At 40.2% G+C, this 65,639-nt stretch overlaps 7 protein-coding genes across 8 annotated transcripts; 3 read left to right on the forward strand and 4 right to left on the reverse strand.

The window, feature by feature from the left end:
* Positions 1-4,761: 4,761 nt before the first annotated feature.
* LOC109796505 (uncharacterized) lies at positions 4,762-6,615 on the forward strand. Its single transcript, XM_083060938.1, has one exon. It carries the CDS (start codon positions 4,762-4,764, stop codon positions 6,613-6,615), a length of 1,854 nt encoding a protein of 617 aa, XP_082917064.1.
* Positions 6,616-7,590: 975 nt separating this feature from the next.
* On the reverse strand, positions 7,591-12,651 carry LOC109792982 (uncharacterized). The gene is made up of 5 exons (XM_083059648.1): positions 12,494-12,651; positions 12,319-12,414; positions 12,133-12,237; positions 11,380-11,479; positions 7,591-8,687 (listed from the first exon to the last, which is right to left on the reverse strand). The coding sequence occupies exons 1-5, from the start codon at positions 12,614-12,616 to the stop codon at positions 7,786-7,788; spliced, it is 1,326 nt and encodes a 441-aa protein (XP_082915774.1). The 5' UTR covers positions 12,617-12,651; the 3' UTR covers positions 7,591-7,785.
* A 126-nt stretch (positions 12,652-12,777) lies between these two features.
* Positions 12,778-14,608, forward strand: LOC109792981 (pentatricopeptide repeat-containing protein At1g02370, mitochondrial). Its single transcript, XM_020352439.3, has 2 exons — positions 12,778-13,074; positions 13,174-14,608. The coding sequence occupies exons 1-2, from the start codon at positions 12,832-12,834 to the stop codon at positions 14,359-14,361; spliced, it is 1,431 nt and encodes a 476-aa protein (XP_020208028.1). The 5' UTR covers positions 12,778-12,831; the 3' UTR covers positions 14,362-14,608.
* An 18,568-nt stretch (positions 14,609-33,176) lies between these two features.
* LOC145950025 (pectinesterase inhibitor-like) lies at positions 33,177-33,827 on the reverse strand. Its single transcript, XM_083060939.1, has one exon. It carries the CDS (start codon positions 33,825-33,827, stop codon positions 33,177-33,179), a length of 651 nt encoding a protein of 216 aa, XP_082917065.1.
* A 7,987-nt stretch (positions 33,828-41,814) lies between these two features.
* On the reverse strand, positions 41,815-48,458 carry LOC109792980 (receptor-like serine/threonine-protein kinase ALE2). The gene is made up of 8 exons (XM_020352438.3): positions 48,118-48,458; positions 47,747-48,034; positions 47,043-47,414; positions 44,368-44,577; positions 43,253-43,624; positions 42,871-43,114; positions 42,644-42,791; positions 41,815-42,542 (listed from the first exon to the last, which is right to left on the reverse strand). Exons 1-8 carry the CDS (start codon positions 48,140-48,142, stop codon positions 42,165-42,167), a joined length of 2,037 nt encoding a protein of 678 aa, XP_020208027.1. The 5' UTR covers positions 48,143-48,458; the 3' UTR covers positions 41,815-42,164.
* Positions 48,459-55,746: 7,288 nt separating this feature from the next.
* On the reverse strand, positions 55,747-58,257 carry LOC109809621 (beta-carotene isomerase D27, chloroplastic). Of its 2 annotated transcripts, none has more exons than XM_020372980.3 (9): positions 58,117-58,257; positions 57,907-58,049; positions 57,732-57,827; positions 57,546-57,650; positions 56,795-56,894; positions 56,564-56,655; positions 56,399-56,479; positions 56,207-56,275; positions 55,747-56,125 (listed from the first exon to the last, which is right to left on the reverse strand). In XM_020372980.3, the coding sequence occupies exons 2-9, from the start codon at positions 58,027-58,029 to the stop codon at positions 55,988-55,990; spliced, it is 804 nt and encodes a 267-aa protein (XP_020228569.1). In that variant the 5' UTR covers positions 58,030-58,049; positions 58,117-58,257; the 3' UTR covers positions 55,747-55,987. The 2 variants fall into 2 exon arrangements, with proteins under 2 accessions (XP_020228569.1, XP_020228567.1); XM_020372978.3 differs by having other exon boundaries at positions 57,907-58,040; positions 58,117-58,256.
* On the forward strand, positions 58,247-60,725 carry LOC109809620 (pentatricopeptide repeat-containing protein At1g02370, mitochondrial). Its single transcript, XM_020372977.3, has 2 exons — positions 58,247-58,489; positions 59,400-60,725. The coding sequence occupies exons 1-2, from the start codon at positions 58,247-58,249 to the stop codon at positions 60,576-60,578; spliced, it is 1,422 nt and encodes a 473-aa protein (XP_020228566.2). The 3' UTR covers positions 60,579-60,725.
* Positions 60,726-65,639: the final 4,914 nt, after the last annotated feature.

Genomic DNA, 65,639 nt, shown 5'->3' on the forward strand with positions numbered 1-65,639 from the left:
TTTACACGGGGGACTTGAATCGATCAAGCAAGCATAATTAGGTTGAATCCCCTCAAGATCTATGTGCTTTCCTCCAAAGTATCACCTATGGAGGCTCACATTTTATTGAAAGAAAGTTTGAATCTCTCTTAAAAAAGTATGGAGTCACTCACAAGGTTGGTACACCTTATCACCCTCAAACAAGTGGACAGGTAGAAATATCCAACAGAGAAATCAAAAAGATTCTTGAGAAGACTGTATCTACAACAAGAAAGGACTGGTCTTTAAGATTAGATGAAGCTCTTTGGGCCTACAGGACTGCTTACAAAACACCTATTGGCATGTCTCCATTTAGGCTGATTTATGGCAAATCTTGCCATCTTCCTGTAGAGCTAGAACACAAGGCTTTGTGGGCAATAAAATACTTCAACTATGACCTAAAGGATGCTGGAGAAAAAAGGAAATTGGAACTCAATGAGCTTGATGAAATCAGATTAGACTCATATGAAAATGCTAAGATTTACAAAGAAAGAACAAAGAGGTGGCATGACAAGCATATACATAGAAGAGAATTCAAGCAAGGGGACTCGGTGCTATTATTTAATTCCAGACTCAGATTGTTTCCTGGAAAATTGAAGTCAAGATGGTCAGGGCCTTTTACAGTTCAAAAAGTATATCCCTATGGAGCTGTAGAAATCAGAAACGATAAAGGCGACATATTCAAGGTCAATGCACAGAGATTGAAGTTATATTTCCATGGGGAACACTTAGAAAAATTATACTCTATGGTTCTTCAGGAACCTACTCAAGCATCATGAAAAAAAAAATAATAAAAAAAAATAAAAATAAAAATTAAAAAAAAATAAAAAATAATAATAATAATAATAATAATAAAATAATAAAATAAAATTTCAGAGTTCCAGAGAGAATCTCGACCGTGATTCTAAATCACGGGCGTGATCTTCTCTGGAAAATTTTTGGAAAACCCCAGAGAGAATCACGACCGTGATTATAAATCACGGGCGTGATCTCCTCTGTTTGAATTTTTGAAAACTCACAAAGAGAATCACGGCCGTGATTTCCAATCACGCCCGTGATTCCCTGCTGACGCTCAACAGATACAACCCGTGATTTTTGAAATTCCCCTTTCCCTTATATATTTTTCCCCCTCCTTTTACATTCTCACTTCTCTCAAACTTACGAACTCTGCCCATTCTCTCTTTTCTTCTCTCCCAAACCCTAGCTTCTCACTTCTTCTTCCTCTTCTTCCCTCTTCCTCCCACATTCACTCCTTCCGTTCATCCATGGCTCCCAAGCGCACCCGTACCGTTGGTTCGTCCTCCACCGCTTCCGATACCCACAGTTACGAGGAAGAAGCAAGTGAAATTCCGCACCTTCCTCCGAGGTTCTATCGGAACGATGAACAGCGTGAGCGGAACGAGGTATTACGCTTCCGCACTATCCATCCTACCAGGTATCTCGACTTCCCATTTATTCGTAAGTTGGGTTTACGTGCTGATATCAATTTCATGTTAACTAACATTGGGTGGACAACCTTTGCTACCATGCATAATGATGTTGTTTATCCTCGACTAGTTCTTGAGTTCTTGAGCTCTCTCCACACGGAAATATTATCTGGGCCAAATTGTTCTGAAGGTTTGATTTCTTTCCGTATGTTTAACCAAGAACACGAATTAACCCTGGCTCAGTTCAATAATATTTTTGGATTTCCCACTGGAGGGAGCACGAGAACCCCAAGTTCTTTCAACCCTGGTTCTTTTTGGTATAGTTTGACAGGTACAAGTAATTGGGTCGCTGGAAAATGTAATTCCTCTGCTTTCCGCCATCCCGCCATCCGTATTATGCACCGCTTTATTGCCTCTACTGTTTTGGCCCGAGGTGATTCTGAAGGAAAGGTTCGTTTGAGCGACCTTTTACTTTTATGGGCTATGATGGAAAACAGAGAGGAGCCTATTGATTCTGGCAGTCATTTGGCACGACAGTTCCAGAGTATTTCCAATACCAGCCACGGTGCGATTGTGAATGGCGGCCTCATTACCACTATAGCCAAACACCTTGGCTATCACGCTTGGCTGGACCAGTTAGAACCACTCCCTGGAAGCCGTACTATTAATTTTGCTACCTGCTCTTCTATGAACTGCATTGCGAAAGATGAAGATGATAAATACTACTTTGTAGTAACCCAGTCGGGAGTGCACCACCAGTTACCAAATCCAACATACACCGTGAAGAACCGGGCTACACGGCAGTTTCCACTGGAGCCATTAGAGGACCTACCTCCAGCAGCTGAGGAAGCGGCTCCTGCAGATGAGGAAGCAGCTCCTGAACAACCCCCTCTACATCCTGGACCTGAGGTGGACAATGCTGCTATCCTAGCAGCTATTCAATCAATGGATAACCGGCTGAAACAAATGGATGAACGCCAACAGCATTATAATTACATGGTTGATCAAATGTATCAATGGCACATTCAACGGTATCCAGATGATTTTCCACCACAGTGAGATCTTTCTTATTCCTTATTTTACTCTGATGCTTAGGGACAAGCATTCCTTTCTGTTGTGGGTTGGTTGCATATTCATGCATTTTATAATTTTGTCAAAATAATCTATCATGCATTCATTAGCTCTTTGCTTCGGGACAAGCAAATCTTTAAGTTTGGGGTTAGGAGGATGTACGCATTTCATTCATTCATGCAAAAAAATAAAAATAAAAAATAAAAAAAAAATCATGCATATATACATATTCAGTTAATCCCAGCTTGAATTTGTGTTTGAAAAGTAAATATTTTTAATGAAATTGTTCGTCTTTGAAAACACTGAATGTGATGAATTGAATCTTGAAGTCTCAGAACAAAAGGTTGAAAAATTAGCTGGTTTTGTGGCTAGCACTTGGTTCTTAGTATTGAGGCTTGAAATGATCGAGAATTATAAAAATAGTCTCTTGAAGATAAATTCTTTTTAATTCGTGCTTAAAAGCTTTTGGGGGGTAAAAAAAAAAAAAAAAAAAATCACCTAGCACCCCTTTGAGGTCATAGGTTAGAGGGAGAATATTCTTAACCTTAGAAAACTAAGGGAACTAATTAGCTACTGGGGAATTGTTTAGTAAAATAGCTAGCCCCCCTTTGAGGCTACGTGTTCTTGAAATTATCATCCTCTCTACACTGATTGGCTACTGGGGAAATGTTTTAGGTGAGACAAAAACAAAAATAAAAATATTACCCCTATTTGTGTCACAAGCATTGAAAAATTATTTCTGTTAAATTATCTTCGTTTGACTAATGAGCTTTACAAGATTTGACATCATGAAACTCTTAGAAACTAAGAGTTGGCGCTAGTAATGAAAGATTAAGATTCTAATTGGACCTTGTGAGACTAAGAGTGAAGATTTTAAATGCTCAGTTAATTCTTGATGATTTTTTTTTTTTCAAAGTGCTAATTATTGTTTGAGGACAAACAGTCACGCGCCTTGGATCCCAATTGAGAGAGATCGATGTGAACCGGGTTAAACGAGCAGTTCGCAACAATAAAGACCTTTTTGCTTGGACGGCGTCGGACATGCCCGGGATTGACCCCAAGTTCTTATGCCACCGACTGATCGTATGCCGAGACGCTCGACCGGTTGCCCAAAAGAAGAGAAAGATGGGAGAAGAGAAGAGAAAAGCGGCGAATGCGGAGGTCCAAAAACTGTTGCAAGCAAACTTCATCCGAGAAATCACATACACCACCTGGCTAGCAAACGTTGTGTTAGTAAAAAAGTCGAACGGCAAGTGGAGAATGTGTACCGACTACACAGAACTCAATAAAGCCTGCCCGAAGGATGCCTACCCACTCCCTTGCGTCGACGGCGCGTCGGGGCATGCGGTGTTCAGTTTCTTGGACGCCTACTCCGGTTACAACCAAATCAAAATGTACCCGGCCGACGAAGAGAAGACGACGTTCATAACCGAGAGCGCCAATTTCTGCTATAAAGTAATGCCGTTTGGACTGAAGAATGCCGGAGCAACCTATCAGAGGTTGATGGACAAGGTGTTTCAGGGTCAGGTCGGCCGGAACATCGAAATATATGTGGACGATATGGTGGTAAAGTCCAACTCCCTGGCCGAACACCTAACCGACCTAACCGAAATATTTGCCCAACTTCGCAGACACAACATGAGGCTCAACCCCGAGAAGTGTACCTTCGGAGTCAAGGGAGGCAAATTCCTGGGATTTATGCTATTGGCGAGAGGCATAGAAGCGAACCGAGACAAGTGCCAGGCCGTGTTAGACATGCGAAGCCCGAGCAACCTAAAGGAGCTGCAGCGCCTCTCAGGAAGGTTGGCCGCCTTATCCCGATTCCTCCCACGGTTAGGCGACAAAATCAGCCCGATGACAAGGCTCTTGCGGAAGGCTTCTACCTTCTCTTGGGACGAGCAATGTGAAGCCGCCTTCGCCACGTTAAAGACGACCTTGGCAACACCGCCGATCCTCACGAAGCCTGACCCCCTACGCCCAATACTGGTATACCTATCCGTGTCGGACGAGGCAATAAGCTCGGTGCTGGTGTAAGAGAAGGAGGGCACACAACTCCCCGTATATTTTGTCAGCCAACTCCTGCAAGACTCTGAAACCCGGGTACCAACTGATAGAAAAGGTCTCCCTCGAATTGGTGCATTCCTCGCGACGCCTACGACACTACTTTCAAAGTCACTAGGTTGTGGTGCACACCGACTGCCCGATCTCAAAGGTCTTAGGCAAGCCCGAGCTCGCTGGGAGAATGATGGCCTGGTCAATCGAGCTCTCACAGTTTGACATCGTATACAAGCCTAGGGGACCGATCAAGGCTCAGTGTCTAGCGGATTTCGTAAACGAGCTGCACCCGCATGGCCACTTTGAGGAGCAATGGTGGACCCTCCACGTAGACGGCTCATCCAATGGCAGAGGGAGTGGAGCAGGGGTCATCTTGGAGGGACCGAAGGGTATAACGCTGGAACAATCTTTGCGTTTCCGCTTCAAGGCCTCAAATAATCAAGCGGAATACGAAGCACTACTAGCAGGATTGAGGTTGGCCGAGGACATGGGAGCCTCGAGGATAAAGTGTTTAACCGATTCCAAGGTTGTAGCCGAGCAAGTGGGTGGTAACTTTCAGGTCAAAGATCACATGATGATGAGGTATTATCACGCCTACCAAAAGTTGAAGGCGAACTTTCAGGAGGTGTCGGTCGAGCACATACCGCGTGAAGACAACACCCGCGCCGACCAATTAGCGAGGTTGGCTGCGACCAAAAAACCGGGCCAACTGAGAATGATCATCCAGCAAGAGATAGACCACCCAAGTGCGGAAACGGAGATAACAAATGTTGAGGCCGACCCCGCCGGGCAGAAAGGCCCACAAGATTGGCAAGACCAAATCAAGGCATTTATTGACAAGGGTACCGTTCCCGCCGACCCTACCGAGGCTAAGCGGTTGAGGGTTCAAGCTAGTAGGTACGTTGTCGTTGCAGGGCAGTTATACAAGCGTGGCTTCTCCACACCTCTTCTCAAGTGCCTAGACTCCGCCGAAGCCAATTACGTCATAAGGGAAGTGCATGAGGGAATTTGTGGAATGCACTCGGGGGTAAGGACGACTGTGTCGAGGTTACTGCGGGCGGGATACTATTGGCCGACCATGAACACCGATTGTGCAGCATTCGTGAAAAAATGCCGACCGTGCCAGGAACACGGCAACTTAATTCATCAACCGGTCGAGCAACTCCACTGTATTTTGCCGGCATGGCCTTTTGCCACCTGGGGAACCGACATACTCGGACCCTTTCCAGTGGCCAAGGGACAATGCAAGTTTCTCATCGTAGCCGTGGATCTATTCACCAAGTGGATCGAGGCCGAGCCCTTGGCGTGCATTTCGGCTCATCAAGTCCAGAAGTTTTTATGGAAAAACATCATTACCCGATTCGGTATCCCGCATACCTTGGTGACCGACAACGGCCTCCAATTCACCGACCGAAAGCTTAATGAATTCCTTCGTGGTTTGGGAGTACAACACAAGGTCACATCGGTCGAGCACCCGCAAACCAACGGCCAGGCCGAGTTAGCGAATAAAGTCATCCTGGCTGAACTGAAGAAACGCCTCAGAGAAGCAAAAGGAGCATGGGCCGAGCAGTTACCCGAAGTGCTATGGGCCTACCGATGCATGCCCCAGTCAACTACGCAAGAAACCCCGTTCCGCCTAGTCTATGGGTCCGACGCGATGATACCGGTAGAAATCGGAGAAACCTCTTTCCGCCGAGCCCATTATGACGAGTCGAACAATGCGGCCGAGCTCCGCGCAAATTTATACATCGTAGGGGAAATTCGCGATCGAGCGCTGATAGTTGCTGAGGCCACCAAACAACGATACAAAAGAAGGTTCGACAGCAAGGTGAAGCCTAGAGAGTTCCGGGGAGGAGATTTGGTTTGGAGAACCACGGGCGAGGCGAGGAAGGATACAAGGCAAGGGAAGCTCGCCCCAAACTGGGACGGACCCTTCCGAGTCCGGCACAACTTGAACAACGGTGCTTACAAGCTGGAGTACCTGTCAGGAGAACCAATTCCGAGAACTTGGAACTCCTCCCACCTAAAGATGTATTACAGTTGATGTAATAGTGCACTCTTTTCCTTGGCCGACTCTTTTTTCCCTAAGGAGGGTTTTGGGTCGGCAAGGTTTTTAACGAGGCACTCGATTAATACATTTTTGAATATTTTGTTTTAAGTTAATTATGTGCGTCTACGTCTTAAATGTTCAGGTCCGACCTCAGCTAATACTCGTCCGGGCCGAGCACCACGCTCGGCCGATTGCTCAAATGTGCACTCGCGCCGAACAGGATTCCCTCCCGAGTACCCTCCTCGGCTAAGGACGTACCTAGGCCGAGCACTATGCAGGAACACCTACGTCGCCGAACTACGCTCGGCCGATCACTCAAATGTGCACTCGCGCCGAACAGGTTTCCCTCCCGAGTACCCTCCTCGGCTAAGGACGTACCTAGGCCGAGCACTATGCAGGAACACCTACGTCGCCGAACTACGCTCGGCCGATCGCTCAAACGTGCACTCGCGCCGAACAGGTTTCCCTCCCGAGTACCCTCCTCGGCTAAGGACGTACTTAGGCCGAGCACTATGCAGGAACACCTACGTAGTCGAACTACGCTCGGCCGATCGCTCAAATGTGCACTCGCGCCGAACAAGTTTCCCTCCCGAGTACCCTCCTCGGCTAAGGACGTACCCAGGCCGAGCACTATGCAGGAACACCTACGTTGCTGAACCACACTCGGACGATCGCTCAATTAAAGCAAACCTCAAGAATAAAAAACAAAAGACGAACTCTCACACGTCTACGTAGATTATCCAAGTTAGAAACGGAACGTCTTTAAGGCCGAGCACTATGCACTAACACCTACGTTGCCGAATCACGTTCAGTCGGTCGCTCAATTAAAGCAAACCTCAAGAATAAAAAGCAAAAGTCGAACCCTCACACGTCTACGTAGATCATCCAAGTTAGAAACGGAACGTCTTTAAAACCGAGCACACTCGCTAACACACGTTACGGTCAGGCATGTAAGCATATTATAAGTACTCAAGAAAATAACTACTCAGAATAGTATACCAAGCAAAGCACTTTACTGTGGCCGATCAAAACGGCATTATAAAAAATTGTATCAAAACCGACGCCATTGGTCGGAACTACAAAAAGGCTCTAATGGCCCGGTTACAAAAAAAAAAAAAACAAAAAAAAAACAAAACCCTAAGTACCCTTTGCCCAAACCGGTCTCTACACCGCCGCCGAGCTCGGTGGATCCCCGTCACCAACCACATCTATGATCGGGTCTTCCTCCTCAGTTGACGGTACCGGGGCTCGGGTAGACACACCTCGTCCCGGGGCATCGACGTCGGGCTGAGCCCCTTGGGGGAACTCACCGTAACTCATGAACTTCCCATGCTGAGAGAGGATTTGATCGGTGGCTTCGGCCTCGAATTTAGCAGTAGCCTCTTTAAGGCGAGCAATCTCCGCCGCAGCAGCGACGACGTCGACTTTCATCCGCTGCACGGTCAGCTTTAAGTCGTCGGCTTCCCTCCGGTGGGCGTCGGCCGCTTTCTTCAATTCTTCGGCTGACTCCGTAGCCTTGGCGTTAGCACTCAAAGCCTCTTTCACGGTCGTCTCGGTGTCTTTCAGTCGGGCCTGAAGCCTCTCAGTCGACACAGCCGATCTCATCATGACGTGCTTCGCCACAAGGGAAGTCCGAGCGTCGAGCTCACAAAACAGCTTGTACTCGGCTTCCGCGGACATGCCCTCCAGGTACTGACGTCCCCCACCAGTTGTTATATCCATATTGATGAGGTTCTCCACTTGCACATCCGAGGTCAAGAAGTTTGACCCGGCCACAACAGTAGGAATGGCGAAGGCCCCACAACCCGACTGTTCCAACGACAGTTGTTTCGGCCGTTTGGAAGAAGAGCTCGGACGCTCCGGCTCGATGTCTTGTTCAGCAGCCCGAGTCCGAGACGTACTCCCCTGTTTCTTGGGGTCGGCCAAGGGAATGAGAACTTGTGTGGGTTTATCCCGCTGAACCCTGAGGGCCGACCTCGCCGGCGACACCTTCCCACTCTCCTTAGCCTCCTTCGCCCTCTTGGCAAGCATCGTAGTTACATCCAACTTGCCTCCGGCCATCAATCCTGCAGTAAAGCAAAGTTTAACATCAATTTAAAAATTGATTAAACAACCGAACCCTAATACACATACCTAGCAAGACCATCTCAAAATGAGAAGTCTCAAAAATTTCCAAAAGTTCTCGGACAGGAAGCTCTTTCGGCAACTGGTCTAGCAAATCCACAATCTCCTTGTCCTCGGCGGGGAGTTTTGAGGCAGGGAAAGCCTCAAAACGTGTCGGACGCCTCGTCCAATAGAAGGGAAACAGCGGGTTGTTCTCTCGGTCGTAAAAGCAATCCCGCATCTCCAACCCCCATCGGACCTTAAAAAAGCCACTTTTAAATCCCTTGTACGAAGAGGTGAAAGCCCGAAGGAATCCACGTTTTGGCACCCGAGCTAAGGAAACCCACTTTACCGGTTTGCTCGGGCGGCAGGTGTAATAATAGAGGAAGGCGAGCGGCCGAGGCGTGAGGCCGAGACATAGGCACAAATTCCGAAATGCTTGCATGGCCGCCCAAGCATTAGGGTGCAATTGGGTCGGCGCCATGTTTAGTGTCCGGAGAACCCCCATCTGAAAATCGTCAAAGGGTAGCTCTATGCCGAGGTCATCGAACCAACAAACGTACGCGTAGAAGTAGTCGTCTTTGCCGAGACCCGCCTCCAAAAACACAAAGTCGGTGTTCGGCCCATCGTCTTCGCACGCCTCGGCCAGCAGCGGAAACTCCTCGCCCCCTCCACCGAAGCATTTCTCAGAAGAGATGAACGTATCTAACAGACCCTGGTCGGAAAACTTCGAGAAGTATATACCGACTTCTCCGTCCACCCACTCATATCCCGGCATTTCCACGCTACCATAGTCGACTTTTGGCTTCGACCGGACAGTCGGGCCGGCGAGGGCTTTGCCTCGGTTCTCCACAACCGCTTCTAGCCCACCCCCATGGCTTTCGGTAGGAACGATTACAGTGTAGGGGCTTGGTTGATCGGTTTGCGCCAAACCCCTACACTCAACTTCAGTAGCGCGAGCCAAAGCCACGGCTGCAGTCGCCGGAGGCGATACCTCCACCACTTCATCCCCGTTGTCATCTTCATCGAGGTGATCGGACGGAAACACCACTTCACATTGCAGTAAGGGCAACCTGGGTACCTCACTCGAGTCCGATCCCTCCATACCTGACGAGGCGTCCGACTCGCCCGACGATGAGCAACTTCTTGCCGACGAATAGCCCCTATCCATTTATTATTATGAATTAACGAATACAAAATTTACCTTTGCTCGGACGTTTAGGTCGACGCTTGAATTCGAGAGAGCTCGAAGAATTTACAGCGAGTGAATTTCCACAATTCCCCCCCTCTATTTATAGGCGAGGTAAAACGGGGAAACTGAACAGGCGTCCTCAAACCCTAACCGCTCGATCAAAAGTATCCAACGGTCCAGATTTAATAACCGTTGGGCCTGTAACCGCCAGGGCCAACATGGAAAGCTACGCCAACATAGGTCTCGGTACAACATCTTACACCCGAGCTCTCGGTCCGAGCACCGCCTCACCCTAGGCCTCGGTACAAATTCCAATTACCCGTGGTCTCGGTGCAGCTTCTTACGCTCGAGCTCTCGCTCTCGGTGCCATCTTTCACGCCCGAGCTCTCGGTCCGGGCATCGCCTCACCCTAGGCCTCAGTACAAATTCTAATTACCCGTGGTCTCGGTGCAGCATCTTACGCTCGAGCTTTCGCTCTCGGTGCAATCCTTCACGCCCGAGTTCTCGATCTGGGCATTGCCTCACCCTAGGCCTCGGTACAAATTCCAGTTACTCGAGGTCTCGGTGAAGTTCCTTACGTCAGAGCTCTCGGTCTCGGCGCGATTCCACGAGGCCTAGCTCGAATTCTAGACACCCTCTATCAAGAACTAGACCCCACTCCCCCTTGGCGCGACACAGTTTCCAGTTACCCGAGGCATTGACGAAGCTCCTGCCATCCGAAACCTCAGTTTAGACGTCTTCCACATCAGACATCGGCACGCTTTCCCATTGAGATCTCGCCACCATTTCACACGGTTAAGACGTCGAATAAAGCGCTACGCAGCTTATACCGTCTTCGTCTTTCCTATCCTTGACGCTGCGGGGGTTGTATACCGTATGGTGGCCGACTAGGCCGAATACCCAAGCCCACGAACGAGTAGGCCGAATACCCGAGCCCGCGAGTGATTAGGCCGAGGACCCGACCCCTTAATAATTACGCCGATCACCCTAGCCCACCGACCACTCATAAGCGAGGAAACGTGTCGGGTTGGTCGGTCAATCTCTGTGCCTTTGCTAGACCGATTATAGAGTCTAATTAGCGTAATATATTGGATTAACCCCCTAATTTTCCGGGGCCCAATTCTTAATCACGGCCCAATACCAGCGTCTATAAATAGAGCCCCAACGAGGTATGTAATTAACTTTTCAACTACCGCATTTATTACGCCGAGCACTTACTTGAGCGTTGGAGTGTCTTTGCAGGCACACCCCCCCTCTCATCAGACCACCTGGATAAGAACGAGAAGACCGTAACCCTACACCTGACCCGAGACAACCAAGATTATTGAAGTGTGTGTCCTACACCAGAAACAATATCTAAACAAGTTTCTTAGTCTGTTACGTTCAAAGGAACATCAAGCAGGACCAAGATTTGGGATTCATCTAGATGAATTGAAAAATGAAATGAATCTGATCAGACTCACCAACCATCATAGCGGCAATTTTGCCTCCTCCTATAGGAGCAATGAGCATTTTATAGAGCTCCAAAAGATATGGAGGGAACAGAGACCTCAATATTCGTACCTGACACAAGTCACAACAGCTAGCGAACTTAGTTTCGGACAACATGACCATTCAAAACATATAAGAAAACCATATAGGGTGAATTAGTTAGTTACTATAAAATAAATGAGATGCAGCTTTTTACATAATCAGCTTTTTTACATTTTATTTGAGCCAAAAGTTTTACTCTCTTCTTCTACTTCATTTGAAATGATTTTACCAAACAATATTTGTTCCTAAACTTGTTCTGACCCCATTTCGAGGATTCATATTCACATACAGGATTTATTGCAAAGTATGTTCTCACGCTTCATCATATAAGAATTATTATCATAATCTATAGGAAAATAATATAACTAGCTTCTATGTTCAGCTAGTACAGACCAGAAAAGATTCTGTCTGAATATTCCTCTTCTGGTGCTGAATAAAACTAATTAGCTTGGGCTTGACTTTCTCGCGTTATACAGTTTCTTATCTTTAAGGAGCCAGATACAGATACAAGACTAGTTTTAGGTGAACATTTTGGGACCATGTTTTTTATTTATCAAACAAAGTGAAAAGCTATTGATACTAATGTATAAGAAAAATTCTGAAAGGGGTACTTGAGTAAATGAAAGTTTGAGAGTGAAGGTGAAAGGGAGAGAGAGAAAAAAAAAAAAAGAAGACGGAAATACCGTTGTTTCTACGGTATCAGAGTTGGTAGTGCCCTTCTTCATTAGAAGATTCGCAACTTCAATTAGTCCATCATACCCAGGTTTCTTTGAGTCCCACCCCACCTCCTGTTAATACCATTCACACTCAGCTATTGCAATAACATAACATCATAAAAGAAGAAGAAGAATCTAGAAGCCTCTCTTTACCTGTACCAATTTGCTGCGGAACAAATTGAGAAACAAATCATCAAACACACCTGGCTTGTATTCAGGTTTCGCAGCTGCAATTCCCACTTGTTCGACCTGATTCAATTCAGTTAACTAATTATACGAGTCGAATTTCGTTGCATGAATATGAAAAACAAAAGAAGAAGATACGCACCGTTTTGGATCCCGGTGACAAAGGAGAAGAGAACGAAACGCGAAAACGATGGTTCCGAACACTCGAACTGCATACCACAGGAGCAGCACCACCACCACCAACCACAATGCCTAGCACCTTCATTTCTCTTCACCCTAACCAAACTAAACTACCTCACTGTTCACTGTTCAGTTTAAAAAAAAAAAAAACAGAAAAGGTTACCGGTTACCGGCTAATTCAAGTGAAACTCAAAACGACGCCACGTGGTGCGTTTTGATGAACCCTAACAAAACCCCTCCGAGGGATTTCAATAAGAGACAAACAGCACCCGGCTGTGGCACGATCTTAGAGCGACGGAGATGAATTACGCCCGTCTAATTTCCGGCGGAGGATGGATGCTCCGGCGACTGTGCACTGCGGCCGAGACTCCGGCGAAGAAGCTAAACCTTTATCGAATGTTATCGGCGCTGGACATGACCGGAGGTAGCGTGTCGGAAACTTTGGACCACTACATAATGCACGGCAGAGCCGTCAGAAAACAAGAACTCGAGAGATGCGTCGAGCAGCTCCGAAAGTATCGCAGATTCCAGCACGCACTCGAGGTATCAAATATCAAAATTCCATTTTGGAAACTTTTACATTGATGCCTTAAATTTCGATATATGTTGATTGTTGAGGTTTATCATTTAAAATGAATGCAGATAATAGAATGGATGGAGATGAGGAAAATTAACTTTTCCTGGAATAACTACGCAGTTTATTTAGATCTTGTGTCGAAAGCCAAAGGGGTAGTTGCTGCTGAGAAATTTTTCAGCGGTCTTCCCCCTCCAGCCAAGAATAAGTATACCTACGGTGCTCTCTTGAACTGTTATTGCAAGGAACTAATGACCGACAAGGCTTTAGGTCATTTTGATAAAATGGATGAATTGGGTTATGTAACTTCTCTGGCTTTCAACAATCTCATGGGTATGTTCATGAGACTTGGTCAACCCATGAAGGTCCCTCAGCTGGTGCGTGATATGAAGCACAGGAACATTCCCTTGTCAGCATTCACATATCATGTCTGGATGAACAGCTGCGCTGCTTTGAACGATCTTGGCGCGGTGGAGAGTGTCTATGAGGAGATGAAAAGGGAAGATGGAAACCAAATTGGTTGGCAGACTTACAGCAACCTTGCTGCTATTTATACAAAGGCTAAGGACTTTGAGAAGGCTGAGATGATGCTTAAGATGATGGAGAAACAAGTGAGGCCGCGACAGCGTGACGCGTACCATTGCTTGCTTGGCCTCTATGCAGGGATTGGTAATCTTGGAGAGGTTCATAGGGTGTGGAACTCCCTCAAGTCTGTCTCCCCTGTGACCAATGTCAGCTATCTTATCATGCTTAGTACCCTCCGAAGGCTTAAAGATGTGGAGGGCATAACAAGATGCTTTAAGGAGTGGGAGTCTAGTTGTGCTAGTTATGACGTGAGGTTAGTTAGTGTTTGTGTTAGTGCTTACTTGAACCAGGACATGGTGGAAGAAGCTGCATTGGTGTTTGAGGGGGCTAGTAGGAGGAGCAAACAGCCTTTACTTAGGATAAGGGAAACGTTCATGATGTTTTTCTTGGAGAAGCGTCAGTTGGATGGTGCTGTGAGGCACTTAGAGGCGGCACTATCAGAAGTCAAGGGTGATGAATGGCGTCCTTCACCAAAGCTTGTTGGGGCTTTTCTCAAGTACTATGAAGAAGAGACTGGTGTTGATGGTGTTGCTGAGTTGAGCAAGATTTTCCAGGCTAACAATTTTGATGATTCCTGGATTAAAAATTGCATTACAGCAACCGAATCATCTCCAGGAATTGATCCAATATTGAAGGAAGATTCTCAAGTCAACCATGCGCAGGAGAACTAGACATCATGGTAAAACAATTTTGTGTGGAGCGTGTAGGTGCAGTTCATGTGAAGCTAGTGATTTGACAATTGACTTGGCTTCTCTAACATCAGAAAGTTTCTCCATAATCGTCATGAAGGAAATGTTTAGTTTTTATTATTATTAGTGATTATAAAAATGTTCCCGCATTTTCTGTTTTTAAAATAAAAAATTTAAACAAAATGATTGTTTAATTCGAACATGCCATAAATAAAACAATTTCAGTCTAGTTTTTTTTTTTTTTTTTTAACTTTTTATCTAAGACGACTAGCATCTGTTAATAGATTGATATCTAAATAGTCTATGATGATGAACTAAGTATTATTAGTGAAGTTCTCCATCCGATTTTTTAACATGACTCCACTACCCGGGACTTAAATTTGAGTCCCGTTGAAATATATAGTTCATCTACGTTTTAGGTGATATTGTAGATATTTTTGCTTGTCGACAATATTTTTTTTATTAGTGAGAAAATAAAAAATAAAAAAAAATAAAATAGTACAGATACTAATGCTCCTTATAATTATAGTTCCTATAGCATCATCAAATATCATAAAATCTAAATTTATTGGACAAGATGTAAGGATTGTTTGAGAGGAATTCTCTATAGCTCCTTTGTTTGCTAGTCAATTTATGCAAGAGTTCACTTCTCGAAGAGTATGTTAGAAGATGATGTTCCAAAATTTATCCATGAGTGATCTAATTGCATTAACAAGGGGTGCATGAAGATAGTTTTCATTTACTCCATTAGTAATCAATTTGAATGTGCTTTTGGAATCAAATTTTCATATTACATGTCTATAGCTTTCCTACCAAACTATCTTTAATCCATTGTAAATAACATGAAGTTCAACTGCAAGTGAATAATTAATAACACAAGCTTCCATGAACCCAATGAGCCATTGACTGGCTGAGTTCCAGAGAATACCACCAAAGTTAACTTTTCCCATATTATTATGTGAGTTATCATCCGTGTTAAGTTTGACAAACATTCCCCGAGTTCGATGCCACTTAACACTCCGGTGTTGTTTGTTTGAAGTGGTGATAGGAAGTTGCCTATATAAAGTGTAGGAATGAATTAATCATGTTTAAGAGCCTCCAAAATTAGAAATGACAAATATACTCGTATCTGCAGGTAATACTCGAACCCGTCCTGACTTTGACGGGGAATACTCGGTTTGACCGAGTACGGGTACGGGTACGGGTACAGGTAAAACCCGATACTTTAAATCAGGTACGGGTACGGGTATGTACTTACCCGCCCCGTCCCCGTTCTCATTTTTAATTTAATACTTACTTTCAATTTAATTATATTAAAGAATTTTAATATTTTTTTATGTGTGATTATTTATTATAATATGAGATAGAGAAATAACTTAATTATAATTATAATATAATAAAAAAAATAATTTAAAAATATCATATATTTTTATAAAATAAAAAATAAAATTGACGGGTACAGGTATAGGTACGGGTATACCCGATACCTGACGGGTATGGGTACGGGGACGGGGATGAGTTTGACTCGCGAGGACGGGGACGGGTATCATGAAACCCGTACCCGACCCGCCCCGTTGCCATCCCTATCCAAAATGATCAATTTTTTCTATTAAAAATAAAATCAATTCTAGATTTCCAAAGATGTTAGCACATGTTGGCAAAAAGTTTACTTCTATTTTCCAGAAGGTTTTGGCGAAGCCATTCCTATATATTAGTTGTTGTAGGAAATTCAAATTGGTAGTGTGGCCCCAAACTTGTGGGTCATCACAGCCTTTAAGAAGGTGGAGCCAATGTTTATTATGATTTCTACATCGTGGACAACTCGAGTTGGGTGTCATGTGACATTGGAAGAGAAGTAACGTGGTAGGAAGGCAATTTATGATAATATGCCATATGAAGTGCTTTATATTATCACAGATCTTGAGAGATCAAATCTAGGACGTGTTGTTATTGGTCATACTTTAACCATTGTTGTTTCTATAGAGCCATTTGTATGTAGTATAGGTAGTGTAATCCTTGATGGGAGAGGCGCTCTAGTTTATTTTATCCCTGGTGTTTTCACGAAGGAAGGTGCTACAAAGGATGTCCTTGACTTCCTGATTCAAAGAGGTAGCTAGAGCATTCCAGTTATATACTCCATCATCATAAATATCATGTAACTTCTATTGGGAGTCTTGGATATGGACATAGTCCAAAAGGTTGCAAAGTGGTCATTGTATAGCTCACATATCAAACCAAATGGATAAGTTCCCTTCTCCAAAATCTCGATGGCTTTAATAATGGATTGCCAAGTGTGATATCTCCCTTAGTAGTCTTTCATTCGAAGTATAGATTTGTCTTAAGGTATTTGGGATCCAACAGTTTAGTCCAAAGCTTATGTGTCTCTCCAATAAGGTCCCATAAATGTTTCCCTAAAAGAGTTGTATTCACATCCCTGGTTGGTTGGGTGCTAAGGCCTCCATTTTTCTTTGTTTTTGTCACCACTTCCTAGTTGGCCCAATGCTTGTGATGACCACCCCATATAAAGGTTCTTATGCATTTGTCAATATCATCACAAACACCTTGTGGGAACTAGAGGTTGTGCATGATATAATTTGGTATTTGGTATGGTGTTCATAATTGAGGAAGGAGGCTCATTTTCCATCTTGCCAACCGAGAGTTCAGGTTATCAAAAATGAAATTTAAGTCGACTTTTTTGACTCTTCTGGCTAAAATTGGGAAGTCAAGGTATTAATCGATATCTTTAGTAGGGAGAAGCCAGAGATGTCTTTAAACTTGTTAATCTTGTTAGAATGGATATTTCTAGATGTTTAGAATTTTTTCCTTTTGGAGGTTGACTTATAAGCTTGAGGCATGGCCAAAATCATTCAAAATTTGTGTTACTAGTCTAACTCGTGCAACTTTTGCTTTGGTGAAGAGTGAGCAATTATCAAGAAAAACATGTGTGAAATAGATGGACCTCCTCTAGAAATGCGGACAGGTTTTCAACTATTATATTAGACTCTCTGATGGATTAGAATTGCAAGTTTCTCCATGCATAATACAAATAAATATGATGATAAAGGGTCACCTTGACGTAATCTCTGGTTGGGAAAAAAGGATCCAACACTTCATTATGCCACTTCAAGGAGAGAGTTATGAGTTTTGTGCTATTCATGATCAGACGAATAATGGAATTAGGGAAACCAGAATCTGATAGGGTTAATTGGAAGAAGTCCCAATTAATTTTATTGTATGCCTTTTCAAAGTCAATTTTGAAAATGATGTGGCCTTCCTTGTCGTCATGATTCAATTTATGAAAGAAAAAAAGAATCTCAAGTGGGATTAGTTGTTAAAAAAACTCATTTATTAACAAAATCTATTTATAATGCATTGTTATGTACTTTGCGCAAATTGTAACTTAACAAATGACAGCGAAAACTTTCATTTTTATAACTAAAAACTTATCACATTTTATATTTTCATGTTTGCTTCATAATATTGAAAGAGTATTTAACTTAAGAGTGTCTTTGAGGTGGTTTTCCCACATTTTAAGATGATCTATAACCATTCAATCACAAGACCAAGAGCTAATATCATCCTTTCTTATCATGTTCTTTTGATAGTAAATCTTCTCCTTTCCTATTTGATTTTTTTTCTTCAACATAGGAACCATTATAATTCTACAAAAAAAAATAATGTGAATGTACCTTCTTGGATATGATTCGATATGGTTATGCCGAAAGTACATTATTGAGAGGAAATTGTCAATTTGAGTGTTAGCACTTCTACTTTCCTTAAAGTATTGATGTGTAGGCTTCCCTTCTAGCCCCTTCACCTTCTAGGCTTAGGGCTGGTGGACAAGTATATCATTCCGGATAAAATTTTAAGATGGGCCTACTGAGTGGCCTTGGCCAAGATCTTTGGTCGAGGACCCCAAAGGCTGAGCCGAGAAAGGGTATTCGAGGGGTGATGGCTGACCTCTCAATGTATACCACCTCCCCAAAGGTTATCGAAATAAATCTGATATGAGCGTCACACCAAGGATAAAATCCTATCTTTAATAGCCAAAGATCATAATATTAAATAGTCACCTTATAGAATCCCAAGATTTTTTAGGCCCATAAACCCATGGGCAAGTAATTATAAAAACTCTAACCTTAGTTAAAATAAGACAGATTACACCTTTTGAATGTTATAACTCTGGTGATTCATCTAGAAAACCCTAGATATCTTGCAGACCAGAGCACATATCCATCACAAGAAACAACATGTTCTCTACTAAAGCTCTCTATGGCAGGCCAAGAGCTTAGGGTAAAATCACATTTCAAAACGTTGTCTTTCACCCATTTATATATTTCTCCATAACTTAACGAAACCATTTTTAAAGAAAACCTAAGCACTCTAATGACCAAAGGGGAATGAAAGATGGCAAGATATAGAAGGTTAAAGGGGCATACCTAAGAGGAACCTCAAAGTAAATACATTTTTCTCTACTCAAACTCGCTGCAAAACCATTGCAGAACCATTGTAACAAAGGGCGAAGAAGAACACTAATGCTCACCAGAGAAGAAGACACACAAAAGTGTAAGAGAAAGAGCACCTACACAAAATGCCCAGTTTTTGGTATTTATAGAAATGAAGAGACATACTGAGGGGTTAGCAGCGATAAGGGAAAAGTTGTGTGTGAAACTACGAGTCTATTGACATTTTTAGGGGGCCACTTTTCATTTACAGGGAGACTTTATGCCACGTGTCACAAAGGTTAGTTACTTTTGTAATAAAGAAGCTTGACATTAAATGTGTGTCATTTTGCATTAAAATACCAAAAGACACCCACTAAAGAGCTTGATGAATAGCCTAAACATTTTTAAGCACTTTAGCCCCTATGTCTTCTAGGCTTAGGGCTGGTGGGCAACTGTAATTTCTCGAATATGATCCGATATGGCTATATCAAGAGTACATTATCGAGAGGAAATTGTCGATTTGAGTGTTAGCACTTATACTTTCTTTAAAGTATTGATGTGTAGGCTTCCCCTCTAACCCATTCACCTTCTAGGCTTAGAGTTGGTGGACAAGTATAGCATCTTGGATAAATTTTGAGGTGGGCCTGTCAAGCAATCTTGGCTGAGATCTTTGGTCGAGGACCCTAAAGGCTGAGTTGAATGTTGTATTAGAGATAAAATCTCATATTTAATAGCTAAAAATCATAATATTAAATAGTCACCTTATAAAATCTCAAGATTTTCGGGACCCATAGACCCATAGGCAATCGAATTACACTATGAACTCTAACCTTAGGTCAAAGAGGACAAATTACACTTTTTGAATGATCTAGCTCGTGACTTATCTAAAAAATCTTAGACATCTTTTAGACCGGAAGAGTAAGCATTACTAAAATATCAAATTTTATAAAATAAAGAAATAAAAGATCTAACCCGCCTATATTATTAGCATTTACTGACGCTAACACTATGTGAGCAATCGATAAGTATTGTATCATATGTATATATTACTTTTGGTTGTTTCCTTGATAGAGATCATTTCTAACTTAAATTATGTATTGGCAACCTTAATAAAACAAGGACCGTTCAATTCAATTATATCCCCTATGCACTGGCAACCTCATATCAACGTGGTCATCTCAATTTGGCTGCCCTTTTGTGCGTATTTTGTATTGAACAATTAATCACTAACTATGTTCTGTTGAAGTGAAAATAGACTATATCTCCAGGTAATGTTGGAAATTCAAATTCTGACGTTTTTACCTAAAGAAGAATTTTACCCAACCATCACTTTCAACTCAAGGGTCAGTCTCACAGTTATGTCTATCAAGATATTTGATCATGTACCAAAATAGAAAGAATCATGCTTTTAATTTGTCTCAATTTATTATATTTATACTTAACTCTTTCTCTTAACTTAAGTCGGATTCCAACTTAAGTTCCATTTTGAATTGAATGAATGCTAAAAACTGAAAAGCAAACAGTACTGCAATTGTAACAACTAAGCCGAAGAGGATGGAATTCCATAATGCTGATAATGAATTATTTCTTTTCTGACACCGCTTAAAATAACTAAAGTAATGCTTCAATTATAATAAAAAAATTAGAGCAAAGAGAAACCACTAAACAATACAAACCTATCTAGTACAAGCGTAATGAATAGTACAATCCCAAACTTAAGCTGTTGGTTCAATATTTAAAGGTTCTCCATGGGTGTAAAGTCCCGATAGCTCATAAACACAGAAATACAAAGTGCTGCTACTGATAGTACAACAGAAAAGGCACTTGCAACATTCCACGAGCTACTTGATGCTGCTGCGTTTAATGCCTTGCCAGTCAAAGAACTGCCAACAGATATGTCAATGGGAATCCAGTCGCAGTTAACAGAATAGTGCCCAGAACCATGCCATGGCTGACCATCTACTGGATACCATAATGCAACAGACATCTTACTGGATCCACCAATGGTAAATTGCACGTCCTGCAAGGTATTATTTTGCATCATTATACTTGCTTGTTATCTTATAAATGAAGTTTAAGATTATAAATACTACTCCATACACTCCTAAGAAAAAAAATATTTGGTTTCAAGTTCTCTCTAATTACACTACAAAATGCGCCTTTGAATAGGAAGAAACTAAGATAAACACAATACCTGCAATATGTTAAAACAAAAATCACATGATTTAGAAGAACCCCCGCAATCACATCTACTAGATTGATACACGTATCTTACAAGTATCGTATCCTATATATTTTTAAATAATCGTATGGCCGTATCGGATACGAGTTGTATCTGATACACGTATCGTATCGGTGCATCATAGCATGTGAGGGTTGGGGTTGGAACGATACCTCAATCCCTATAGAAATCAGAATCCATGTATTCAATAAGGAAAGTAGCATGGAGGATATTAGACAATGGTCTCAACAGTTTGGGATCACAAAACCACCAGTGTTGCTAAAAAGGCACAGGTTTGTGGACATGCAAGTTTCATAGATGCAATTTGTGCAACAACAATGTGGTCACGTATGTTGTACTGGTATGTAGCTATTTTCATTTGTTTCCTACTCAAGCAATGCAATCATTGTATGATAATGCCAACTTGGATTCAAATTCAATGGACTCAAAGCAGATAAGGCGGCACCGTTAGAATCAATTAGTTGCTCTAGCAGTATTGGTTTCCATTGCAGGCAACTAATGACTGCTCTCTGTAACTATATTTTTTTTTTGTATTGCCGCAAGTTATGATAATGGATTGAATGAAAGAATGAACTATGATTCAATATCTTTCTATACAAATACAGAACGGCATGCAAATGAGATTTTGGTGAGAATTTGTAATGTAATGGAATTTCCATGGTTTAATTTTCCACTTGGTCGAGAATAATTCCTTTTTGGTTTGAATAGGTCTTCTTGGCGGTTGCTTGCTTCAGTTTTAGTATTGCAAGGTGAGAGTCAGGTACGTTTAACTTGCAACGATGGAAAACTGTGCTTTAATTTTGCCCCATTTTGATTTAGTTTTATTTTCTTGGCAGACTTTTGATTCCTTTTATCGACTACTTAAGAATTTGATATTTCATTTCACAAAAATATTGTTTCATCAAACTTGTGAGTTTTGATATTTTCTTCTTCTTCGTTATTCGAAGGATTAAAAGCACAAAGATTCCTAATTATTTTATCAAAATGATTGTTATAGACTACAAGGTTCTTACTCTTTACACGATTAAGCCTGTACTCATTCTGTCTTGTACTAAAAAAGTATCATTTATTTTTCAAAAAATATGTTCAAGTGCATTCAAAACCGAGTAGTAGAGCTTACAGAATCATTAGAGACAGAAACTTGGTTTCTTTAGAAGATTCACAATTTCTTGTCCCTCCATTAAAACTGGAGAAAAATGAGAAACGATTATCAGTAGACACTGCAGCATCTGGAGCAGTATGAGTGTAATTTTGGTTGACATATACATGCATTGAAGTACCAAAAGTTATGGGAAAAAACATTTTTAATATTTCAGTCAATACACATTAACATCATCTTAAACTTTTTGCCTTTGCAGGTTTAACTTTTTCCTTCTAATTGTTACGATTATCAAGCTGCTGGTTATGATAAATAAATTGATCAGGAAGGAGAAAAACTTGAATCAGTTAAATTTTGTACCTGTGCAACTTAGGTTTTATCATACTATTATCTCAGCTGCTTACAACACTTGCAGAAATTAAAATTTTGTGTAGTTGTAAGTATTGATTACTGTACTATCCGTACTGCCAAGCCGAGCTCGAGCTCGGCATGTCAGTGCAAAGCGACCTCGAGCATGCGTTGGGTGACGTCAGCTCGTCACTTAAACAGATCATAACTGATCTCGGGCCCAAGGCCCAACGCAACCCTAATTCACACTAAGGTACGTGCATTACTTATACGAGACTCATACTCATACAAACCCTAATTTTGGCATCGGAGTCTCTTTTGCAGGTACCACCCCCATCTTGGAGCACCAACGTACCAGTGAAGGAGGCTCGCCGATCTTACCTGGCGGATCATCTCTACAACGGATCTCTGGTAAGAACATTTGGCGCCCACCGTGGGGCCGATCAAGACAGCTCTTATCGGTCACGCTTATGGTTTTCACCAGAAGCCATAGCAGACGCACAACAGACGACCTAGATCACACTGCTACCATGCATAACGAAGCAGCATTGAGGAGACTGATCGAGCAGGTCGAGCAGATGCGGCAGCAACACGCCGCCGATCTACAAAGTATGCGTGCCAAGTACGAAACTGACCTAGCAGCGATGCGTACCGCTAATGAGGCTGACCTAGCGGCATTACGCGCCGAGAACGAGCATATTCGCGCTCAACTCTCTCGGCGTCCCTCAGATCAACCCCCTCCACAGAGTAACCTGCATGAGGACGAAGGGCACTCGGTTTCCCAACCGCCAACAGCGGCTAGGACACCGACTCCCAAGCCTGCCACACATCGGTCTCACGTACCGACGAACAGGTCGGCACATGACATCAGTAATGCTCCCGCCCACGGCACGGGGAATCAGGCAACCTTCCGCCGTCATCCTTTTGTGGACGACATCATGGAGACACCTCTCCCTTTTGGGTGGAAGCCTCTCCACCTCGACCATTACAACGACACAACAGATCCGGATGAGCACATCGATCTATACACCACACAGGTAAACCTTTATACTAATGAGGACGCTATACTGTGCAGGGTTTTTCCAACCTCACTCAAGGGGGCTACACTCAATTGGTACACCCAGCTCCCCGCCGAGTCGATCGACAGTTTCAACACTCTGGTTAGGTGATTCACGGCACAATATGCAATGAGCCAACCTCATCACATCACATCAGTTGCCCTGGCCAGCCTCAGACAAAACAACGACGAGCCACTCTGGGTATTCATGGAACGATTTGCTGCCACCTCGGTAAATATCAGAAACCTGAATCCCGAGGTCGCCCTGCACGCCATGCTCATGGCACTCAAGCCCGGACCGTTCGTCGACAGTCTATGTCGTGAAGCCCCTCGCGATATGGACGAGCTCCGCGCCCGTGCTGCGGGGTACGTACATCCAAATGGAAGAACATTCTGCCTTCTGTGACCAAGTTCGCGGAAACCACAAGCAAAGACTGACAGTGGCCACAAAGATAAGATGAGGGTCACCAATGATAACCAGTTCAAGAAAACTGCTAGGACAAGCAAGGGGGAGATACGACTTCTACACTCTCCTGAACATGCCCAGAGTTCACATCCTGGAGGAGGCCAGTAACAACAACCTGCTCACCCTGCCACCACCAGGTCATACTCCCAATAGTGTGGACAAGTCCAAACACTGTCGGTATCACAGGAACAACGCTCACACCACTGAAGAGTTCCGCACACTCCGAGACTGCATTGAGGAACTTATCCAGGCGGGCCACCTCGACCAATATGTCCAGTGACAGCAGGGTCACCGAGGAGGCTACGATGGACGAGCACGAGGCAGAGGCCGTGGTTCGGGAGCTCGTATGGACCAACCCTCTAGTTCTCAGCAAAACGCCGGTGGAGCAGTGCAAGCCGAGGTAAGCTAGGAGACAGGGTCAGCCCCCTTCTGGGGAGTAATCAACACAATTGCAGGTGGTTTCGCAGGGAGAAGCGCCAGCAGCTCAGCCCGAAAGAGGCACCTACGCAATATCAACAGCATCCACTCCACTACCTCGGCCTCGCACCAAAGCTCACCGCCGATCACCTTCACCGACGACGACTATGCTAGCGTCAGCCCCAACCAGGACGACCCCATGGTCATAGCCGTGGAGGTAGCTAATTGGGAGGTTCACAAGACACTGATAGACCAAGGGAGCTCAGCTGACGTCTTGTATTGGCCGACCTTCCTCAGGTTAGACATCCCTCACTCTCTCATCCAACCTCACATAGAGTCCCTAGTCGGTTTTGCAAGAGAGCGAGTACACACTCGGGGATACATGGATCTACTGACCACTTTCGGAACCTCTCCGGACACAAGGCGGATCATGGTCTGATACCTCCTCGTGGAAGCCAATACCTCCTATAACAATAATAGGGAGGCCGACCTTGAATCAACTCGGAGCAGTGGTGTCAACTCCACACCTCACCATGAAGTTCCTAAGGAGTGGTGGGAAGATTATTTCCGTCAAGGCAAACCAAAAAATAGCCCGACCGAGAGCCTGAAAATCTCCCCATCCGACGAGTAATGCAAGAGCGACCCCCCTACGGTGGCTCACATCACCCACGTGGAGATCACGGACCTCGATCCGAGGTCCGACTCCTATGATGAACGACCGAGTCCCATTGACGAACTCGATGACCTCCAGATCGGTAAACTCCCGGGACAATGCACGAAGATCAGCAGACAGTTGAGCTTGGAGTTACGACAGCAGCTCGAAGCTGAGATCTCAAGAATGTCGACCTCTTTGCCTGGTCCAGTGCCGACATTTCAGGTATTGACGCTAACTTTATCTGTCACAAGTTAGCAATACATAAGGAGGCGAAGCTAGTAGCTCAAAGGAAGCGGAAGGTCGGGGGCGAAAGGCGAGAAGCCATCATCACCGAAACCCAAAAGTTGCTAAATGTTGGTTTCATCCGTGAGGTCCAGTACACCACATGGCTGGCAAACATGGTGCTGGTAAAAAAGAACTTAGGAAAGTGGCGCATGTGCGTCAACTACACCGACCTGAACAAAGCATGCCCCAAAGACTCGTATCCATTGCTGAGTATCGACAGGCTGGTCGACGGGGCATCTGGGCACGCCCTCCTCAGCTTCCTTGACGCTTACTCCAGGTGCAACCAGATCATGATGTACCCACCAGACGAGGTGCATACGTCGTTCATCACTGACCGCGCCAATTACTGCTACAGAGTAATGCCCTTCGGCCTCAAAAATGCAGGAGCCACCTACCAGCGGCTGATGAACAAGGTTTTCCACCAGCAGATCAGGAGAAACATGGAGGTCTACGTCAATGACATGGTGGTCATGACCACCTCAGCAGAAGCTCACGCTGTCGACCTCGCCGAATTACTCAGCCAGATCAGAAGGCACAACATGTTCCTCAACCCAGAGAAATGCGTCTTTGGCGTCTAGGGAGGTAAGTTCCTATGCTTCATGATCACTAGCAGGGGGATCGAGGCCAACCCGGAAAAATGCCAAGCCATCATTCAGATGCAGAGCCCCCAGACTGTGAAGGAAGTCCAGCGTCTAGCAGGAAGGTTGGTCTTCTTTTCCCGTTTCATCCCAAGGTTGGCGGACAAGGCATGGCCCATCTTCACTCTGCTACGGAAGCCAAAAAACTTCCAGTGGACGGAACAGTGCGAGGAAGCTTTCCGAAGTTTCAAAACCTTTCTCACTACTCCGCCAATCCTTCAGAGGCCGGACCACGAAGCCGAGCTCCTCCTCTACCTAGCGGTGGCATAAAGCGCAATCAGCACGGTTATAGTACAAGAGCGCCAGAAAGTACAGACGCCGATCTACTTCATCAGCCGAGTCCTCCAAGACACGGAGAAAAGAATCCAAATGATCGAGAAGCTGGCACTGGCACTTGTCACCGCAGCTCGGCGTCTCCGACCCTATTTTCAGAGTCACCAGGTGATAGTCAAGACCGACTACCCCATAAAACAAATTTTGAGAAAGCCAAAGCTTGCCGGGCAGATGATTGCATGGTCAATAGAATTGTTCGAGTTCGGCATCCAATACGAAAGTCGCGGCGCCTTGAAAGCTCAATGCCTGGCCGATTTCGTAGCCGAACTCATGCCTACCTCAACTGAGGAACCATAGGTATGGACTTTACACGTTGAAGGGTCCTCCAACTCTAAGGGTGGTGGTGCAGGTATTATACTGGAAGGGCCCAACCAGGTCACTTTGGAGCAATCCCTCAAGTTTAACTTCAAAGTGACCAACAACCAAGCAGAGTATGAGGCGCTTCTCGCAGGGCTAAAGCTAGCTCATGACCTCGGAGTTCGAAGAGTGAGTTGCAACAGCGACTCGAAACTCATGGTGGAGCAGCTCAGCAGAACATACCAGGCAAAAGACGCTCTCCTACAGCGGTATTTCCATGTGGCATCACAGCAGATCTCATCCCTCGACAGGTTCACTATACAGTATGTATCGCGAGAATGAAACACCAGAGCCGACCTCCTGTCGAAGCTCGCCAGCACCAAACGCCCTGGACAACATCGAACCATCATCAAGGAAACTTTGCACTCACCCAACCTAGACGACAAGGTCGTCAATACCAGTAATAGCGAAGACCAGGGATGGATGACAGGCATCTGGAGCTACCTGAAGGAAGGAGTTTTACCCGCAGATAAAGATGAAGCTCGGAAGATGAGGGTGAGGTTAGCCAAGTTCGCAATTATCGGCGACGAACTGTTCAAGCGTGGCATCTCCACCCCACCGCTCAAGTGCTTAACTGCGCCTCAGGCAGCCTATGTTATCAAGGAAATCCACCGAGGCATATGTGGCATGCATTCCAGGTCATGCTCAATGGCGACCAGAGTACTCCGAGCAGGATACTACTAGCCCACTTTGAAGACAGATTGCTAGAACTACGTACAAAGGTGCAAAGAATGCCAACAGTTCGGCAACTCGCATCGGCAGCCACCCAAAACTCTCCACCAGATGGTATCGTCATGGCCTTTTTCCCAGTGGGGAATGGACATCCTCGGGCCATTCCCCCCCGCGAAAGGTTAACTCAAGTTCCTCCTAGTGGCGATCGACTACTTCACCAAGTGGATCGAGGCATGTCCACTAGCCAAGATCACCACCGAAAATGTGTAGAAATTCACCTGGAGGAACATTGTTTGCAGATTCGGGATCCCTTACACCCTCGTCACTGACAATGGCAGGTAGTTCATCGCACAAGGCTTCGAGCACTTCCTTTGCGAGCTCGGCATCAAGCATCTCCCAACCTTCGTGGAGCACCCCCAGACCAATGGCCAAGCCGAAGCAGCCAACAAGGTCATCCTCCGGGAACTTAAGAAGCAGATAGGGAACGCTAAAGGACAGTGGGCCGACGAGCTCCCCAGCATCCTCTGGGCGTATCATTGTACCCCCAGACAACGACGCAAGAAACGCCTTACAAGCTGACTTACGGAGCTGACGCGATGATCCCAGTTGAAGTCGGAGAGACATCTCATCGACGCCAAGTCTTCAATAGTGAGCAGAACGCTCAAGAGTTAGCAGCCGACCTCGACTTAGTTGATGAGCTCAGAGATAAAGCTCAAATCCACGAAGAAGCCTGCAAGCTCCGAGCTTCCCGAAGATACAATACACGAGTGCGACCTCGCTCTTTCCGAGCTGGCGACTTGGTATGACGATTGCTAAGTGAAGCACGGAAGGACGTGTCAAACAGAAAGCTCGCACCCACCTGGGGTGGCCCATTCCGAGTTACAGAAGACTTGAAAAATGGAGCATACAGACTAGAAGAACTCAGCGGAAAACCTATACCGCGAACTTGGAATGCTACGCATCTCAAGTATTACTTCAGTTAATCTTGTACGAATGAGCTGTGCACTCTTTTCCTACCTCAGTCATTTATCCCAAAAAATAGAAAAATGGGTTTTGGCTGAGAGGGTTTTTAACGAGGCACATACAAACAATCAATAAAATGACTCATTCTGTTCCATTTATATTTTCTTAGTCCCGCACCATTTTACCATAAAATGTTTTGTGCTAAACAGAGGTCGAGTCCGAAACTTGACACAACTCATTTTTCTGTTCACCAAGGTCGAGTGCGAACCTTGATCCGACTTATCTCGCTCTTAATCAAGGTCGAGTACGAAACCTGAATTCGTCTCACCCAAATCTGAGGTCGAGTCTAAACCTCGACGTTGTTCATATTACAATAGATTCAAGGTCGAGTTCGAACCTTCGTACAATCCATTCTACTTTAATCCGAGGTCGAGTTCGAACCTTGGCATACTCAACTCAAGGTCGAGTTCGAACCTTGGCATAGTCCAATTCAAGGTCGAATATGAACCTTGGCATACTCAATTCAAGGTCGAGTTCGAACCTTGGCATCATCAATTCAAGGTCGAGTTCGAACCTTGACATAATCAATTCAAGGTCGAGTTTGAACCTCAATATAATTCATCCGAGATCAAGTTTGAACCTCACGGCGAAACATCCCGCCTTCTCCCAAGATTGAATTCGAACTTGGGACAAATCACTTTGCTCTAAAATTAAGTTTGAGCACAAAAATATACAACAGATACTGAACGTATTTCTCAAAACGCGCAAACAGGAAACAATCAAGCCTAAAGCGTGAACGCGAAAATTAGAAATCCAAACAAACCCGTCAAAAGCGTGAACACAACAATGTTTACTGTGTTCAATACTTGAACTCAAAGGAAAAGAAAGTAAGCTAAACTGTTACAAAAACGGCCTAAGCAGAGGCATTCTCACTTGAGTTGTCCTCGAGGTCGTCCTCCTTCACCAACTTCCCAAAGCGAACCACTTTCTCCAAGTGCATGGCGGAGAAGTCGAACCACGGGGCAAGTAGCCTCGCCTGGCGAGCTGCCTTGAGGAAACCCCTCTTGTGCTCAACCACGATAGACCGCTCGGTTTCCTCCAGCTTCTTCTCCAGCACCGCCCTCTCCGCCTCCAGCTTCGCAAGGTCCACTCTCAAAGCGGCAACCTCCTCCTCTTTGCCACCAAGAAGCACCTCGTCGCAAAGACGCTTCTCGGTCGCTGCCACCAGTTTCGCCATCAGAGACGTCACCTCGTCTTCTAGGGAGCGCACCTGACCTCGAGAGGACGTTACCTCATCCTCTAAAGAACGCACCCGTCCCCGACAAGCGGTGGCAAGCTCCTGCAGCTCACTCACCTGGGAAGCATAAGACTCATTCGACCGCAAGGCGATCTCCAGAGACTTTTGGACCCTCAAGAGATCTCCCCTTGCAACTCGGAGCTCCGCCTCATTCTGCCCCTTGGCCTCGCCAAGGGCGACCCTCAAAGCCTTGTTCTCCTCCTCCAATGGCTGGACATGAGCCCTCATCTTCTCAAGGTCCTTCTGCTGCTTGGCCTCTGCTTGGCCCACTTGTGCTTCCAGTGATCCACAATGGTTATGCTCCTCTGCAGGAAGACCTCAGCAGCATCCAGACCCTTCACCAGCCCGGCCGACTCAATCATACCTAGATTGGTCGAGGTCAGGGAGCTCCGGGAGAAGAACTTCTCAGAGGTCACCCCCGCACTCCATAGAGAGTCTATCTCCTCCGAGGCGCTCACGTGGTCTAGTCGCACCTGGGAGGAGCCCTTTACAAAGCGTTGGGTGAGGAATTGGGTTCTTAGGCCCCCTTGGACTGGCCGGACGGCGGCGTCGAAGTCGCTGGCATAGAAGTTGGGACCTCGGAACTTGGCCCCTTGCCACGGACCTCGGCAAAAGTAGAAGCAAGCGCCCCCTGCTCGGTAACGGGAGGATCCATCCTTGGCGCCTCAAAACTTGGAGGCACCGAGACCTCAGCGGCATTCCCTGCCTACAAGAAACCAAAAATTGCCTCACAAGACGAAAATCAAGAAAAAACAACACAGAAAAAAGCCACAAGGGACGAAGGTACTAACCTCGGCGACTTGAGCGACCTGCTCAGCAACCTGGGTCACCACCTCGGCAACGTTCCTTGCCTGCAAAGAACGATAATACCTCAACAAACCAAGAAAAGCCAACATAGAAGAAAAGTTAAAGAAAACAAGACACTCACCTCGGCGGCTTGGGCGACGGTTTGGGCAGCCTGCCCGGAAACCTGAGCCCCCTCCTTAACCGACATTCGAGGAGCCTCCTCGACCGGCAGAGAGCTTCTAGTGAGGTCGACCGCGTCGGCATCAGCGGCCCTCAAGGTCACCTCCTCGGCACTACGAGGGGCAGAGGTCCCCCCGACCTCCTTACCTCCCCTCTTTCTTTTTCTATTTGTCTTTAGGGAGGAGACCTCCTCCTCCTGAGGCTCTGGAACCTCCAGCTCGGCAACATTATAGCGGTGCTTCAACTCGCGCCACTTATTTTTGCCCATAATGCCTGCGAATACAAAAGCAGATACGTCAGCAAAAGAAACTTTTACAAACCCTAACAATCTAAGAAAGACGGAATACTCACTCTCTAGGCCCCTCTCCTTGTACGTCGAGTTCGCAAGCGACAGAACAAGCTTGCAATCCAGCGGATGAGGAAGGGCTTCAAGGTTCTTAATGGCGGTCGACTCCGAAGCTGTCAATCGCAACTCCCCCACTCCGTGGAACCTAGCCGAGACCGGCCGCCAGTAAAAAGGGAACTTTGGCAACCCACCGAAGTAGAAGGCCCCATCCTCCAACGGGTCGACGTCCACAAGCGCCACCCGGAAGAATTCCTGTTTAAAATTTTTATATGATTGGGAGTAAAGGGTAAACAGACCCTCATCCTTACTCCCACTTAGAGACAGTAAACTATAAGGAGGAACCCCTATTTTCAGCTGGTAAAAATGGAGAAAAACGGGAAGAGACACCTCTATCCCCAAGGCCGAGCAAAGGACTTGGAAAGCCCTCAAAAAACCCCAACTATTAGGGTGCAACTGGCAAGGAGCCGAGTTGATGAAATTCAAAAAATCACACTCAAATTGAGTGAAAGGAAGACAGACACCTAAATCCCTAAAAAAAATTGGTATACATAGAAATGGGGAGGGTCAGAAGGACTCCCCACGTACACACGCTCGTCAGGCCAACAAGGCTCAAGCCGGACAAACTTGGAAATAGAAGTTTGAAAGATCCTATGCGTTCTTCGAATCGCATTGACCTCCAGAAACGATTTGAACACGCTCTGGAACTCTCCCACGTCGTGCCTGACCCAGTCATAGCCAGGAACGCCGGGGACGAGATCCTTAGGTAGGTTCTCCGCCTTCTTCTTTTCGGCGGCAGCCGTTCCGGTGGCCACCACCTTGCCGCGCGCCTTGCCTTTACCCTTGGCAGGCGCAGAAGAACCGGCACCACCCTCTCCAACCATCAAGAAACAAAAGACTTGAAGAAGATTTGGGAAGAAGGAGAAAGAAAACTGTAGAAAGGAAGTATCTGGTACTCTTCCTCAGAAAACAACCCTAACAATGACTGGGTTGCCGGAAACGGCGACGGAAACTGAGAAAATGGAGACGGAGGACGAACAGAGACGAAGAAGAATAGCGTGCGCAAGAAGCCACAAGAAGGAAAAAAGGTAAAGTGGTAAAGGGAAGAGGCGCGAGTGAGAGAAAAAGGTTTTCCAAAATTCAAAACGGTCATGACACGTGTCGATCAAGGTGCACACTTGACGACACATTAATTGAAGACCATTATGACGAATGCAAACCGTCATTGCATAACCGTCACTCCCATTAACGCGCCACCTGCACGTTTTCGAGAAATGACAGTTGTGACACATGACATCTCGGCAGGCAGGCGTACGCGAAGGGTCACGGCCACTTGACGGGCTCGGTCTTAACTCCTCGACCTACAGTCTTCGGAGCTCGAGGGGCTAGTGTACTATCCGTACTGCCAAGCCGAGCTCAAGCTCGGCATGTCAGCGCAAAGCGACCTCGAACACGCGTTGAGTGACGTCAACTCGTCACTTAAACAGATCATAACTGATCTCGAGCCCAAGGCCCAACGCAACCCTAATTCACACCAAGGTACGTGCATTACTTATATGAGACTCATACTCATACAAACCCTAATTTTGGCATCGGAGTCTCTTTTGCAGGTACCACTCCCATCTTGGAGCACCAACGTACCAGTGAAGGAGGCTCGTTGATCTTACCTAACGGATCATCTCTACAACAAATCTCCAGTAAGAACAATTACCTTTGCTAATTCAGTCTGAGTTGGAGCATATTAATAAATGTGTTCACTTCTATTACACTCTTATATAATCAAATATCTTTCAGATGAATGTGGCATTGCTTACAACACTGGCATGATAGCTGGTTGTTAATTTTGAGATTTATGCAATATGGAATTCCAATTTCTCAGACAGTAGACTCTGATAGGAGAAATTGTCTAACAAATATATAAATCCTAGTCGAAGAATTAAGGAAGACATGCAGAATTCTGAAGAATAATGTGTTAAAAATAATTTGATTGATATGTTATCCAAAATTGCAAAAACACGTACATACGTGCCCTATTGTAGAACCACGACCTGGATCGGATTCATTAATACATAATCAAATTAATATATAATATATAATTACGCCAACCCTGGATGTAAACTCAGTGTCCGAGAAACAATGCATGCATGCATGCAGGCACGCGGTTAATAATAATCTCACGTAACCTCCCTCAGGCCTCAGCTACGCACCAAGTCCTCAAAGCCTCCTGTTGTTAACAATGCCGTCCATGATGGCGAGGCAGTTACCACCGAGCTGGAACAGCTTGAGGGCGGCGTCAGCGAGGGGGTTGACAACGCCGGGAGACTCCACGAAAGCATCATCGCAGGAGCACTTGTAGGAGATAACGGCGCTGAACTTGTAATACGCGTCGACCACGTTCTGCTGCGCCACCAGATCCACGGCCTCCTTGATGGTGTCGACCATGTCGGCGTACTGCGACTTGCAGATGCCGAGGGCGTCGAGGGCGGCGGCCTCGGTGGCGGGGTCGTCGAGGAGGGCGGAGATGTTGGCGGCGATGTTCTTTGCCTCGGAAAGGGTGGCGTTGATCTCGGTCTCCAGGGCCTTGACGGGGTCGAAGGTGCCGTCGAGGTAGGGGGCGATGGTTTCGGCGCAGAGGCTGGGGTTCTCGGTGCCCGTGCAGAACTGCAGAATCTGCGGGCTGAACTCGTGGGCCACGTGGGCTATGAGGCCTCCCAGGCTGATCTTGGATTCTTGGAAGTTGGGCTGGGCGATGGGGGCGGCGCTGGGAGGGATGTTAACGTCAAAGAAGCGGCTTGAGGGGACCGCGGTGGCGGAGAGGAGGAGGCATGAGAGGGTGGCGGCGATGAGGATTGTGGAATGATCCATTGTTTCTTCTCTCTCTCTCTCTCTCTCACTCAATCTCCTTCGAGACGCGTTATGAGAGTAGAGAGACAACGGACAACTGGGGCTGTGCTTTGTTCACAGTGGAGGAGGGGGGTTTTATAGTTGTGGTTTCCCCCCCAAAGTTTGCATCGTTTAGTTGGATCCGTAGTTTGCGTTCCGCTTCCAGTGGTTCTTTTCTTGGTAAGTGAATTTCACCCTCACCTTCCTGCATAAATATCTATATTTGTGATAAGCGCATCAAGTCTGCACCCATTTGGAGCAAAGATTTCATTGTTTAAATTGATATTGGGCTTTAGTTTAACTTGCTATTTTCTTTGTTGTTGGGCTGGAAATTATGTTTACTGGAGCCCAATTTGTCTATTGCTATTTAGTTGGAACAATTGAATGAAAAGTCAGGATATTACTGGATTGAAAAATCTTTCTTAGGGTTCTCTTAGTGTAGCTTCTCTCTAGTAGCTTATCAAATTGGTGCTTTCATCTCGTTCCTCTATGCCTCCCCGCTCTTCAAGGGACGTAGACCCTCGTGATACTAAAGGTGATGACGATCCCATTGGTGTCCTTACCACTCAAGTAGCTGCTTTACAGTCTCAGTTCGAATCCCAAATCAAATTGAATGCTTCCAATCATGAATCCCTAACCACCCTTTTATCCAACCTATTAGCCCAATTTCCCCCAAACCCTACTACCTCCCCAACGATTTCCCCTACTGCTACATCCTTCCCTCCGCCTCACCCACATACCTCCACTATAAATATGGCCATTCCTACCTCAAATTCCCATTTCACTCACTCAGCTGCACCCACCATACCCATTTCGTCAATTCCAGCACAAGGGTTCTTTACACAACCCTTGACCATCCCTGGCACACAACCACCCCCATGTATGCCCCAACCAACCTCATATATCAACCCTTCTCCAAACCCTTTCAACTCTCAACCGTATGGGTCTCCCATTCGCCCTCCGAAACTCCATCTTAGTGAATTTGATGGTTCGGAACCACTGGACTGGTTATTTCAGGCTGACCAATATTTTTTATTTTATCAGGTTCCATGGGATCAACGAGTTTCTATTGCAGGATTTTATATGAGGGGTGAAGCACTCAGTTGGTTTAAGTGGTTGCATACCAACTATCAATTAGGGGACTGGACTCAGTTTTCTCAGGCGCTTCAGTTACGTTTTGGTCCTTCGGCTTACGCTAATCATGAACAAGATCTCTTTAAGTTACGTCAAACAGGGTCCGTGGCTGAATATCAAACCACTTTTGAGAAACTCTCTAATCAGGTCTATGGTTTATCTCCACTCTCCATTCTTAATTGTTTCATCTCTGGATTGAAGCCTAGCATTAAACGTGAGCTTAAGATTCTACAACCCAATTCAATCAATCAAGCTATTGGCCTTGCCAGACTAGTGGAGGATAAATTGAATGATACCAAACCCCAGTTCACTCGCCCTCACCCTGTAGCCAACCCTCCTACTTTTCCCACTTCCCTATCTTCTTCGACTTCAACCATTCATAAACCTATTCCTTCCACCACCCCCACCACCATACCCATAAAAAAATTATCCCAACAACAACTACACGACAGGCGTGCTGCGGGTTTATGTTTTCATTGTGATGAAAAATATTTTTTCGGTCATAAGTGCTCTACACCGAAATTTTTGTTGCTTTTGGATGATGATATTCCAGACTCCGCTACGGTGGACTCTAATCTCGACATTGCTGCTTCGGATGAAGGTCCCTCTGACCCTGGTTCTCATTTCCAATTATCAACTTATGCTTTAACAGGCCAGGTGGGTGCCCAAAATTTCAAGTTTCAAGGCTTAATTCGAGGCCATACCGTTAATATCTTGGTAGATACTGGCAGCTCCCACAATATTGTACAACCTCGAGTGGCTCGATTTCTTAATCTAGCTACTATTCCTACCACACCTTTTAAAGTGATGGTCGGCAACGGAGAGCATATCTCATGTTCTAAAGTTTGTCCATCAGTTCCTATTTTGTTTCAGCAGCATGAATTCGAAGTTTCATTATACGTTTTACCCATTGAAGGTGCTGATATTGTTTTGGGCCTTTCTTGGTTGAGAACGTTAGGGCCTGTTCAAGCTGATTTTGCCATACCATCATTTTCTTTTACCCATAATAACCAACCCCTTACCATTACTGGGACTTCCCACCTTCCCACCCCAGCCTCGTTTCACCAATTATCTATCCTGATTCACCAACAAGCCATAGCCCAGTACCATTTATTATCCATTGTTCCCACTACTAATGTCCCTAGCTCACTTGATACTTCTAACCTTCACCCAGATATTACTACCATTCTCCAATCCTATGAGAATGTCTTTCAAAAACCACACAGCTTACCACCCTCACGCCCTCATGACCACCATATTCCCCTCCAACCCAATTCTTCTCCAGTCAATGTCCGCCCATACAGATACCCCCACTATCAAAAGGAAATTATCACCCAATTAATTTCTGAAATGCTTCAAGATGGGATTATACGGCCTAGCACTAGCCCTTATTCTTCCCCGGTTCTATTGGTGAAAAAGAAAGATGGAACATGGCGTTTTTGTGTCGATTACAGGGCACTCAACGCCTTAACAATTAAGGATCGCTTTCCTATTCCCACAATTGATGAGCTACTAGATGAGTTAGGCCATGCTAAGGTGTTTTCTAAGATTGATCTACGGTCTGGGTATCATCAAATTCAACTTCACCCTTTAGATATACATAAAACTGCTTTTCGGACATTTGATGGCCATTATGAATTTTTGGTGATGCCATTTGGTTTATCAAATGCCCCTTCCACATTTCAGTCAGCTATGAATGATTTACTAAGACCATTTTTACGAAAATTTGTCTTGGTTTTCTTTGATGACATTCTGGTCTATAGTGACTCATTCACGGCCCACTTGGATCATTTACGCTGCGTTTTGCACTTATTATCAGAAAATCATTATTATGCAAAATTGTCTAAGTGTGTGTTTGGAGTGCAGTCAATTTCATATTTGGGTCATGTTATCACAGGGACAGGGGTCTTCCCAGACCCTGAGAAGGTGAAGGCCATTCAGGACTGGCTCGTGCCACTCACGTTGACTGCCCTACGCGGATTCTTGGGTCTCACTGGTTTTTACCGGCGATTCATCCGCAACTATGCCGCTGTTGCCGCTCCCCTCACCGATCTACTTAAGGTTATTAAGTACCAATGGAATGAGCAGGCTCAACAGGCCTTTACAGAACTTAAGAAAAAAATTACAAGTAATCCTACTTTGTGCCTTCCCGACTTTAGTCAACCATTTGTGTTGGAAACTGATGCTTCTGCCATTGCTGTTGGCGCCGTCCTCTCCCAAAACCACCATCCTATTGCATTTTTCAGCAAGAAATTAGGCACCAAGATGAAAACTGAATCAGTTTATGTCAGGGAAATGTATGCCATAATTGAAGCTGTTAAAAAATGGCGACAATACCTGTTAGGTCGCAAGTTCAAAATCATCACTGACCAGCAAAGTCTTCAACATCTCCTCACTCAGGACCTCCACACCCCGGAGCAACAAAAATGGCTTTCCAAACTACTCGGGTTTGATTTTGAAGTACTGTACCGCCCAGGCAAACACAACCTTGCTGCGGATGCTTTGTCTAGACCACCTCTAATGTCAGACGTTTCCTTGTTGTTAGCCATTTCTTCCGTCATTCCCCAATACTTGCAACAGTGGAGGCAGTATTTCACCCAAAATTCAGAAGGAAAGGATCTCGTTACTAAATGTTTGAATAATGATGAGAAAGCAGCAATTTATACAGTTAAGGATAACTTACTGTATTTTCATCAACGCCTTTTTGTGCCTCCCCATGCTGATTTTCGTTCACAACTCATGGCAGAATTCCATAGCTCACCCACTGCTGGACACTCCGGGTTCAAGCCGAGTTTGTTTCGTCTTGCAGCTTCTTTCTACTGGCCTTCTCTGGCTAAAGATCTCAAGGATTTCATCCGCAAGTGTGAGATATGTCAGCTGTCCAAAAATCCAACCCACAAACCCCTCGGGTTACTTCAACCCTTACCAACACCACACAAAATATGGGAAGATTTAAGTATGGATTTTATTACCTGTCTTCCATGCTCTCATGGGTACACTTCGATTTGGGTCGTCTGTGATCGTTTAAGTAAATCCGCCCATTTCATCGCTTTACCGACTCATTTTACCGCTGTTCAGCTTGCCCATCGCTTTATGCATGAGATATTTCGTCTTCATGGTTTTCCTCGTTCCATCGTCTCTGACCGAGACCCTATCTTCCTGAGTATCTTTTGGAAGCAACTCTTTAAGGCTGCTGGTACGAAACTCCGTTTTAGCTCTGCTTACCACCCGCAAACGGATGGCCAGAGTGAGGTCGTCAACCGTACCCTTGAGGCGTTTTTGCGCTGCTTTGTTGCTGATAACCCCCGCTCCTGGTTTGGCTATCTCCATTTAGCTGAACACTGGTATAATACTAGCTTTCATTCTAGTTTGCGGACTTCCCCTTTTCACGTGATCTATGGCCGCCAACCTCCCTCTGTCATGGATCTATTATCTCCGCCAGATACAAACTCTCCTTCGGTTGCTGATCTGCTTCAACAACATCACCACACATTATTAGACATCAAAAACACCTTACGAGTTGCGCAACAGCGAATAAAAAGTTTGGCAGATCAAAAGAGAAAGGATCATACCTTCGAGGTGGGTGATTGGGTCCTCCTTCGACTTCAGCCTTATCGACAGGTTTCCCTCCATCGTCGCACCAATCAAAAACTCGCGAGACGTTTCTATGGTCCTTTTCGTGTTCATCGTCGCATCGGCGCTGTCGCTTATGAGCTAGAGTTACCATCGTCTTCCAAGCTGCATCCGGTTTTTCACATTTCTAAGCTCCGCCCTTATATTGGTAATGATCCTTCACTACACCACCAACCTTTACCTCCAGACTCAGTTTTATGCCGCAGTGACGAAACCCAAATCTCAACCAGTGACGTTCAAAACCCTCCGTCGGGCACGCCCACACCTATTCGTGACCAGGAATTTTCTGAGACTTCCCGAGACCCCTCTAGGTCTGTGCCACATCGTTTCCCCCTCATTAAAGAAAACGTTCCACTTTCGCTTCCAGCTGCACCGTTGGATCATTCACGGACGGCCACGATTAATCTTTCACCTACTCTTTCACATTCCAAGACAACCTCTGTCACCCCACTTACCCCAACACGTGCTGAAGTCACTCACGAAGCTTCCTCCACGTGGGTTCCATGCGGTCCATTAGATGGGGCAGTAACAAACACAAACGCATCTGCGACGGCCACGTCATCTTCGATCCGTACCTTCCCCCTTGTGACCAATCCATGCTTCACTTCCACTGACCTTGCGGACAAGGTCGTTGTTGGGCCGCGGAGTAATGATAAGCGCATCAAGTCTGCACCCATTTGGAGCAAAGATTTCATTGTTTAAATTGATATTGGGCTTTAGTTTAACTTGCTATTTTCTTTGTTGTTGGGCTGGAAATTATGTTTACTGGAGCCCAATTTGTCTATTGCTATTTAGTTGGAACAATTGAATGAAAAGTCAGGATATTACTGGATTGAAAAATCTTTCTTAGGGTTCTCTTAGTGTAGCTTCTCTCTAGTAGCTTATCAATTTGCCTATAGGCTATAGCTTCATTGATTTTTTTTAATTATTTTCTTATCATTCAAGATTTTTTAATTGAATTTTTATAATTTAAAACACTTGTAATTAAATCTTTAATGATTAGCGCTCTTGAATTCTTATTAAATACTATTACTGTACTTATTATATATGAAATTTTTGTATATACATGAAAAATTACGATCCCCTTTCAGTGCATGTTTGCATTCCATTTGTAACGTGAAAATTCACGTTTACTTGAATCAAAAAAATCTTGCTTCTACGTAAATATAATATTGGACGTGGAAAGAGAATGCATAATCTGCGTTTCAAAATGAAATCCAAACATGCACTCAATAGATTGAGGGAGGTCAAGTTGAATATGTTTAAACAAGATTGAGTTAAAGATACTATGAATGAGGATTAGTTGATAGTTATGTTTATGGTCAAAATTGTGATGAAAATGTTATAGGGAAAATCAAGTTGAAGACATTTTAGCCAAAACTAAGTCAAAGATAATTTGATCGAGGTCGAGTTGAAGATGTCTTAGTCGAGGCCAAGTTAAGGATGTCTTAATAATTAAGATCGAATTGGAACTATTCTATCCAAGGTTGAGTTGAAAAATATTTTGGCCAAGTTCATGCTAAAGATAATTTGATTGATACTAAATTAAAATTAAAATTAAACACCCAAGATTCAGCCAAAGATGTTCGAATCGAAACCAAACTAAAGATTTCAGATCAAGGTACAGTTCAGGCGAAGATGTCCTAGTCAAGATTGAATTAAAGATGCCCTATCAAGGTCGAGCTAAAATTGAGACAAAGATTTTATGATTGAGATTGAGCCAAAAATGACCTAACCAAGAATGATATTAAAATGTCTTAGTTCAAGTTGAATTGATGATGTGTTGACCAAAATCACGTTATTTTTTTTTTTAAGATGAGAAAAATATTTTTTAAATAGTCATAGGCACAACAAATTACTTTTTTATTGTATATAATATTTCATTAATATTTAATGGAAATTCAATAATATTAATTTTAAGCATTTAATATAGAATTTTAGGGTGAACCAACTTTTTAAACCAATTCAAGAGGTTTTCTAAGATTTATTTATTTATATTTTGTTTTATTATGAGTTGACCCCTATACCCTTTCAGTATAATGAGATGATTTATATGTCATTTGTATTACTTAACTTGGTTGAGTTGAGTTGAGCTGACCTTATGCCCAACTCGAGCAGGCCAAGCAAAACAACAACTCCCTCACACTATGCTTAGAAGATAAAACCCTAAGTAGTACCTTAACAATTACAAAATTATCTTCATGCCACATCTCTCAAGATTTAGGAGTCATGTTAGAGATCAAATTATCAAAAATAATATTTTCACATAACCATCGCAATAAATCTCTAGAAATTATGCAACTTTATCTCTAAGTTAAGAGATAAGATTAATTACTTATATATAGGACACCAGATATCGTTCTAACCCTAATTCAACTTTAAACCTAGACTCTCATCTAACATCGAAGTAATATTGTAAGTGTCGTCGTTGTATTGAAGTACAGAGAATATCAACTCTCCCACTAGAGCACATGGAGTTTTTAGTAATAACATCATTCATTAAAAATAAATAAATAAATGAATATAGTAATCCTAAAGGTATCGTAACTGCTCGTGATCATCTTCCTAACCATAGTGCATGTTTGAAACATATTGTTGAATGTCCAAGAGGTAAAAATATGTGGAAGCTACTACTTCTTTCTCCTAAGTGGACATAATTTTTCATATTTCCAAAGAATTTCTCTTCATTCTCTTTTACTTTTCTTCTGAAAATTGAACCAATCAATAAAAGTTTACAAAAATTATTTTCCTCCTTTCCCTTGAGCCTAACATTATGTAAGTGAAACCAAGCTTCTTGTTCCGGTGGTTGTAAAACTTACCCTTTGACATTTGAGTCGACTTTATGTTTTAAGATTCAATTTCTACCTGTATTAAAATAATATTTTATAGGCAAAAATCACATCTCGTAAGTATAAATTATCTCTAGGTTGTCAACTTTGGAATTATGCATGTATCATGTCCATAAAACAAGATGCAAGTGAAAAGTAAACAAACAACAGACAAATGGCAGCTAACGCAGAAAAGTGAACCCCCTGAGAAAAGGAAAAAATGGTGTCACTCAAAATCAGTGCACCTAAACTTTCTTGATATCAATACTTGCACTCCTTTTTAAACCAAAAACTCAACAGGGGCGTTGGTTTCTCGTGGAATAATAGTGAGCCCGACTTGCCATTGGCTGTTAACAATACTATGCGTCGTTGAATTTGATGACCGTGAAGCTATGCGGATAAATATATTATAATGAAAAAGGCTTTTGAGGCCAATCTGGAAAAACAAACTAGAATACACATATATACAAAATTTCATCCACACGTGGAAACACTGTCACGTAGGGGAAAACAGATGTTGATTTACCGAGGAGGATGGCAAAAGCGACTATTGAATAATCCCCTCTGTAATCAGCAACAACACCAAGAAACCTTCAACCACTTGCAAGAAAACACCACCAGTTATGGTTCCACCTTCAGCTACGCGAAAGAAACAACTTCTCTAGTTTGTGGTGTGAAAACCTATGGGTGCATATTCGTGGTTAGCTTGCTTTTCCAAGTACTTTCATCGCCCTTCATGAAGATCTTCAGAGAAAACAGCCGTCCTCGAAATGTTGTCATAATCAAAGGCACTTAGACCAGAGTATGGACCAGAAGAAAACATTGAAGATGTCCCATCAGATTCGTAAGTGGTAGAGGACTGTCTCAGGTTGGGCCGTGTATTGGATGAGGTCAACACAGGATCTTGGGATTCTGTGATCCGTTGCACCATTTTAAGTGATTGTACCACTTCACCCATTGTAGGTCGTTGGCTTGCTTCAGGAGCAACACAGGCTGCAGCAATAGTGCAAACACGTATAAAATCTTCCTTTGGGTACCTTCCCCCAAGCCTTGGATCAGCAAGTTCTTCCAATCGGTCCTTATCTCTAAGAATTGGCCTTGCCTGAAAGGGATAACCATGTAAATTATTATCCAATGAAAATTCCAAATGTAAAATTTGAACTTAAGGAGAATAATGTGGGAGTGCCAGGGTAAGAATCTAACCCAAGTAACTAGGTTCTCTTGTCCAGTTGGCTGTGACATATCCACTGGTTTCCTACCGGTCAACAGTTCCAGCAAGACAACACCGTAGCTATAAACGTCACTTTTTACGAGTAGATGTCCGGTCATAGCATACTCAGGAGCTACATACCTACATAACAGTTTCCTTTCATCTTAAATCTAAATTAAATGGAAACAACAAGTATAAGAAAGAATAGAATGAGACTAACCCAAATGTGCCCATGACTCGAGTAGATAGATAATTAGCCCTGCCTTCAGGTGCCTGTTTAGCTAGACCGAAATCTGCAACTTTAGCATGAAAGTTGTTCTCAAGCAATATGTTGGATGCCTTGAAATCTCTGTGTATAACACATGGCTGTGAATCTTCATGCAGGTATGCAAGTCCTCTTGCAGCATCAAGGGCGATCTTCATTCTGGTGTCCCAATCCAAAGGGCAATTTATTCCCAGGTGACCTAGGATAAATAAGGGCCAATTTCAGTTAAGCATAATAAAATAGTTATGAAACATCATTGTAACCTTGGAAGATGCAAAATATGTAAATTCAATATTAGAAAGATGATCTCATGATTTAAGAAACTACAGTATATTACCATGAAGCCAGGCCTCCAAACTTCCATTCGAGACAAGCTCATAGCAAAGTAGATTTTGTGATGAGTCACGATTGCTATAGTATCCCACTAGTTTTACAAGGTTACGATGGTGCAACCGACTAAGCATCTCGACCTCAACCAAAAATTCTTTGTCACCCTGTTGCCCTCCACTAGTAAGTCTCTTAATTGCAACAGCAGTTCCGTCATTTAAGACACCTTTAAAAACTCTACCAAAACCTCCTTCTCCAAGTACACTTGCTGGTTCAAAATTATTTGTTGCTTCTTTAAGTTCTTCATAAGCAATAAAGCGTGTACTGGTTGGGTGGGGAAGCGAGCCAAAAGTTGGAACTGCACTTTCCACCCTTGGTTTTTCTGTAGGAAGGTGAGCAAAGCTTAGTAGAAGGCCTAGAAGACAAAATACTAACGCATCAACAGTCAACAGAGAAGAGCACCTTAAGTTTCTTTATTTTCTTTTCAATCTGGGTTCATTGATGGATGACATCTCATTTCTTCATAAATATTAAATATACAATTTGAGTCACACTTGCATTTCTATCTTTTAATAGCTAAAAAAGTCAACTCAAGTTAGGTTGAATTCTGCAGCAGAATTCAAGTTTCTAAATAAGGTAAAAAGGACCTATGCTATTTTTCTCCAAACAGATTTATAGCTACATGAAAACTGGCAACCTTCATAACATCAACAGTATCAATTAACTATTCTTGATTTAGCAGATAAAATTGTATACTAGTATTTTAAGTTTCACAATCAATGATCACTATTCACAATATATTAGTACACATCCATATTGAATTCCAATAAAACATTATCGAGTATTTTATAATCCACTATGAAAATACTTGTGCTAACAATTTGCACTTAAAATAATCCAGAGAACTTCTTCTCTCCTTATTTCTTTGTGTCACGAGAAGATTTTCGTTGAAAGGAACTCAATTTACCCTCTCCTTTAATGGCTATACTTACTGCCTTTACAATATCCAAATATAAAAAGGAGACCAAACAAAATCCATGGCAGCTTTTCACCTTCAGTAGATTGCCATAAGAATGCAAAAAGAAAAATAAAATAAAAATAGAAATTAGAAAAAGAAATATTTACCATTTTCTGTGGGAGGCGGTGTTGTTTTTGGCCGCAATGTGCATAAACAAAGTATAAGTACACATACAATGGAAATGAAGAGTACGCCAGTAACAATTCCAAGAATAAGAAGCAAATTTGAATGCCTTCCTTTGTCTGAAGTACTTGATAACGTAGTTGTAGGTGCTCGTCTCTGAGGAGTTTCCGTAGGTGATGCAGCAATTGTAGGGGCTGCATTAGAATGCAAAAATATGTTATTATACATAAAAATGCATAGTTCATTTTTATCAACTTCATCAAGCCCCATGAAGAGGCAGCTGTTTGTAATTCCTCTTCCATATGATTGAATTCAGTAACCACAGAAAAATATCTGGTACTATGTTAGATTTCAACTAACAAGTACAAGAAAACTAGATGTTGTGTACACCTTCTAAAGCTTTGAGAGACCAAAGAAACGAGGACTATTGAACAATGTTGCTGTAAAATTGGATAAACTCTCTTTGGCCCTATATGTAAGGCAATTTTTTAAAATTTGTTTATGCCTTTTAACAAGACTCTTCTCAAATTGTCTAATGCATTAATTATTTTTTGACTAAAATATTCTTAATTACTTTGCAATAAATGTTATAATATTATGAAGCCTAGATACTCCAAAATGGAAAAGTGTCGGTGTGTACTTGTGTCGGATACTGATACTTCTTGGATATTTCTAGATACATATCCAAAATGTAACCAATCTTTTCTTATTTATTTTTTAACTTTTTTTCCTTTGATACTTCCGGGATACTTATAGGATGCTTCTAGATATGTATCTAAAAAGCATCCAAAAAGCTTGTCTTAAGATTTTTGTATGGTCATGTTTCTTGTCATGCTATAGAATTGGAGTTCATACTCCTTTATTCATTATTTGAAGAAAAACAAAATGGATCCAAAAGAATAAAAGATTTTATTTATGTGCATTTCAACCCTCAAATTTCGTCTATGAAAGGTGAAGGGCATAAAAAGGAAGAGACTAGGTTGTGGGAAATTTGTAGAGATATACATCATCCACTTGATGATGTTGTTAAACTTCTTGAATTGGCATAGTTGTCTCTTGATGAACCAAACTTTGCTTTATTCTAGATGATGGTAACAAGGCAGAAGAGAATGATACAATTAGTATTAGACAATAATTTAGTAATGACGATTTTGAATCATAGGCTATTGTATAAAGCCAATACTAGTTTTAAGTTCTACCAAAGATGCTTTTATTAATATAGTTAACTTGATATGGGTAAAAACTGTATTTTTTGTTGTTATGATAAAAAATATATATATATATATATCTTTTTTGTAAATTGTAATCATCATAGTTATGAATTAATGAGGAAGAATTAATATGTCTTTCTATACCCATATTCTACATCTATATAATTTTTTTCTATAAAATTTCATTAACGTATCCAAATCGTATCATATCCTAAATTTTAAAAAAATTGTCATATCCCCATATCCTTGTCGTATCTCTATCGTACTAAGTATCAGGGCTTCATATTAATAACATAAATTCATTCTCTCTTTCATGAGGATTGGAGAACATGATTAGCACACATTAATTAATTAGGTGAAAAAAGTGAGATGATGAGTTCCAATAATTTAAAGGGTAATTTTGAAAAAATAATAAAAATTGTTAACAAAAAAAATATTACTCACTACACTAACTAATTTTATTCATGAGTGTGAATTAGTTAAAAGAGTCTTACATTTAGGGATGGGGGGAATAACTCATTAAATGTGTGATACAAAAATATAGGCACACGAAAGTGTTTGAAATTGTGTAATCACAAATGCAAACACTTAAATTTGGGTTGACTTAACTCTAAAAGTTAGCTCATAAGGTGAGGACTGCCTAAACCTTTATAAGCTCTACTTTGGTTATATCTATAGTTGATATGAGATCTCAACACACTTTCCTCATGTCCAAGGCTACATTTGTGTGTGGATTTTTTGTTTTTACTTTTATATTGCACTAGTAAGGCCACAGGGCCAGGTAGGTTGCATTGGGAAAGCAGCAGAGTCAAGTAGATTTTGGGTGGCTTGATAACAAAGATATGATAGGTTCTAATACCATATTAATTTGGGACGGGCCTAATTCAACCCCAAAAGCTAGCTTATGAGATGAAGATTGCCCAAGTTTTATAAGCTCTACTTTAGTCATATGATATCTATAGTCTCTACTTTGATCATATCTATCCAAATTTACATTTCACAATTGACAATGTGGCAGAACACTTCCATAAGCATCAAAGTTATATGATCTGCGTTTGTAGGCGAATACAAAGAGAATCGAGAAACATCAAAACTAAACAGCTATCAGAAGCAATGGACAATCAGTAGATTAGTCCCTGTAGCATCAACATTTCTTTCTCTTCCTTCTTCCACCACTTAGCAGCAACATTGAAAAAACAAATGGACATGAAATTGAAATCTATATACTTTAAACAATAGAGTGCAAGTACTTAAAACATTAAAATTCACATACGTTACAGGCTTACAGCGGTTTCAATACCAAGAGGCAAGAGATAATAAACATTAACTGTGTTCTTTATAAAATAATCATCTTACTGCTACTGTAAGTTCCAAAGTCCAGTTATCAACGACAGCAAAGCATCATCATTTGTAACAACATTCTTCAGAATTTTAAAAGTATGACTCACCTTGAGAAGGAGGTGGAGGTTTAAACCAGGTTATATTGAGGACTTTGTAGTCACCCACGAATCTATGGTCCAATTGGACCTTATGCAGTAAAAGTGACGAGTTTATTTTAGCCGCTTCATCTGCAGAAAAACCAATCCCTTTATGCGGAGTGATATCCATGGATATATTCAACGTGGATAAGCTGAGTAGATAAAATTTAACAATCTCAATTTGGGTAGTCTTGAGCCCAAGTTGGATAGCCAAATCATTGAGAAAAACATTCCAGTTGGGGTTTTGAGAGACATTCAAAAGAAGCAAGTCTAGCTTTACTGGATAAGCACAGTGGCAAACTTCACTCCCTCGTTTCCACACCATGTCTTGTTTGCAACAATCTGGCAGAACAAAGATAGATAACGTTTTATATTGAAATTAACTAAGCAACTAAAACTTGAGAAAAGCAGAATCCATCTTAAAATAGTGAATCTGAGCTTAACTCATCCCTCACAAAATTGGCTTATAAATTGTTTCCCACTTATATACTCTAAATTGACCATTTCACTAGTTGATGAAGGATCTCCAATACACCCCTATGATGCAAAATTAGACAATTTCCAATATATTCTTTGATAGCATCTTAAAATAGTGAATTTGAGCTTAACTCACCCATTAGAAAACTGACAGTAGCATTAGAAATCAATTTTCCTTTCCTTAAGCAAGGACTTACCAGAAGCAGAAGGGGACAATGGTGGCTGGGCGAGAGCAGAGGGAATTGCATCAGCAATGGGATGCATGGGAGCAATATTCTTTGTGAAATTGGCACGTGACGGAATAGGAGCAGGCAAATGGCTATGGTTCACCCCTTGCGCATTTGCCGGTAGTGGGAGATCATCAAGAACAACCGGTGGTGGAGCCGGAGAGAAAGAAGGTGGTTGGAGTCGCAGTGTTGTAGCACTAGCACGTGCAGCAAAGCACAGGAAGCAAGATAACAACAGAAGCAGCCATTTGAACCCACCTGCATTATTTGCAGAATGTCAGACAAAGCCAACCTAACAAGAAAAGCTCGAGATTGCTCCACACGGGAAAACCCACGGTTACCGATTAGAGAGGCGAGCAGCGACATGACATGAGCGATGGCGGGAACGGTGGAGATCAGATCTAGAGGGTTGGGATGAAATCAACGGCGAGGAGTGAGTGAAGTGGGAGTGGGAGTGACGAGGTGTGCATAACTGAGTTGAATCGGAGGGAGAAGGATTGGGTTTGGGTTTGGGTTTGGGTGTGGAAGCCTTAATTGTGGTGAGGTGGTGACCACCGTTAACGGAACGACATTAACGGTAAGGTAACGGTAAGGGCTTACAGGGACAGGTAGCGCTCCCCCATCACGTTTCTTCTCTATCTTTTTCACGCCGCGTCACCACACCGCCATTTTTCTTTTTCAATCACTACTACTATAAAACCTTTTAAGAATATTTATTTTCAACGCAAATATATTTTTATATTTTAATTACAAAATAGTGTGCTTTTTGTTTTCCAAAAATCATGCATCAAATATAGAAAATAAACAAATGTTTTTAGTATTTTCTATATAAATTTTTAAAACAAAATGTTCATTATCTAATTAAGAAATAAAAATAGAAAATGAAAAGAAAAAAATACATAAATGGGTGTTAGTTCATAATTTTTTTTCTCCCATTTACCAAAGGAAAAAAGAAATATTAGTAGACAATTATTTTTATTTTTTTTAAGTAATCAAAAGCCTTTACAACACTGTTTTGATGCATCAAAAATATTTGTTAATTTGAAGGGAATGCATAATATGTTACAATTGCGTAATTTTTTTTTATACAAGTAATTGTATAATTAGTATAATATTAAATGCCCCTAACTAAAAACTTCCAAGTATTCGTCGGTTAAATCTTTAAATGGCTTCAGATGAGCATATGCTTGTTGTGACAAGTAATAGTTAGCGAATTTAAAACATTTATTTCTCATATTTTATGGTCCATATTGATCCGATTCAGTTTGAACAAAATTATTTTTAATAAAAAAATATGTGGTTCAGACAAAAAATAAAAGAAAAATAATAATATGTACGAGACAAAATATTTATTATTTTGAAAATAAAAACATTTGCATAGTTATTTGATAAAAAAATAAAAAATAATTATGATATATTAAAATTTTTAATCAGTATCTTTAAACATTTAAACATTTATTAGTATCTTTATAAAAAAATATTAAAAAAATTAAGATTCTTTTTTCTTATAATCGCACGTTGATTTGAAGTAATAAGACTAATGCATGCGCGTGTCTGCTATTTGGATCACACAGTGGGATAGTTTAAAAGGTCACATAATGCTGAAATTAATGCGTATTCAAGGTGAAAAACAGTGTATTTAAGTTAGAAGAAAACGTAAATAGAAAATGATTACAAATACCGTTACTTTTGTTTTAACTGAATTAAAAGATTTTGCCCACTAGAGTAGAAAGAGAATAAAATAGTTAAAAATATAAAGATTTAAATTTAATTTTCATTACGACTATTAATCTTTTTTATCTTTAAAAAAACAATTAAAAGATTTTATTAAATACAATTAAAAGACATCTTTTGGGCATGTAATATACACTTTATTAATTTATAATGATTTGAATGTTTTTTTTTTAGACAAGAGACAAAGTAACAAATATCTATTTTAATTTAAAAATATAAATAGAACGAGTATTTTAACAATATTTATTAAGGTATTTTAAAAAATAAAAATAATATATTTCAAAAAATATTTTATTTTTAAATTATTTTAATATAAAGATGCTAATCTCATTTTATTTTTAACCCACCAATATATTGTCATTATTTATCATTTTATTTATTTATTAAAAGAGACCCTAACGCATAAAAATTTCTCATCAAATAGAGCATTTAACTTGTTATTTATTTATTTTTCCACATAAGAGATTTATCTCAATCGACTAAGTAAGATATCGAGTGTTGTAAGTCTTCTTAGTTAATAATGAGTTTAATTTTCATATATATATATATATATATATATATATATATATATATATGAGGAGGGTTCAAACGACACCGGTGTAATTTTTAGTAAGTGTTACACCGCTCAATAATTTTATATTAAATGTCAATTTTGAAAATTCAACTGTTAGATTAAAATTTCATATCTTTTAGATCATATATATCAAATTTTATATTAATCTAAGATGATTTGATATTTCATTCTCATAAAACAAAATTGACGTAATATATACATTTCAAAATATACCAAAATATGAACAATTTGATTACCTTCAAGTTGTTGTTCAATTTTAATAAAATTTGACATATATGATCTAAGAGATATGAACTTTCAATCTAACGGTTGGATTTTCAAAATTGACATTTAATAAAATTATTGAGCAGTGTAACACTTAGTAAAAGTTACACCGGTGTCGTTTGAACCCTCCTATATATATATATATATTTTTTTTTCTTTTTATATTATCATATTTTTTATTTTTTATAGTAATTAAAAGATAAATTTTATAAATATATATAGAGGATAAAATATAATATTTTTAATTATAAAAATAAAAGATAAAATTTATAAAATTATACGAAGTAAATAAATTTTTTTTTTAAGTTAGCAAATAAATAGTTAAACCTAAACTTTTTCATGCAGAAGTTTGAATTCACACACATGTAACATGCAAGGTGATATAATCTTGACAACAATAAATTACATATTTATGGTTTATATAAAAAAAATTACACATTTATTATTTAATAACTTTTATCAAGAGGTATTTTTTCCTAATATTTAATTATATAATTGATTCAACTCATTCTTTAAAAACATATATATCAGAATATTAGGAAACACTAAAATTTGGAGATGATAAACTTTTCTATTGCTGATAAATATAATAATTAATTTAAAATGTTTTTAATTTTAAAATGTTATGTTATTTAGTAGATGTAAAGAAAAAAAATATTATAATTCAAATTTTTAAGTACATTTTACAAAAAATTGACTTTAAATTTTTTTAATTATTTTATTTTTCTTTCTCTTTCTCTTTCTCTTTTCATTTTTATATTTATTTAAAAACTTAAAATAATTGTTGAAGTGAATAACTAATTGAATTTTTTTACCGTGAATAATATTAATGTGTAATTTTTTATATTTTTAGGTTTTCTCAATTAATCGTTTTTTAATACCATTTATTTATATTTTGTTATTATCTTTTATATTATTTTAGACTTAAATATATTTTTAATTTTTGTAACTTTTTTTTATCTTTCTAAAGTTTAAAATTATTGTTTTTAGTCTTTATTATTGTGTAATATTTTTAATTACTTATTTTTCATTAAATGATTAAGTACTCGTCTCACATGTTACTTACAATTATTTGTAATATTATATTAATATGTGACATATTTAAGAAGTTTAAGAAATTCTTAAAATAAATGTTATTAATATATTTTAGGATCAAAATTTAAATTCGTTCATTTTATAAAAACTAAAAATTTATTTAAATCATAATTTTATTACATATTATAAAATTATAATTATATAAAATGTTAAATAAAAATAATAATATAATTTTAAGAGATAAAAATAATAGTGAATAATAAATAATTATACAATTCAAAAAGAAAATTAATAACTAAATTTATATTATTAAATTTTATAAATTTTATCTTAATTAGCATCAAATTATTCTAACACGGTCCTAGATGCACATGCACTATTAGCAATACATGCGGGAGCTGGCGCTGATGCAAAGGGAGTTTTTCTGGATTTGGTCTAATTACAAATATTACAAACTAATGTCTTTTCAATACAATAACAGTTGTTTCTTTTTCAATCCCAAAAGTGGGTGGTTTAGGGTTGGAAATGGACGATCCTAACATCACCATCCTAAAAAAAATTGGTGACACAGATTGTGAGGTAGATTAGGCTGAGAGAGGCGACAATGGTGAGATAAAGGTCTAGTTAGTAATCATATATACTAATGGAGGATTTTCATGTCACATAAATTTGAAAGAAAAAAAAAGTGTTTAGGATTTATGTTCACTAAATATAAGTTTCTCTGAGGCCGCATCATCAAGAAAGACATAACATAAGATTACAATCTCAATATAAGATGGCATGTTACATTTAAAGGAGATATAAAATAAAGTTTTTGCAAATAAATCATTTGGGAAGAAAAAATATTTTATAGAAAAATTGTTTAAAAAATTTTAAAATGGAAAATTGAAAAGTAAATTTTAAGGAATAATAAATCATAAATATATTTGAGAAAAGTATTTTAAAAGAATGTGAAATTAAGACTAGACTGTGAATTTACAATCTATATCCCATTAAAAAAAATAGAATCATAATTGATTTTGGAATTACAAATGATATAAGGAGGGATATATAAGTAGGTGTAGGTTAAATAACTTAACTTAGAGCAACTCCAATGGGAGTTGTTAGTCCCATGAAACAACTCAAGCTTCGATTTTTGTTATTGGAAGACTTTGACGTGGCAACATGAGTTGCTTGAAAAAGAGAAAGAGTTGCTTCCTCAGGCAACCGTTCCTACCAGATTTCAAGCAGATCTTATTGAACATATTTGGGAACGTTTTGGAAATAATAATGATGAAAATTAATTTCGTATAATGTTTATGTATTTACTATTGCTTTATTTTATTTTTAATATCTACTTATAATGTATTTTTTCTCGTAATTTATTTTCTTTCATTCTAGTGCAATTATCTTTTTTAATAAAAATTTAAATTTGGTTCATAAATGATTAGAAAAAAAATTCTAAAAGTTGAATTTCTTAAAGTTTCTTACCATTAGAGTAAATTTGTGTTTGAGTTGCTTAATACTGACATGGCACACTAGATATCACTTTTTTCATTTTTTAATGCATGAAGCAACTCAAATGAGTTGCTTCCATTGAATATACCCTTATCAATCTCGTGAATTAAAAATGTGATAGGATAAATTAACCTACTAAATTGATAGTGTAGTTGGTCAAATTGTGTAAACACTTAATCCATCAATATTTAATATATCTATAAACAAATTTATGTTTTTAATATAGTTAAAGATATATATATATATATATATATATATATATATATATATATATATATATATATATGGGAATGCTAATATACTCCCACCTATTTTTCAGTGGGAGTATGTTAGCAACTTACACTAAAATTTTAGGACAAAAAAACCACTAATTTCTTTTAATTTGGTTAATTTGTACTTATTTTATTATTATTTCATTAAATAAGCAATTGACATGATACTATTAAAAGATATGATTGGTTGTCAGTGTAAAAAAATTTTACACTGTCGGTGTATAGGTTGCTAACATACTCCCACTAAAAAATAGGTGAGAGTATATTAGCATTCCCCATATATATATATATATATATATATATATATATATATATATATGTGTGTGTGTGTGTGTGTGTGTGAGTGTGTGTGTGCATGTAAAATAAATAACGAATTGATGTATTTTAAAAATATTTTTATGTTATTTATATACTCTTTTAAAATCAATTCTGATTTCATAACTTATTCACACATCATTTCATCTTGTGATAAGTTAAAATTTCTTCAACTCACTTTTAAATGGGGTGAATTATTTTTTTTCAACCCACTTTTACTGATAAGTGAACTCACTCATTTAAGATGAATTAAAAAGGAGTTAAGATAAGTTTAAAATAAATAAAGTACTTAATTTATATATGTATAGAGGGTGGTTATAATTATACCGGTGTAACTTTTATTAAGTATTATGTCACTTAATAACTTTATATTAAATGTAAATTTTGAAAATCCAACCGTTATACTGAAAGTTCATATCATTTTTATATGTGTATATCAAATTTTGTTAAAATTAAACAACAACTTGAAGATAATCAAAATGTTCATATTTTAGTGTACTTTGAAATGAATATATTACATCAATTTTGTTTTATAAAAATGAAGTATCAAATCATCTTGGATTAATATAAAAATTTGTATATATGATCTAAGATATATGAACTTTCAATCGAACAGTTAAATATATAAAATTCATATAAAATATAAAGTTATTAAGTGATGTAATACTTAGTAAAAGTTACACCAATATTATTATAACCCTCCTCATATATATATATACATATATATATATATATATATATATATATAATCTATAATTTAACTAGATTAGTTAGTATTGCTATAACAACTTGTTTGGATTGGAGAAAGTTTGATCTATTTAATGAGTATGTGAGTTAGCTTACAACGATACACAAGTTAGATTATTCTATAAGATGTCATTTTGTTTACATAGATTAAAAAAAAAAGGAAAAGATATCACTTTGGGCTTGATCCAAATTATTTGGGCTACCCATAAATCAAACTTTGCATAAAAAAATTGTAAGTTGGTCTAAAAAATTAGTACAAATATGAACACGTTAAATACAAGCTCATTTTCGGGCTAATGGTTTGATTTCATGTTATACATGAAATTTTAAGTTCAAACACTTTATGTAAATTATCTATCCTTTCTTTTAATTGCTAGATGAAAATCCATTAAGTCACTTGGGAAAATCTTATAACCTAGTTTACCACACTTAACATAGACTTATTTGACAAATATATCATACAATTTTTTTAAGTCTATTTAGTTAAAAATAGGCCAATCAATTTTTTTTTTAAGACTAAGCCGAGTTGTTTAAATAAATATAAATTATACAACCATAATAATTTATTGTTGTTATTATTATATTAAATTTTATTAGTATACTTTATTTAAAGACTTATGTTTGTGAAAGAAGAATGATATTGTTATCTTAAAAATCTTATTTCTTCAAAAGTTTATTAAAACATCTTTACAATTAGTAGACTGTAATTCAATTTATAGTAATTTATACTAACGTTGCTTCAAATTTTATGACTTTTTTTTTTATTTTTTTATTTTTTACCTTTACGATAACCTCTTTAATTGTTTGAAAAACATTATATTAAAGGAATGTTTGATATTTGAAATTTTTGTACTTTCTTAGAACTTTGACTTCAAAAATATTAATTTTTTGCATTTAGTTTGTTATTTAAAAATAATTTGTAAGAAACATTGTTTTCTAGGAATGAATTTTGCATATATTTTTCACGAAATTTTTTCTATGGAAAAGATGGAAAATAAAATTTTTCAATATAAAAATAAAATTTTAATACAATAAAAATGTCATACTATCTTTATTTATTTATTTAATGCAGTAAAAAAATTTGATTTACATATAACATTTAAAAACATTCTCACAAACATTTATGATCAAATAAATAGATTTTCATCATGTACGGACATAAAAAAATTGTCGTATACCAAATGTCCCCTAATATTTTTTGAACATTATATTAACTCCTTAATTATTTTAAAAAAATTATACTATGACTTCCTATATGAAGCTACAATAAATATGAAAAAAAACAGAAAATGCCAGGACAAGTGTTTGACATAGGTTGAGGTTCCTACTACTCTTTTTTTTTTTTTCCTCTTGCCATGTATACTTCCAACTCATTGGACAATAATCTCGGACTATGATTATTGTTCGTTGAGTTTTTGCACAGGGGAAGAATCAAATGTGATTCTTACTCTTTTGATAAGAACTAAGAAGCAGCTAGGATTAATTTATCTTCAATCGTGAAAATAAAAAATTATATTTTTGTATTTATATCATAATCTAAAATGTCTAAATCTAGTTGATTAATTATCGATGTATTCAAATACAAAATATTAACAATCAATAATCTAATTACAAGGATTAACTTTATAAATAATTTCATTTCATGTGAGCTTATCGCTATGGAGTTCCATCTTTAAATACAGGTTGAGACCAACATGTGTAAGAGGCTTTGGTAACCGGAAAGTCTACAGAAATGTTATGAAAACCCAAGCTGGCAAGCCCAAAAAAATATGTTCATGTCTTTGGGCACGCAGTTACATCTATATTTCTGGCAGCCATTCGTCGTAGGGAAGCATTTGGACATGCTTCCAAGCAAGGCTCCTTCAGGATGCTGTCATCTTCTGGCAGTGGAGGAAGGACTCCAAATTTGAACTGCAATTTTACAAGATAAGAGAGTAATGACACGGAGGTCACGTACAGAGTTGGTCTCCAAAAAGGATTACTTAATATTACCTGACAGCTGTAATCGGCAAAGTTAGGTTCCATAAGTAATGGAACCCCCATATGATCCTTGAAGAAGGTCTAGATAGAAAAAAGAGTTAGATGCAATCATCCAGAGGATGAAAAAACTTTGAAATGTGCACATGATGTTTAGCTCTCATTGTCACATGAAAAAATGAGTAAATATTTTCAAGAATCACTAACCTGTGTTGGAAACTTACAAGTGTTGGTGCAAATACCAGCACACTTGCTTTCCTCCAGATACTTGCATCTTTCCACATACACCTACAAGAAAATTACAGGATTATTTGGTATGAGTTTTACAACACATAAAAAAGATCAAACACATGGAAAAGTCTAAGTGATCACCCCACTACTGCATGAGGTTCCATCTGGTAGGTCTATAGAATTGACTTTGCACGGGCCCATGAGCCATTGACAAGTCAGCACAGTAACCCTTGCTTCAAAACCAAAACGTTTTAGGATATGATATCTAAACAAGTTTCTTAGTCTGTTACGTTCGAAGGAACATCAAGCAGGACCAAGATTTGGGATTCATCTAGAAGAATTGAAAAATGAAATGAATCTGATCAGACTCACCAACCATCATAGCAGCAATTTTGCCTCCTCCTATAGGAGCAATGAGCATTTTATAGAGCTCCAAAAGATATGGAGGGAACAGAGACCTCAATATTCGTACCTGGCACAAATCACAACAGCTAGCGAACTTACTTTCGGACAACATGACCATTCAAAACATATAAGAAAACCATATAGGGTGAATTAGTTAATAGTTACTATAAAATAAATGAGATGCAGCTTTTTACATAATCAGCTGTTTTACATTTTATTTGAGCCAAAAGTTTTACTCTCTTCTACTTTATTTGAAATGATTTTACCAAACAATATTTGTTCCTAAACTTGTTCTGACCCCATTTCGAGGATTCATATTCACATACAGGATTTATTGCAAAGTATGTTCTCACGCTTCATCATATAAGAATTATTATCATAATCTATAGGAAAATAATATAACTAGCTTCTATGTTCAGCTAGTACAGACCAGAAAAGATTCTGTCTGAATATTCCTCTTCTGGTGCTGAATAAAACTAATTAGCTTGGGCTTGACTTTCTCGCGTTATACAGTTTCTTATCTTTAAGGAGCCAGATACAGATACAAGACTAGTTTTAGGTGAACATTTTGGGACCATGTTTTTTATTTATCAAACAAAGTGAAAAGCTATTGATACTAATGTATAAGAAAAATTCTGAAAGGGGTACTTGAGTAAATGAAAGTTTGAGAGTGAAGGTGAAAGGGAGAGAGAGAAAAAAAAAAAGAAGACGGAAATACCGTTGTTTCTACGGTATCAGAGTTGGTAGTGCCCTTCTTCATTAGAAGATTCGCAACTTCAATTAGTCCATCATACCCAGGTTTCTTTGAGTCCCACCCCACCTCCTGTTAATACCATTCACACTCAGCTATTGCAATAACATAACATCATAAAAGAAGAAGAAGAATCTAGAAGCCTCTCTTTACCTGTACCAATTTGCTGCGGAACAAATTGAGAAACAAATCATCAAACACACCTGGCTTGTATTCAGGTTTCGCAGCTGCAATTCCCACTTGTTCCACCTGATTCAATTCAGTTCACTAATTATACGAGTCGAATTTCGTTGCATGAATATGAAAAACAAAAGAAGAAGATACGCACCGTTTTGGATCCCGGTGACGAAGTAGAAGAGAACGAAACGCGAAAACGATGGTTCCGAACACTCGAACTGCATACCACAGGAGCAGCACCACCACCGCCAACCACGATGCCTATCACCTTCATTTCTCTTCACCCTAAACAAACTAAACTAACTCACTGTTCAGTTATAAAATAAAAAATAAAATAAAAACAGAAAAGGTTACCGGTTACCGGCTAATTCAAGTGAAACTCAAAACGACGGCGCGTGGTGCGTTTTGATGAACCCTAACAAAACCCCTCCGAGGGATTTCAATAGGAGACAAACAGCACCCGGCTGTGGTACGATCTTAGAGCGACGGAGATGAATTACGCCAGTCTAATTTCCGGCGGAGGATGGCTGCTCCGGCGACTGTGCACTGCGGCCGAGACTCCGGGGAAGAAGCTAAACCTTTATCGAATGTTATCGGCGCTGGAGATGACCGGAGGTAGCGTGTCGGATACTTTGGACCACTACATAATGCACGGCAGAGCCGTCAGAAAACAAGAACTCGAGAGATGCGTCGAGCAGCTCCGAAAGTATCGCAGATTCCAGCACGCACTCGAGGTATCAAATATCAAAATTCCATTTTGGAAACTTTTACATTGATACCTTAAATTTCGATATACTAGAAATTTTTAAATTAATAATGTCATGGAAAAATCTATTAATTTTTTTTTTGGCTCGTCCCTGGAGTATTCACTGCCGACAGTGGGATAGCTGGCTCCAAGATTTAACGCGGCTGCATACACAAGGCAGGATTCGAACCCCTGACCTTGCTTAAGGGCGGATCAACCTCTACCGCTGAACTACACGCTTGGGGATGGAGAAATTTATTAATTTAAAAAATTATTAATTTATCGATAAATTAATAATTATTAATTTAAAGAGTTTTTAAGTAATTATATTGTATATATCAAATAAAAAGACAAATTAGTCTATGTTTTCTAGAATTACGTTGCAGCGAACTTTGGGACTTAACGTAAATTAGTAACTTTTAAAGTACATATACATTAAAAATCAATACGTAATGACTTTTGAAGTACATATGTATTGGAAATTAATAATGATTTTGAAGTACAGTAAATGTAAACAAGAAGAATAAATGTGTTCAATGTATTCTTAAACAAGTTTGACATGTATAAATTACATGAATGTGTTAGAGTATTCAAACCATATTTCACAAGATGGCTTCTCGTCTAAAAAGTGTTGCAAAATCATATTTCAATAGAGTGTAATATATTTTTTTTTTTAGTTTCTATGAATTATTAATTTATGATTTTTTTGGGACCGAAAATTATAAAAAAATCTCCCAAAAAATTATTATTTTATTATTTTATCGAGTTTTTTTTAATTTTTTATATTGGCTCAAGTCGGGACCGGATAAATTTATTATTTTAGAGAGTTTATTAATTTACCGAGTATTAATTTAAAGAGTTTCTTGATTGTTGAAATTTATCATTTAAAATGAATGCAGATAATAGAATGGATGGAGATGAGGAAAATTAACTTATCCCGGAATAACATCGCAGTTTATTTAGATCTTGTGTCGAGAGCCAAAGGGGTAGTTGCTGCTGAGAATTTTTTCAGCGGTCTTCCCCCTCCAGCCAAGAATAAGTATACCTACGGTGCTCTCTTGAACTGTTATTGCAAGGAACTAATGACCGACAAGGCTTTAGGTCATTTTGATAAAATGGATGAATTGGGTTATGTAACTTCTTTGGCTTTCAACAGTCTCATGGGTATGTTCTTGAGACTTGGTCAACCCATGAAGGTCCCTCAGCTGGTGCGTGATATGAAGCACAGGAATATTCCCTTGTCAGCATTCACATATCATGTCTGGATGAACAGCTGCGCTGCTTTGAACGATCTTGGCGCGGTGGAGAGTGTCTATGAGGAGATGAAAAGGGAAGATGGAAACCAAATTGGTTGGCAGACTTACAGCAACCTTGCTGCTATTTATACAAAGGCTAAGGACTTTGAGAAGGCTGAGATGATGCTTAAGATGCTGGAGAAAAAAGTGAGGCCGCGACAGCGTGACGCGTACCATTTCTTGCTTGGCCTCTATGCAGGGATTGGTAATCTTGGAGAGGTTCATAGGGTGTGGAACTCCCTCAAGTCTGTCTCCCCTGTGATCAATGTCAGCTATCTTACCATGCTTAGTACCCTCCGAAGGCTTAAAGATGTGGAGGGCATAACAAGATGCTTTAAGGAGTGGGAGTCTAGTTGTGCTAGTTATGACGTGAGGTTAGTTAGTGTTTGTGTTAGTGCTTACTTGAATCAGAACATGGTGGAAGAAGTTGCATTGGTGTTTGAGGGGGCTAGTAGGAGGAGCAAACAGCCTTTACTTAGGATAAGGGAAACGTTCATGATGTTTTTCTTGGAGAAGCGTCAGTTGGATGGTGCTGTGAGGCACTTAGAGGCGGCACTATCAGAAGTCAAGGGTGATGAATGGCGTCCTTCACCAGAGGTTGTTGGGGCGTTTCTCAAGTACTATGAAGAAGAGACTGGTGTTGATGGTGTTGCTGAGTTGAGCAAGATTTTCCAGGCTAACAATTTTGATGATTCCTGGATTAAAAATTGCATTACAGCAACCGAATCATCTCCAGGAATTGATCCAATATTGAAGGAAGATTCTCAAGTCAACCATGCGTAGGAGAACTAGACATCATGGAAAAATAATTTTGTGTGGAGCGTGTAGGTGCAGTTCATGTGAAGCTAGTGATTTGACTATTGACTTGGTTTCTCTAACATCAGAAAGTTTCTCCATAATCGTCGTGAAGGAAATGTTTAGTTTTTATTATTATTAGTGATTATAAAAATGTTCCCGTATTTTCTGTTTTTAAAATAAAAAATTTAAACAAAATGATTTTTTAATTCGAACATGCCATAAATAAAACAATTTCAGTCTAGTTTTTTTTTTTTTTTTTTTTTTTACTTTTTATCTAGGACGACTAGCATCTGGTTACTAGATTGATATCTAAATAGTCTATGATGATGAATTAAGTATTATTAGTGAAATTTTCCATCCAATTTTTTAACATGATTTCATTACCCGGGACTTAAATTTGAGTCCCATTGAAATATATAGTTGATCTACGTGTTAGGTAATATTGTAGATATTTTTGCTTGTCGTTAAGATTTTTTTATTAGTGAGAAAATAAAAAAAACAAAATAGTACAAATACTAATGCAAATACTAATGTTCCTTATAATTATAGTTCTTATAGTGTAAGATAGCACAACGTGCATGCAAGATGAATGAAATCAACAATTACCAAAAACTGCTAGTACACATTCAACTGATTATAGAAAGAATTCTTATTCCATGGCATCAAGCACGAATACAACCTTTAGTGTCCTTATAGCACTCATGAACAGAAAAGTGAGTTAGAAAGAAAAAGAATCTCAATAACCTCTCCCTCCTTCCCCTTCCCCTTCACACCAATAATTATTCTCTTTATATTCAAGCTATTTCCTCACGTAATCCTTCAGCCACCCACTTTCTCTCTTGGATCACGCACTTTTATTCTTTGCCATGATTTCCGCACCTTCGTCCACGTGTCCCATTTGTATTGGCTTGCCTATAACGGTCTCCACCTCATCATTATTTTGCACTCTCCTTACATATAGCATCATCAAATATCATAAAATCTAAATTTATTGGACAAGATGTAAGGATTGTTTGAGAGGAATTCTCCATAGCTCCTTTGTTTGCTAGTCAATTTATGCAAGAGATCACTTCTCGAAGAGTATGTTGGAGGATGATGTTCCAAACTTTATCCATAAGTGATCTAATTGCATCAACAAGGGGTGCATGAAGATGGTTTTCATTTACTCCATTAGTAATCATTTTGAATGTGCTCTAAGAATCAGATTTCCATAGGACATGTCTATAGCTTTCCTACCAAACCATCTTTAATCCATTGTAAATAGCATGAAGTTCAACTACAAGTGAATAATGAATACCACAAGCTTTCATGAATCTAATGAGTCATTGACTAGTTGGGTTCCAAAGAATACCACCAAAGTCAACTTTCTCCATATTACCATGTGAGTTATCATCCGTGTTAAGTTTGACAAACATTCCTCGAGTTTGATGCCACTTAACACTCCGGTGTTGTTTGTTGGAAGTGGTGATAGGAAAATTGCCTATATAAAGTGTAGGAATGAATTAATCATGTTTAAGAGCCTCCAAAAAGACCAATTTTTTCTATTAAAAATGAAATCAATTCTAGATTTCCAAAGATGTTAGCAGATATTGGCAAAAAGTTTACTTCTATTTTCCAGAAGGTTTTGGCGAAGCCATTCCTCTATATTAGTTGTTATAGGGAATTCAAATTGGTAGTGTGGCCCCAAACTTGTGGGTCATCACTGTTGAGCACCGAGGGGGTTACCACACATACATACATGTCTCCACATTGGTGAGATATTGTCCGCTTTGGGCTCAAGCCCTCACGGTTTTGCTTTGTGGACATCACCCAAAAGACCTCTTAACCAATGGAGACAAGTGTGTGTATATAAACCCATGTCCATCCTCTTGTTTGAATGATGTGGGACTTTACTTGCATCCCAACAATCATCCCCTCAAACAAAGGACCATGGTTTACCCCTTCTCCTGCAGCAAAAACTACGAGTATTATCGAATGGTGGCCCCACAGAGCTCACTCACGCTAAATCGCTTCTCCTGCAGCAAAAACTACGAGTATTATCCGATGGTGGCCTCACAGAGCTCACTCATGCTTAGAGTGCTTGCACCGCTGCTCCATCATGACCTCCTTCATGACAGCGGGACATGCCTCCTAACCCTCCATGTTACCAGGAAGCCTCTCTTCCACATGGACCCATCGTTAGGAAGACTTTTGACACAAGGGATCACAAACTTGGATCCACCTGCCAACCATCATACTCGTCGAGCCGGTCACCTCAGACCATCGACTCTGATACCACTTGTTGAGCAACGGGAGTTACCACACATACACACATGTCTCCACATTGGTGAGATATTGTCCGCTTTGGGCTCAAGCCCTCACAATTTTGCTTTTGGACACCACTCAAAAGGTCTCTCAACCAATGGAGACAACTGTGTGTATATAAACCCATGTCCATCCGCTTATTTGAACGATGTGGGACTTTGCTTGCATCCCAACAATCCTCCTCTCAAACAAAGGACCACGGTTTAACCCATCACCTGCAGCAGAAACTACGAGTATTATCCGATGGTGGCCCCATAGAGCTCACTCACGCTAAATCGCTTCTCTTGTAGTGAAAACTACGAGTATTATCCGATGGTAGGCCCACAGAGCCCACTCACGCTCAGAGTGCTTGCACCGCTGCTCCATCATGACCTCCTTCATGACAGCGAGACACGCCTTCTAACCCTCCATGTTACCAGGAAGCCTCTCTTCCACATGAACCCATCATTAGGAAGACTTTCGACACAAGGGATCCCAAATTTGGATCAACCTGTCAACCATCATACTCGTCGAGCCAGTCACCTCATACCATCGTTAGGAAGCATGTCCCGCTGTCATGAAGGGGGTCATGATGGAGTGGCGGTGCAAGCACTCTAAGCGTGAGTGAGCTCTGTGGGGCCACCATCGGATAATACTCGTAGTTTCTGTTGCAGGAGAAGGGGTAAATCGTGGTCCTTTGTTTGAGGACTATTTAATTAGTGTCATTCAAAGCAATCATTTTAGTATTTGCCTCCATCATTCAAGCAAGTCAAATAGCCCCAAACCAAAGCCAACAAGAGCTCTGATGCCACTCTGATGGGGAAATAACAACAATAACAACACAGAGCAAACTCAAACAGTTATCGCAGCAGAAATAAATTCTCCAAACTTGCAAGAATCTGTGAGGAGCAACAACCAATAAACAACAATAATAAATCACCAAAAATAACACACAAAGACACCAAGATTTTTAACATGAAAACCCCTCAAAGCAAGGGTAAAAATCACGAGTCGTCCAAACCAAAGAAATAGCTTCACTATGATCAACAAAGAGTACAAAAGAGTCTCAATCAACTGCACAAAATAGTGCTAACACCCAGCCAAACAACAAAGCTATAAAGCTTACAAATAGAGAACAAAGAAGATGAAAAAACTCCAAATACACAGCTACAGTGCAAACTGAATATCTCCCTACTCAGACCTCGTTTCATTCGTGACATTCGATTCTTCATTCTGACCGGTTGGATCATTGAAATGAGGTCTGAGTAGGGAGATATTTAGTTCGCACTGTAGCTGTGTATTTGGAGTTTTTTCATCTTCTTTGTTCTCTATTTGTAAGCTTTATAGCTTTGTTGTTTGGCTGGGTGTTAGCACTATTTTGTGCAGTTGATTGAGACTCTTTTATACTCTTTGTTGATCATAATGGAGCTATTTCTTTGGTCTGGATAAGCCTACTTTGGTGGGTTACTCATACTCAAATATGGCAGGAGACATTGATTCCAGAAAGTCCACTTCAGGCTATTTGATTAAGTTTGCAGGGGGAGTTGTGGCTTGGCAATCAAGGCTGCAAAGGTGTGTAGCATTGTCCACTACAGAGGCAGAGTTCATTTCCATTACTGAAGCATGCAAGGAGTTGCTCTGGTTGAAGAAATTCTTGCAAGAGCTTGGTTTTGTGCAGGAAAAATATCCTTTATTTGTTGATAGTCAGAGTGCTATCCATCTTGGCAAGAATCCAACTTTCCATTCTAGGTCCAAACATATTGATGTAAGGTATCATTGGATACGTGATGCTTTGGATGCTAAGCTGTTGGAGTTGGCTAAAATTCATACTAATGATAATGGTGCTGATATGATAACTAAAGCATTGCCAAAAGGAAAATTTGAAGTTTTTTGTGAGATCGTCGGTTTGGCGGTTATCTCCACGTAGTTGTAAGGGGGAGATTTGTTGGGTATTGGGCTTCCATCCTATGTGGAGAAAAGGCCCAAAATTGAGAAGCCCACTTGATGTCTCACTTAATTAAGTGGAGAGAGGGTCCAAAACACAAGAGTGAGAAAGAGGGAAAGTCAGAAATCACTTAGAACACCTACAATTTGAGAGAGAGGAAGAGAGAAAGTCATTCTCGTTTTTACACAGGGTTGCGATAGTAAAATCGAGATTGCAGATTCGTTCACTTGGATCGGGCTGAAAATTAGACAGCAGGTTCGTGACATCCGATCTTTCATTCTGACCGGTTGGATCATTAAAACGAGGTCTGAGTAGGGAGATATTTAGTTCGCACTGTAGCTGTGTATTTGGAGTTTTTTCATCTTCTTTGTTCTCTATTTGTAAGCTTTATAGCTTTGTTGTTTGGTTGGGTGTTAGCACTATTTTGTGCAGTTGATTGAGACTCTTTTGTACTCTTTGTTGATCATAGTGGAGCTATTTCTTTGGTCTGGACGATTCGTGGTTTTTACCCTTGCTTTGAGGGATTTTCCACATTAAAAATCTTGGTGTCTGTGTGTGATTTTTGGTGATTTATTATTGTTGTTCATTGGTTGTTGCTCCTCATAGATTCTTGCAAGTTTGGGGAATTTATTTTCGCTACGATAACTGTTTGAGTTTGCTCTGTGTTGTTATTGTTGTTGTTTCCCCATCAGAGTGGTATGAGAGCTCTTGTTAGCTTTGGTTTGGGCCTATTTGACTTGCTTGAATGATGGAGGCAAATACTAAAATGATTGCTTTGAATGACACTAATTATCACTTGTGGAAGGGCAAGATGAAAG

The sequence above is a fragment of the Cajanus cajan genome, chromosome 7 (genome assembly GCF_000230855.2).
Source record: "Cajanus cajan strain Asha chromosome 7, NIPB_CcT2T_4, whole genome shotgun sequence".
Taxonomy (NCBI): domain Eukaryota; kingdom Viridiplantae; phylum Streptophyta; class Magnoliopsida; order Fabales; family Fabaceae; genus Cajanus; species Cajanus cajan.

What these genes read in the sequence shown, in the direction of transcription:
- LOC109809620 (XM_020372977.3), top strand. Translation starts at nt 58,247, where the DNA reads ATGAATTACGCCAGTCTAATTTCCGGCGGAGGATGGCTGCTCCGGCGA. An exon ending in GATTCCAGCACGCACTCGAG is followed by an intron (nt 58,490 to 59,399) that starts GTATCAAATATC and finishes AAATGAATGCAG; the next exon opens with ATAATAGAATGGATGGAGAT.
- LOC109796505 (XM_083060938.1), top strand. Translation starts at nt 4,762, where the DNA reads ATGGCCTGGTCAATCGAGCTCTCACAGTTTGACATCGTATACAAGCCT.
- LOC109792981 (XM_020352439.3), top strand. Translation starts at nt 12,832, where the DNA reads ATGAATTACGCCCGTCTAATTTCCGGCGGAGGATGGATGCTCCGGCGA. An exon ending in GATTCCAGCACGCACTCGAG is followed by an intron (nt 13,075 to 13,173) that starts GTATCAAATATC and finishes AAATGAATGCAG; the next exon opens with ATAATAGAATGGATGGAGAT.
- LOC109809621 (XM_020372980.3), bottom strand. Translation starts at nt 58,029, where the DNA reads ATGAAGGTGATAGGCATCGTGGTTGGCGGTGGTGGTGCTGCTCCTGTG. An exon ending in CTGATACCGTAGAAACAACG is followed by an intron (nt 56,895 to 57,545) that starts GTATTTCCGTCT and finishes GATTTGTGCCAG; the next exon opens with GTACGAATATTGAGGTCTCT. An exon ending in AATTGCTGCTATGATGGTTG is followed by an intron (nt 56,656 to 56,794) that starts GTGAGTCTGATC and finishes TTGGTTTTGAAG; the next exon opens with CAAGGGTTACTGTGCTGACT.
- LOC109792982 (XM_083059648.1), bottom strand. Translation starts at nt 12,616, where the DNA reads ATGAAGGTGCTAGGCATTGTGGTTGGTGGTGGTGGTGCTGCTCCTGTG. An exon ending in TGTCACCGGGATCCAAAACG is followed by an intron (nt 12,415 to 12,493) that starts GTGCGTATCTTC and finishes GAATTGAATCAG; the next exon opens with GTCGAACAAGTGGGAATTGC. An exon ending in CTGATACCGTAGAAACAACG is followed by an intron (nt 11,480 to 12,132) that starts GTATTTCCGTCT and finishes GACTTGTGTCAG; the next exon opens with GTACGAATATTGAGGTCTCT.
- LOC109792980 (XM_020352438.3), bottom strand. Translation starts at nt 48,142, where the DNA reads ATGTCGCTGCTCGCCTCTCTAATCG. An exon ending in TTTGGAGGCCTGGCTTCATG is followed by an intron (nt 43,115 to 43,252) that starts GTAATATACTGT and finishes TATTTATCCTAG; the next exon opens with GTCACCTGGGAATAAATTGC. An exon ending in CGAGTCATGGGCACATTTGG is followed by an intron (nt 42,792 to 42,870) that starts GTTAGTCTCATT and finishes ACTGTTATGTAG; the next exon opens with GTATGTAGCTCCTGAGTATG.
- LOC145950025 (XM_083060939.1), bottom strand. Translation starts at nt 33,827, where the DNA reads ATGGATCATTCCACAATCCTCATCGCCGCCACCCTCTCATGCCTCCTC.